The following is a 72,089-nucleotide window of genomic DNA, read 5'->3' on the forward strand; positions in this document are numbered from 1 at the left end:
GGATATTTTAGTAAAATAAGATTTCACGCAAAATAAGTAAAATATTCAAGAATATAAAAGAAAAACATCATAAGAATAATAATTTAATAGTAAGAGAAGAATTTCCATAACATTAGACCCAATGAAAACTTTATAGTAAACTTTCTACACTTTACATTAAGATCAAGTTGAAAATCATAGTGAATTTTAAGATTTCAAGGTGGTGAAGTTCGAAAGTATTGCCAATGAGTTATAAGCATCATGTCCATCAGAGATTCCCTTCAAAGGTCATCCTAAGACTCACTAAGGTAAGACATGAAGAGAGTACTAATATACCTCCTTCAATACACACAAAAGCGAACCTCAAGACTTCCTCCCTATACGACATACTCACGTCGGGATAACAATCACACCCTCAGTGTCAATACAATAGAAGAACACCCAACAACACACCAAGATTTCCCTTTCTGAATGCCTACTTTGTGTAATGAGTACACAGCGTCCCATACTACCACCTACCTTAAGATTAACATTATTTTAGAAGACTTGGCACCAAGATTCCCCTTTCGAAAGGTCCTACCTAGTGCAATGGATAGATATGGTCTCAATTTCACCACCTAATCTAAGTAGTATGTTCTATCATGAGACTTAGTTCATTAAATTCAAATAAGACAAACCAAGACTCCCATTTCAGATTGCCTACCTATTGCAATGGATAAATAGTGTCCCAGTTGACTACCTACCCTATGTAAAACATTCATTTAGAAGACTTAGCACATTCGTTTCTTTGTTGGATTAGCATAACAAACATAGACCATAAGAGATAGACATGGAATCCCGACATTAACCCCTATCGGATAAGGGATCCTCACTAGCCTAGAGTAAGGTCATTCTTGTTAGCTTTACATTGCTTTCCCAATAGTAACACTTATGCCGACGCATAGTTAAGGATAAGGAGATTGCTACTAAGTAACTCATTCTCTGCTAACGAGGCGTACTCATCTCTAGAGGTACATTGGAATACACCATCTCAACTCACGAAGTGTAACCACCTCTTCTTCATATCCTCTCGGTGCTAGAAATTTCCCCCATGAGTTCTAAACACTTTAAACTATAGGTTAAGGATAACAAGCGAACACCAAATGTCAACTCACGAAGGGCATTCATGCTCCGACATATGTTAGAATGATCTTACGATGTAGTAATAGTGCTACTAGACACTTCATCTCAACTCAAGAAGAGTGTTCACCCCAAAACACCTTACTTACTCAACTTAGCTTCATGCATTCATTTAAGTAAGTGTGTGAAATTGTGATCACATGTTGCATATAAGAATCAATTCAGTCACATTAGTTTCTATACATGTTTTAGATCTACATTCATCAATTGACACACTTTTCATGCTGCACAAAAATCATATACTTCAGTTAGGCATAATCTAAGCAAAACATGCATTTTTACTTCACAAAACACAACACAAGACTTCTATTTATTTTCACTTAATTTCACATAATAGGAATTCAAAGACACACTCACAAAACATTCTAAGTAATATAAAATAAATCAAATATACGCCGCCACCAAGAAGGTGGACCATACCACTATAGAGCAATTCATCATAAGAATTACACGATATAAGCAACTCATAATATAATACATCCATCACAAACTATATCATATTTATAGATATTCAAACATCGTATGTACCTTCGGGCAGTAGCTAAGCAAAAATAACAACATAAGAAAACCAAAATTCATACCCTATATAAACATTCTTATTTAACCCATTTCTTACCAAAAGTTTGAAATATTCATATACATGAGTTCATTAGGTTTTTAAATTAAACTCATCAATTCATACTAGAATAAGAACATTTAAATCATTAGAAAACTTTTACAGGAAGACCCATGTTGAAAATCAAAAATAGAAGAAAATAGAGTTTGAAAACCTTTTTTTGAAACCTTTTGGAAATGACTCCTTGAATAGAAGAGGGTTGAAGAATGGATATGATAGCTCATATGCAAGAAAAAACACTGATTTTTTAATAATAACATGTCCCAACCATCTTTCCATGTTCTTTTTTACTTCTAACTTCCAAAGATATTTGAGAGAGAATTCTAAGGGATAGCGCTTTTGGGTTAAAGGAAATGAAGTCTAAAATTAGGTCTTAGGGTTTGAAATACATTAATATATATGAATAAAACTAAAATGTCCAAGTTACTTAGAACACTTGAGGTGAATTTACCGAATTTACCAAATACCCCAAGTCGAGGAAGCCACTTTACAACTTTTTTGGCAGGCAACCTCCTCGACCCTCAAATGATGGGACATTTTTCAACAAACGACCTGTCGAAGGGGTATCTTTGGTTGGTAATTAAACTCCCAAACTTGTAGTATTTCATTCCCTAAACGACGGACCAGGTCCAAGAGCCGTCGACTGGATGTCGATTAGCTCTTCGATGGGCACTGTTTTGGGAAGTTTTGTCTATGTGTTGGGGTCCTCTTCTAGGGACCCTCGTGGGTACTAAAATGAGTGTTACCAGAATTTTAAACCCCTAAACATAGTCTTATAGTCCTTAGGAACATCCCACATCAAATTTGGTTAAAAGGAACACCAAAAACTCTCTCAAACACATCAAGACACACAAATTCTATCTAAGGCACACCTTTTGAACGTCATGGATGTTCTTAGACGTTTGACCTCAAAACGTAAACAAACTTCACACACTTCCTAAGAAAACTAAATTAACTCATTTTAAAATAAAATTAACTCAAGAAACACTCAAGAATCTCTAGTTCACCTTAGTTCGTTTTAGGGGGTTACATTCTGTCCCAATTAGAATAGCATCCGTCCTCGAATGGATATTAAACTTCAAGAACAAAATGACTAACTTACCATCACAAAACACATTACAATCAAGTCTCAAACACTCAAAATAAAATTATCAACAAGAAAGGAGCATCATTTCACTCATTCAAACACTAGCAACATAAAAACTTTAAGCAAAATTTCACAAACTTCAAAACTCAACCTTAATCTTCTTTTATGGAGGAACTACCTTCTCAAAAACTAAGCATGATCATATAACAAACTATTGCACACTTGGAAACTTCAATTAAAGAAAGGCAAACCTTTCTCAAATTGCATAATTTTCATTGTGAACATTTACTGTAACACTGCCAAACATACAAAAAAAATTAAAAATTCATTCTTTGAGCAATTCATCAAGATAACATGATCATCTGAACTATAAAATCATATGAACTCATTTCATGACATAAAAAAATAATAAAGAGTTAAGACATACAACAACCATCAACTTTTGATTAGTAATCCTTTTTAGCTCCCATCCCATAGGAAGGGTTCTTCTCAGGTGCTTTAGGAAGTAGGGAAGCTTGATTAACTTCTTTCTCTCTTTATTTCATGTTACGAAAATACCTCATCTTTTATCCCTTATTACCACATGAAAAACAACTATCCGTTCGAAAAAGACACCCACCAAAATGTTGCTTCCCACTAGTAGGAAACCTACTCCTCTCAAAAGAATTGCGACCACCTTGGGAATATTTTTTGGGAGCCCTATACTTGTGTCCCATGGAAGAATATTGATGATAAAACTTCTTCCTACAATTTTGGTAACTAGAATCATCTCACCTAGGCCTCTTACAAAACTTTCCTTATCTCCCTTATTTTGGACTCCTCAATCTGTTGTGCATAGTCCATTAGACTAGAGATATCCATGTCATTATGAAGCATTGCCGTACGACACTCTTTCTCCACCAATCTAGACACCCCCATCACAAATTTGCTCATCATATCCCTAGGGTTGGATACCATGGTTGGGGAATACTTAGAGAGGGGTGAATTTGAGAGAGTACTCTTGTACACTCATTCGCCCTTGGTGAAGGTTCATGAATTCAACCATTTTCTTCCCACTCCACCTTAGGGGAAAAAAACTATCTAGGAAATCTTATTTGAATTATTTCCAATCAACCGACCCTCTTTCTATGGGTATCTCACTCCTTCATTGCTCAAACAACACTTGAGCCACATCCTTGAGGTTGTAAGCGACTAACTTCGCCATGTCCCTAGGGGTCACACCTATAGCATCTACAACTTTGAAAACCTCATTATGAAACCATGTGGATCTTTATCCACCTTAGTGCCATGAAAAATTGGAGGGTTCATCCCCATGAAATCCCAAATTCTAGAACCGGGAATACTAACATTAGCTTGGGGTCCAACTCCTTGGTTAGCTTGGGAAAAAAGTGATTTTTTGACTACATGATCTTGATCCATCATGAATTGGGTCAACTTTACTATGGCACCCCTCAACTCCGCATTAGTCATACATCCTTCAACAAAAGGAGCTTGAGGCATATGAGGCACTTGAGGATTTTGATGTTCCAGAGGCACTTAAGGTTCTTAAAGGTGAAGCTCCTCATTCTTTTCCTCTAGTACAACAATAGGAACTTTGCAACAACCATGAAGAATCCTCTCATTAGCTACACCTTCCTCCTCCCTTCTAGCGGTTGATCTCCTCGTATTCATGTCCTATAAACACAAAGAGAAGAGGTTGAGAAAAATACACTTTATAGGACTTAACTCTAATTCAAGAGACTATAATAGAGAAGAAATTGAAACTTCTACTATCTTTAGCCTCTTGTCCATGGATGTGTTGCGACACACACCATTGACAAAGATACTACTAGATGTGGCTTGTGAGACTTTCTTGATCCTAAACTATTTCCCATAACCTTTTGCTCTGATTCCAAGTTTTTCACGATCCAAAAGTACCCCCTAGAAGTGAAGAGGAACCCTCAGTTCTTAATGGGCGTACTTGACTCTTTGGGGTCTAGTTCAAGACCTTTAACTTTCGTTCATCTCATACGACATGAAAAGTATTATGGAATTAAAACTTTTCAAGAAATTTAATAATAAAAAGGAAATCTTTCTTCAATACTTAAGAAATCATATTTTCACAAGCAAATCGTAAGACACGACATAATATCATAGGGACACAACGCTTTACATTAACAAAGAAATAAATAATAAGTCTTATTAACAAAACTAGGAAATAAAGGATTATGTCCTCAAATATATGTGGACATACCAAATCATAATAGAGTAGATTTAAAAAATTTCACCTTCGAATCATCAAAAAAGCGTTCAACTTATACATATAAATATAGAAAAGTATGGGGTTTATACAAGTAATGTACTAAATATGGCATATGCACAAACATTCAAAGCTGAAAAGTAGTAAAATAATATTTCATGAAAATGAGTAAAACATTCCAGAATATAAAAACAAAACATCATAAGAATTATCATTTAACACTTATAGAAGAGTTTCCATATTTTAAGACCCAAAGAAAACATTAAAGTAAAGTTTCTCAAATTAATAATAAGCTCAAGTTTAACATTACAGTGAATTACAAGACTCCAATGTGGTGAACTTCCAAGTATTGCCAATCAGCAATAAGCATCATTTCCGTCAGAATTTCCCTTCAAAGGTCATCCTAAAACTCACTAAGGTAATACAAGAAGAGAATACTCATATAACTCCTTCAATACAGACCAAAGAGACCCTCAAGACTTCCTCCCTTTAGGCATACAAACCTTAGGATAACAAGCACCCACTCAATGTAAATACAAAAGCAGAACACCCAAAAACACACCAATAATTTCCTTTCGAAATTCCTACTTAGTGCAATGAGTAGATAGCATCCCATGCCACCACCTATCCTATGTAGTATATTCTATAGAAGACATTGCACAAAGAGTCCGTTGTCGGAAGTTCCTACCTAGTGGAATGGATAGATATCGTCCCATACCACCACCTTCCCTATGTAGTACATTCTTTAAAGAGACTTAGTTCATTCATTTAAAATATGACTCACCAAGACTCCCCTTTCGGATTTCCTACCTAGTGCAATAGATAAATAGCGTCCCATTCTACTACCTTCCCTAAGTAGAAAACTCCTTTAGAAGACTTTGCACATTCATTTGTGGAATTTATCTTAACCGACATAGACCATGAGAACTAGACATGGAATCCAAAAATTAACCTTTATGGGATGAGGGATCGTCACTTGCCTAGAGTAAGGTCATTCTTTTTAGATTTTACATGAATTTCCCAATAGATAAACCAATGTGGAGGAATTGATAAGGGATAAAGATATTGCTATTGAGTAACTCATTCTCTACTAACGAGGAGTACTTATCTCAAAAGGTACATTGTAATATAACATCTCAACTAGCGAAGTGTATCCACCTCTTCTTCATATCCTCTCGGTTCTAGACATAACGCCCATAGATTGTAAATACTTTAAAATATAGGTTATGGATAACAAATGAACACCACATCTCAACTCAGTAAGGGAATTCATCCTCTAACCTATCTTACAAAGCTCTCAGGATGTAGTGACTTTGCTACTCGACATTTCATCTCAACTCACAAAGAGTGTTCACCCTGAAAATCCTCTACTTAGTCAACTTAGCTTCATGCATTCATTTAAGTGTGTGTGTGTACTTGTGAGCACATCTTGCATATAAGCATTATTTCATTAACATTAGCTTCTATACATGCTTTAGACCTACATTCATTAATTCACACACTTTACATACTTCAAAATAAATAAATACTTCACTTAGGAATAAACTATGCCAAACATGCAATTAAACTTCACTGAACAAAAGACAATAGTTATCTTCATTTCACATATTAGGCCTTCAAAGCAACTTAATGCATTTCTTACCAAAAGTTTGAAATATGCATATACAGGAGTTTATTAGTTTTTTAATATTAAAATCATAAATTCATACTATAATAAACACATTTAAATAATTAAAAGACATTTTCAAGAAGATCAATACTTAAAATCAAATAAGGGAGAAAATAGTGTTTGGAAACCCTTTTTGAAATCTTTTGTAAATGACTCCTTTAATAGAAGTGGTTTCAAGAATGGATACCACACATAAAATGAAAGACAAAAACTATTTTTTTTATGAAGAAGACGTCCCAACGAGCCCTCCAAGTTCTTCTAAAATTCTATCTTCCAAAGAGATTTGAGAGAGAATTCTAAGGGAGAGGGGTATTGGGTTTTAGGAAATGAAGTAGGTCTTAGGGTTTGAAATAAGTTAATATATCTAAATGACCCTAAAATAAATGTCAAAGGTCCTTAAAATACTAGGGGTTAATTTACCAAACACCTCAAGCCAAAGCAGCCACTTAACAACTCTTTTTGCAGGCAACATCCACGACCCCTAAACAACGGGCTGTTTCTCAACCAATGACCCGTCGATGGGGTTTCATTTGTTGGGAATGGAACTCCCAAACTTGCAGGCTTTCATTGCCCTCACGACGGACCAGGTCGACGAGACGTCACCTTGTCAACATGCCATTGATTTGCTCGTTGATGGGTAGCACCCCGTAAACAAAATAGGTATTGTCGTTCTCGTAGACGACTACAACGAGCATCTTAGCATTCTACAGAACATTTCATAGTTTAAAATCAGGAAAAATAAAAACTTTTATACACTAAAATTTACATACACCTCTCACATAATTCATGGGGATTTTACTTAGGCTCCTCGCAGACGAAGCTTACACAGGCTTCTCATTTAGACAATATTCATAACATATAAAAATTTAGTCTAATATATTGTGTCACATTAAAGCATCTAAAATTAGTAGATGATTCGGGCGTAGCCCTTAATACAAATTCATAATTTCCTTATAGGGCTTACAACAATATCTTTAACGACAAAAGAGAAAATAATGTCTTTACACTATAGAAAATCTCACTATGCTAGATACAAAGAACCAACTCCAAATATTGAGGACTCACCAATAAACTTGGGGAAGATATCAAACAATTCTTGCAATTTGGCCTTGAGAACTCAACGGCCAGAACCTATATTGTTTGGGGAAAAGGGAAAAGATATGGGTTTGTACATCCACTTGTACTAAATATTGAAACATATGCACATATAACATTTAAATAATGATTAAAGGGACATTTAGTTCAAAATCATTCTATATAACTTTTATATGCTTTCAAGTACAATTAAGAACATATAGAAGCCACTAGGCATAACATCACTTAGTACAAGTCCATATCCAACATAAGACCAATATCATGATATAGTTAAGACAACTTGAATACGATAAACATAAAGTCATATCACATGTATACTAGCATATCAAGATCATATAGCCAAAACAATTCAAACATAATAACAAAGCATGTATAAGAGTTCATATCATCACATCATACAAGACCCTTACGCATAACCCCTTCCCAAGCTTACAAGTGACTTGTCTATAAGAAGCCATATCACACCCACATTGCAAAGCAAACCTAGAAAGAGATCATAAATAAAGCCTAACATTACATAACATAACATCATGTGTGTTCATCATTATCTTTATCAATATAAACTACTTAAAATTTTATAAGTGAAACTAACATCATATAGGATCATAAACATAAAAAAAATACTATTTGCATATCATTAAAGGTCATAAGAGCATAAGAACATCCACCTAGCACTTCCTTCAAGACCATCTTGTACAATGCATCAGTAGAGTCCAATACCCCTACCTATACTAAGAATAACACCTTAAGTCCTCTTAGTTAGAGTTCACTTTATAACTTTCAATTTACCTTTGGGAACAATTGCCTTAACCGACATAGACCATGTGAGCTAAACATGAATCCAGTGTCATTAAACCTTTCACCGAAAGAATGTGGTTTACTTCCCAATGTAGGACCAAAACATTAATATAGCATTTTTGGTGGATCCATTATCTAATATTCCAATGATGGCAACATAATTCAAGAACTAAGAGACATACTAGAGACCCTTTTTATGCACAATGGCATTATAATATCTATCTCATGAGAAACAATGTGAACCTACGTTCCCACATTGGGAATGATCACTTCTAATAACTAGTTCACTCAGTGATAAGCTAAATTCCGTTTTAAAAATGTCTTTAAGTCATTAGTAATCCTCATATATTAGTATAGACCATATGAGACTAACGCCTTGTATATTCATAGTCATTAGTTTATTAGGTATTGTACGTGAATGTAATTTCATTACAACCCTTTATTTATGAGACTAACTCGCCATCATCATTATAATAGTAAGGCACATAAGTGATACACAATCAACCTTATATCAATAAACCTTTATTATAATCTCACAATTCATACATTAAAGACATTTCAATTACATTTTTCATTTTATCACCTACCTAATCTAATAACATGTAACATCTCAAGTGAACATTAATATCAAGCATAAATAATAATAATTGAAATAAGGATTCAAGATGACAAAGTCTTACCGCTTAACCTTCAAAAGCCTTGTTCAAGATATTATCTTCAATTCATCATAATTATACAATAACTAACTGATGATTATCGTAATATCTTAAATGTCACAATAAAATAACTAATTATAACAATCCTAATAGTCTTCATGTCGAATTCATAACTACTGTTAGGGTAAAGGATCTAATTGATCACAAACCAATACAATGATCATGAACTACAACAATTATACTTTGAACAACTTTATTCTATCATTAATAATCAATGTAAACTAATAAAAATTAAATTTGAAAGATCTATTTTGGAATAAGAAGGAAAACCATGTTTTTGACATCCTTCGAAATCAATTTGAAGGAGCTTATTGGGGAAAGAGATCCCAAGAGTGAAGCGTTCCCACACCTTAACTATCCTTGAATAATTATGGAGAGATATTTGAATTCTTTCAGACCTAATGCCTTTTAACCTTGTCTTCAATTTTGTTATTTGGGGAAAGAGAGAGAAACTTGAGGGAAGGTAGAGAGATTCGAGTTGGGGAATTGTTGGGTGTTGGGTTAGTTTAATTATGTTTAGGTGTTATATAGTCCCTTAACTAATTAAGTTAGAAACCCCGTAACCCTTAATTTATAACAAACTAACTAATAAATTCCCTCAATTTAAAATTAGGAAGTAAAAAATAAACCTAACCTATGAGACCTTGACCTTCAGTAAATAGGTCCATCGACACCACTATATTGACAAGCCGTCGATTACGTCAGTTACTAGAATTTTGGGGACTATGGTAAAATATATAAGTTTTCACCTGCGTATGCATCAATGTATACTTGATCAAACGACGGCCCGTGGTTTGACTCGTAGGTGTGCACTGTCAAGAGAAAGATTTTTTTTTGTCAATTGGAAGGGTTCTGTCCAAGGACCGTTAAGGTGAATCCTTGGGGACTTTTACCTGGACGTTTTGACCCTAAAAATATTCTTATTCTATTTTAACACCTTTCTACCAAGATTCATTAATTTCCAAGTCTGAAAACACCATGAAACATGGAAAGGTACACTACTATACATGTCACAATTCACCGGACATCATGGGCGTTTCTTGATGTTGTGAGTCTAAAACTTCCTAAATGTTCCAAATACATTATTTTAGGCCTTAAAACAATATTACTTGTATTATATCTTCATGTGATACTCTAGATTAGGTCTTAGACTTTCGGAGTGTTAAACTTTAATCAAAGAAGTTTCCAAAGCCCAATCACAAACTACCTCAATCTTTGTATTACCCATTATATGTACATTCTTTTGTACTACGTGCTCCTAGAATGCCATTGAATCAAGAAAAAAACCTCATTAAGTGAATTCTTTAAAGTACCAGGGGTCTCACAACAGCTGAAGTACAATTCTAAAATGTTTCTCATGCTTCTCCCTACTCCTAGAGTAGACCGTGATATTGTAAATGAACACTTTAACAAATAAGTCAAAATAAGACTTTAAGAGAAGGTTCATCAATGTCATAAATTATGTTGCGGAATTTGTCAAGACAAAATAGATGAATAAGAAGTCATAATGGCTATATCAAGTCCGAAAGAAAGTTTTAGGGATGTTTGATTGTAACATCCCGAAACCACACCCTAAACATTAGGGGCAATCTCGGATTTGCAACGGCATACTTTACCTCTTGGAGGTATTTTACAAGCCCTTACATATCCTTCATTTCATATACATAATGAAAATTAGTGCGGAATAAAAAATTTTCACAAAAACATATCATAGTCTTTAAAACTCTTTTATATAAAGTCATACGATATACAAAGTCACAATAACATCAAACTTAAGACATGAGAATACTTTTGCAACATGGCCCATATACAATACTAATATAAAAATATTTAGTCTATTACAATACTTCAATAAGAAACATAAAAGACATCTACGCCCTCGAATCAAATGAGGACATACTTCGACTTCTCCTAAATGATGCTACAGCCAAAGTCTTCCTTCCCAAATACTCCTCACCTACGAACAACTATAGAGATAAATAAAATAATGGATTAGTACAACTAGATGTTCTAAGTATGACATAATGCATTAAAATAATAAAAACGGACATATAGTAGAAATATGCATCTTTTCATTTAAAAATAATATTATAATCATAAGAACAACATTTAACAACTTAGAAACACATAATATAAAACTTAGACCAATTATTATTATTGACACCCTATTTTTATCTTCCTCGGTATAATTAATTATTGAGCTTCTTCAATTTCAAATAATTCAAAATAATTAGACTAATAAAATTAAAATATACATATGCATATATATACATATTTTGCATGATATTTTAACTATATTTGTCAATTTTTATAATTTCTAGATAATACATTTGCTTCCATACAATTATAATACTTTATAATTATGGAAATTTGTCTCAAAAGGTATTACCTTTTCAGTTAGTTATTCTATTTCGGTTTAAATTATAGTCATATTTTCGAGCTAATTATTTTGCAATTGAATTAATGATTTTAGAATTGAGTTATTTGTTTTATTTTTTTTTTTGATTAAGAAGCTTTTAAATAATTTATGTAAATTCGTTTTGTTAGTCGGATATTTTTTTAATCTTACAGTTTTAATCTAGAGTTGCTAAAATTATGTAATCTATATTGCGCCGATGCCATGCCTTTATGCAGGCCAAAATCCCTTAACTCCTTTCCCAATTGCCCAACCTAATTTATTTAACCTACGAGCTTATTTCAATAAACCAAAAGAAAAGCACAAAAAAAAACATCCAGCCCATTCCCGTTTAAATCCGACCCATCTGCGTCTTCCTCTTCTCCATTTTTCGCGCGTAAGAATACCTTGAAAACACGTGAAGCAGCGACACAACAAATTCAAAGGAAAATCACGTGTCATTGTGTCTTCTCTAGCGTCCCCTCTCTTCAAGTTCGTACAATAGCAGCAGCATGCTAATTGTCCTACTTGCGCGAGAGCACTCCACGTTTAGGCGCAAGAATGGGAGAATAATCTTAGCTGCCCGCCCCCTTCTTTTGTATATAGGGATGGGTATGCATATTCAGAAAATCTTTTCCTCTCCAATTTAGTGAAAGATATTTGAATTTTCGAAGTGATGGGCCAAAGATCCGATCCAATTTTTATCCTCTTTTCCCCAATTTCCAAAACCCTTATTGGTCTTCTATATATTGTATTTTTCTTTTCACTGTGAGGGGGATTTTGGTTTAATCTAAAAATTTTCTGGAGACAAAGGTCGTGAAAATGTAAGGATTAGTATAAAAAACTAGCAGCTTGAAGAGACAGAACATAGTTAGAAAAGTTTAGGGGGTCGTATAGAGACCAAGAACCACGTTCCCAACATGGTTTGCACAGGCCGGTCTCTGTTTTGCCCATTCGTGTTCGTTGTTGCTATTTTTTGTGGTCGTGGAGGCTCTCACTCCATCATTCGGTCTCGTCTCAGTCTCGCTGCACCGAAAAAGGTAAAACTTCTTCCTTTTAAGCTTTCTCCTCGCTCCTCTTTCCATCTCGATGTGATATTTTTTCATGTTGGAAAAGCTTTGTACATGGCCATTTGGGTAAGGTATTGATGGTTTGTTTATGTTTGATATGATGTACATGTTCGTAGTTGCTCCATTGAATTAGTCATAACATAGAGCTAAAAAATTGTGGGATTGTACTTAACATTGTGGTCTTTTTGTTTGTTGAGTTTGAATCTTCTGCAACTTTCTTTTACCGTTAATTTGTTATTTCTATAAAATGAAGCAAAATATTGATTTTTTTTTGTGTAAAAGTTGTTTTTCTCCTTATTGATTAAAGGTAGAATGCAATAGCTTATATTCCTCCATCTGGTAGTTCTTTGTTTACATCTTATTTTGTTCCAAGTTTTCTGGTGCTTAGAATTTTTTTAAAGGATAGTCTAAATTTCCTGTTTAAGTTGTTTGATTCAATGGTTTCTTTTTTTTTATACTCTTTGTTTTCTCTCTATTTTAAGTTCATTAATAGATTGTATAATCGAGTCTCATATCATAATTCTTTATCTAGATCTGATCGTGTTTCTATGGTCTCTTTGTAGCTCAATTTTCTCGCTTTCCTTCCTATTCTTTATCCTGAAGGGTTGAATATGCGATTTTTATGTTTGTTATTGTTATTATTATTTCTTCTCTTCATTTTATTTAATGCCAAGCTGATTTTAGTCTTAGTAGTTTCATGTTGAACATCTAATCTAGCTTTGTCAACATAAAGTAAAATCGTCCTATCATTAATTTGTTTGTCGATTTGATTCTTTATAGGAATAGAAATTTTCTTTTACGTCGAACAAACTTGTGAGTCCCTCTTTAGTTAGATATGAAATTTGGTTTTCACTTTATCTTCTTTAGTGGGAGTATGCTGTTAGTTTAATTTTTTTTATCCATATGTATTGTGTATATTAGTTTCTTGATGAATATGGATTGCATCTAAATGATATTTCTTATAAATAATATAAGTTTATGAAATGAAGAATGTTGGTTTGAGCTACTTACTCTGTTGTCATTTTCACTTACCAGATTATTTTAAGCATGTGGTCATTTATTTGTCGTAATTCAACTATTCCAATTGAACATAGAATGAAATATTAATTTTGTTTCTTATCGGCCTTATATTGTTGAAATTACATTATAGTGTTAGCTAATTAATATCATTTAATTATCTCATGTGTTGATTTGAGACTTTTATAAAATACTTTGTCTTCCACAATGATTAAATTAAAAACGTGGTAGTATGTAAATCCTATTTTTTTGTATTGCACCATAGCTCTTTCTTATTATTCTTTTTTATGTTTTCATGTAAATTTGTATGGGTTTGTCACGATCTCACTCTCTTGATTTTGGATATCCACAAAAGCTCAAAATTTCTTTCTTCTAGTCGAGCCATAAGATTGACGCCTAGATCCAAAAGCTAAAAATTTTGAGTGGGGGGGGGGGGGGGAATTGAGAGTCGAAGAATTTAGGTACAAGGCCCACATTTTATTTCATTTTAATTATGTGTTGTATTTCGTTATTTTTTGCCCAATCCCTTGTCTTTACCAATAATAGATTATTAAAATTTAGGAAAAGTACAAATTAAATGGGCCTAAGGCCCAAAACAAAGTGGGTACGAAAAGCCGGTCCAAGTGGACAGAAATTTGATTTGGATCCAATTCTTTTTCTTTCTCTGTCACTCTCTCTCTTTATTTTAACCATGTATTTATTTGTTTGCATATCTATCGATAGTTCTAAGTTTAGAACATTCAAATCCCCGCTAAGACACCATTTTCTTGTAATTAAATTAATTCAATCAAGTCTAAACAAATTAAAGATACATAAATTTGGAAATTAAATAACTCATTTTGATAGAAACTAGCATTTCACTTTTTTGTAACAACTATAAATATTTTGTGTTCTCAAAAATTGTAAGTTGTACTTTTTAGCCAAAGAAGTAGGTTAGTGGTTAATCGCGAGTCAGCGAATATTTTAGCTGTCATAATAACCGTCCTAAAATAAAAATAATAATCCCTGAAGCCCCGTTTATGTTTTCAATTGATTTTCTGTTATAAGTCTTTTGAAAACGAGGTTTTCTTGATATTTTAAAAAAATTAAGTGGCGACTCTAAAAAGTCGAAAACTAAAATAAATAATTTATGAAATGTAAAACGATAATATTTTTAGAAGTCACTTTACATTAACTCAATACACTATTACAGTGACGCACTGAAGTGTCTTACCATGTATTAGACACTTTCTAGTATGTAATCTTCTCACTAAAAGTTGTCCTAAGATCCACTTAAGCAACATAAAGAGAGTCCTCCCGTCCAACATCCCTAAGCATACCTAAATGACCCTAGAGAATACTTATAAAAATACACATCTGCACTTACATGACATCGAACATATTAACATATAAACAATATGACATTCTCATACGAGAGGCTATGAAAAGACTTACTTAAGTAAATCAAGAAAATAACGTCAATGATTGACCTCTAAAAGACTACCTAAATAAACCTTAATACTTCCTAAGTTTAAATCATGTCCACATAATCAACATCTTCCCTAAATAGAGTCATACATAAGACTCATATAGGTAAGATACGAAGTAACCATTCCTATGCCCCCTTCACACATTAACTAGACAACCCTTAAGTACTCTAGACAAGTACTTATTTAATTAACACACTTCCTTAACTTATGTCATTATATTAATTATATTATTTACAAGGCATTCAACACAAAAAGAACATTCAAGTAGTGGTCTTGGACAAGACCTAGGATCTCCAGCTAAAACCTTCAAAGCCTATTGTGCAATGTCTACATAGCATCCCATACAACCACCTAAACTTCATAAAACCCTCATAATGCTAATAGATATTCCATATGATGAGAATAGGCAATAACGAACATAGACCATGATAGCAAGAAATGGAATCCTATGTTCTAACCTACTCCGATGAGGCTTTTCTACTTGCCAATGGTAGAACTTAGACACAACCCATGTAGGCACATGATTATGGAATATGAACCCATGATTCGTAATCTATTCACATTCTTTAACTAGGACTACTTCCCTTACCATACTCACTTGGTGCTAGCCTGCGTTCTAATAGATTAATTTACACTTAAGGTTCATATAAAAAGTTCTAATATAAAGATCATAACCCAATCACATTTACATTACAAAAAAAAAGGTCAACTAGGGATGCCTCCAAATGGCGACCAGAAGCTTGCATTTTCTTTACTAAGTATTAATATGATGCCATTAAAGCCAATTAACCTTAAGTCCATCATTCATTTACTATAAAGGATACCATTACAACTAACGACTTCAACATTCATAACCTTACCACTAAGTTTAAGGATTCACATATGAAACTCTCTTAACTTCATTTAAGGTCAAATGTATTTCATAAAAGAAAGACTAATATACTTTGGATCCTATGTAAAGACTTCATATTATGACTTTCATGCATAAATCAAGAAAAGGACATAAGTCAACAAAGACAAGACACCACATAATTCACTTTAACTCATATTATATGTCATTCTATAACACATCAAAATAATTCTTATTATCTTGAATTCATCCTATATACTATCATATCAACATAAATATGACAATCATAGACTCATATAGTCATGTAGTATTAACATACATTAACCCGAAGCCTACACACAAAGCCATAGTCATAGTCTAACATGATAATCTCTATAACATCAGTAGAACATGTATACTTTGACATTACTTAACATGTCGATAGATATAAACATATTACACTTAATTAACTATACAATAAGTCACTTTACTTTGTGTAACTTGCCTATAAAACCATGATCATCATATTACTTTAAATAACACCGATAATGCCACATCAATGGCATGTAAAGCACATAACGATTCAACGATAATTGGACGTACCAATCACATAAAATTGAAGTCTAATAATAAAAAAATAAAGGAAATAGGTTATCCTACCACCACATCACCCTGAACACCTCAATCCAATGCCCAATCACCTCATTCAATATCACAAGGCCCTTACCCAAGTCCATAACAACTAAATAAACATAATTATAAAAATATTCATGTAACTAGGTCAACTTACAACATATTCATCAATCTTGTCCAACCTAGATATCAATTAACTAAAGTTATTACATCAATCAATAGCCTCCATAAAACTACATTGGAATTCATAATTATTACATCAATATCAAGTAACCCATAACTTAGTCAAAAACTAGGTTCATCCAATTAATGTGTTAATAGGTAATTTAGGTTAAAATCATCAATACAATAAAACTTAAATCATTATTCAAAGTTTAAAAACCATTAGTGCAAGAACCCATGGAATAGATCATAAAATTGGACAATTCAACTTTAAATATTTAGAAAACTTCTTGAGAGTTGGGATCCTTGAGGAAGAGAGTTTCAAGGATAAAAATAAATAACTTGACGAAGAATATCCAATAAATTTGTCCATCCAAGCCCTTTCTTGAGTTTTGAATCCAATGGAGTTCTAGAGAAAATTGTAAGGGATTTGGATTTTGGTTTGGAAGAATGAAATCTTCTATATTTTAAAGACTTATAAACACATTTAAAATACCGAAAAGATCACTAACTAACAACCAATACTCTTATAGTGGAGTGAAATTATACTTTCATCCCTCACTTAACAGTGAACTGCACGCATAACCCAGCCCCAACAACGGTTGCCAAACAACGGCCCATCTCTAGACCAATGGACCATCCTGTTGGTCCGTGGTTGAGAACTGAGGCTTGTCATTGGCCTATATTACCCCATTTATTAATTCTAAACAACGAAACCCTACCAAAGAGGCATAGACTGACCCACTGGGTACCGATTGCCACCGTGGTTTGGGTTATCTTTGGCAGCCTTGGGCACCAACTTGGGTCCTTCCTTAAGAACCATTGGATGGTCCTTGGGGATGTTTTCCTGGACGTTTCCAATCCAAAGATGATTGTATATTAGTTTAGCACCTCTCACACGAATTTAACAAAAAAACAAACATATAAAACTAGACGAAACATGCCTAGAAACACAAGGTCATTTCAGGGAAACATTTTCGAACGTCATAGACGATCTTGGACGTTTGGCCTCTAAACATCACGAAACATGACACACTGCCTATGTACAATATAATAATTCATTTAAGGACCCTATAACCTCATGAATAACACATTAACACATAGAAGCACATATGAGGAACATAGGTGACTTAGTCGTCGAACGTCTTAGTCGTCCCTTGATGTTTCACATCCAAATCACCTAAACTCTTACACACTTCCACAATACTATATGATATAACAATTAGGATCATAGACCATCATTACAACCATGTTAGGATCTAGTTCACCTAAGTCATTTTCGAGGTATTATAATCTCCCCCACTTGGACAACACTCGTCCTTCAATGACTATTGCCACTCTCCGAAAAATTCTAATAATAAAGATTCAACTAGTAGCTAACTTAAATACAATACAATATATAATCAATAATAAAACATCAATATCAAAAAGTCAAAAGTTCACAACACAACAAGAAACTGGAAGAGAATTCTATAACTCATTATGCTACAAAACTCATATTCTTTGTTCCACATAACGAAAAGTCATTTTATATTCCATATTGTACGCATATACATCAGTTCTAAAGAAATTTCAACAATTTTAGACAAAAGAGTGAATTAGTCAAATTTCCATGAATTTTACAATGAATAAGTAGTAAATTACAGTAAAATTAGATTTTTTTTTGAAAATGCAACTTTTTGGAAATTAATGATAGAAACGTACTAATATGCAAAACAACATTTTATAAACACATCATAGAACATAGTAATGGATTTATAAAATGCACAATGCAAAAAGCTAATGAAATTCAATTTCAACAAAACTGTTAAACATCATGCACATTCAACATGCTTCTATAACTTTGTATCTCATGTACTAACCATAATCCCCCACTTAGAAGGATCTCATATCACTAAAAGGAAAAAAACAAGGACTTGCCCTCATCGTCATTATCATTCTCATCCTGCTTTGATCCTCTTGTCTGGAGTTCGTACAACCACCTTTTTGTTGGAGCATCATCATTTAGAACACTAGGAGCAACTTTCTTACCCTCTTTTTCTCTAAAATCAATATTAAGAAAATATCTAACTCTATGTCCTTCCTTTCCACAACCATAGCAACTCCCGCTACCCTTTAGACAATCACCATAATGCCTTTTTCCATAAAAGAGACATGTAGGTTTACCGTTTTGAGAACCACCTCCTTTATCCAATTTTACCTTAGAACTCCTAGGTTCTTCTTGATATTTAGCCCTCGTCTTAAACCTAGATTGCTCTTAGTCACTAGAACCACTCCTTTTCAAGATTGTAGACATCCTCCTAAGTTTAGAATCTTCAATCGATTGGGAATACACCATGAGTCTAGCTAAGGTCATATTATCATGTAACATCACCATACGATATTCCTTCCCCACTACATGGTCACAAAATGACTCATTTCTTCCCTTGGATTAGACACAAGATATTGGGATATCTAAATAACATAGAGAACTTCAAAGAGTATTCCTCAACAATCATATTTCCTTGGTTGAGATTGATAAACTGCTGCACCTTAACTTCTCTCCTCTCACGGGGAAAGTACTTAGGAAGAAAAGCTTCTTTAAATTCTTCCCACTCAATAGGACCCGACTCCTCCGGACTATTATCCTTGAGGAACTTTCTCAACTTTAGGAGAATCTCCTCTTGCACGTGATTCTCCTCAACTCTCCTAGCCGGTGTCCTCATCGTATTCATCTTTGTAGAAACACAAGGGAAACCATCAGAAAAGAGTAATCATATATTTTAATCTGTGGCACGACATAGGAGTAGAAAAGAAGGGTAACTCTATCGTCCTTTAACCTCTTACCCATAAATGTGTCGCATCTCACACCGACGGTCAAGGCTCTACTAGATGTGACTTGCTGAGACTTTTTGATTCCTAATACTACTTTCATAAGCTATGCTCTAATACAAAGCTTGTCACATTCCAAAACCACACCCTAAAAGTTAGGGGCAATCTCAGATTTGCAAACGGCGTACTGGACCTCTCGAAGGTCTTGTCCAAGCGGTTATGTATCATTCATCATAGATACATAATGAAAAGTAATGCGGAATCAAAAGTTTTCACTAAAAAATATGGTAGTCTTTTAAAACACTTTGACATAAAGTCATAGGAAATATTAAGTCTCAATCTCATCAAACCTAAGACACGGGAATACTTTTGGGGCACGGCCCATATAAAATACTAATATAGAAATACTTAGTCTATTACAATTCTTCAATAAGAAACGTAATAAGAGACATATATGCCCTCGAGTCAAATGAGGACATACTTCGACCTCTCTTGAACGATACTATTGTCCATGTCTTCCTTCCCAAATGCTCCTCACCTACCATTAACTGTAGAGGTAGATAAAAGCACGGATTAGTACAACCACAAGTATTAAATATGGCATAATGCACGAAAATCATGAAAATGGACATTTATTAGAAATATGAATCTTTTTATTTAAAAAATATAGTATAATTGCAAGAACAACATTTAACAACATAGAAACACATAAGATAATACTTCGACCAATTATCGTATTTTAGAAGTCACTTTACAATAACTCAATTAACTATTATGGTGAAGTCCCTTCACTTTACAATGAAGTATCTAACCATGCATTTAGACACTTTATAGCAAGTAATCTTGTCACTAAAATCTATCCTAACACCCACTTAAGCAACACAAAGAGAGACCGTGCATACAACCTCCCTAAACATATGGTAAGGACCCTTAAGAATACTTATAATAAGACACATACACACTTACAACACATCGAACATATCAACATATAAATAATATGTCATTCTCATACCAAAGGCTATCAAAAGACATACATAAGTAAATCAAGAAGAAAATGTCCATGATTGACCTCTTCAAGACTACCTAAATAATTCTTAAGACTTCCTAAATTTAGATCATGTGGACATGCTAAACATATTCCCTAACAAGGTTCAATGTTAAGAGTCTACTAGGTAAGATATGAAGTGACCATTCAAGTGCCCCCTTCACACCTTAACTAGAAAACTTTTAACGAATCTAAATAAGTACTTATTCAATCGACATACTTTATTAACTTACATAATTACATTCATTAGTTCATTAGAAGACATTCAACACATAAAGTACATTCAAGTAATGGTGTTTGACAAGACCTGGATACTCCAATGAACACATTCAAATCCTATTTGCAATGTCTAGATAGCGTCCCATAACCCCACTTAAACTTCCAAAAACTTCTCTAATGGTAATAGATATTACATATAATGAGAATAGGTTATAAGCGATATAGAGTATGATAGAAAGATATGGAATCCGAAGTTTTAACCTACTCCGATATGGGTGTTCTACTTGCAAATGGTAGATATTAGACACATCCCATGTAGGCACATGATTAAGGACTATGAAGGGCATGCTTTATAATCAAGTCTCATTATTTAACTAAAACTACTTCCCTTACAATAGTCACTCGGTGCTAACCTTCATTCTCATTGAGTTATTTACACTTAAGGTTCATATAAAAGGGTTCCATATAATGTTCATAACTCAGCCACATTTACCCTACAAAAGAAAGGTTAAGTAGGGCCCCAATGGTTACAGGAAGCTTATTATTACTTTACTAAGTATCAATATGATACCATTAAATCCAATTAACCATAAGTCCATCATTCATTTACTATGAAGGATACCATTATGGCTAACAACTTCAATATTCATAACTGTATTTCTAAGTTTAAGGATTCACATACGAGACCCTCTTTACTTCATTTAAGGTCACAAGTCATTCATACAAGCAAGACATAGAGAATTTATCATAATAAGTAAAGACTTCACATATTATTTTTCATACATACATCAAGCAAAGGACACAAGTCAAGCAAATAGCCAAGTAGACTTCACATATCATTCTAGAAGCACATAGAAATAACTCTTATCATCATCAAGACATTCTATTTACTATAATATCAACAAATGATGACCATAATAGAATCATATAGCCAAGTAGGATTAATATATATCAACCCTAAGACAACACAAAAGACATAGTCATAGTCTAACATCATCATCTACATAACATAAATAGAACACATATACTTTCACCTTACTAAAAATGTACATATATATCATCATACTTCATATAATTAAATATAAAATTAGTCATATTACTTTAACTAGTTTGTCAACTAGGTCATGGCCATCATATTACTTAAAAAAACGCGACAAGGCCACATTTATTGCAAGTAAAGCACATAACACCGTCACCATAGGTGGACCATACCAATCACAATAAAATTGAAGTATAATAATCATAAAAGTAAAATCAATATGGAATCTAATCACCACATCATCATCAAACCTCAATCCAATGCCAAATAACCCTCATTGATATCACAAGGTCCTTATCGACGGACATAACCATAAATTCAACATAATTATGACAATATTCATTATCTAGGTCAAATTACTACATATTTATCAATATAGTGCAACCTAGATACTAATTTACTACAATTATTACATCAATAAAGAACCTACATAAAACTACATACTAATTCATCATCATTAGATCAATAGCAAGTAACCCATAAATTGGTAAAAAACTAGGGTTCATCAAATTAATGGGTTCCTATGTAATTTAGGATAAAATAATCAATAAAATAATAATTAAATCATTATTTAATATTTAAAAACCATTAATGGAAGAACCCATTGAACATAACATTAAACTTGACAAGTCAACATGAAAGCTTTAGAAACCTTCTTGAGAGTTGGGATCCTTGATGAAGATAGTTTCGAATTCAAAAATCCATAACTTGATGAATTTAATTATTAAATTTGATGAGGACTCTCCACTCAATTCGTTAATCCAAGCGCTTCTTTGAGTTTTGACTCCAATGGAGTTCTGAGAGAATTCTATGGGATTTGTGTTTTGATTTTGAAGAATGAAATCTTCTAAGTTTTAAGCACTTATAAACACTTTTAAATATCAAAAAGATCCATAATGAACCTCGTATACTCTTATTTGTATGTGGGATGAAATTACACTTTCACCCTTCACTTAAAAGTGAATTGTACGTAATTACCAGCCCCAATGACGGTTGCCAAAGGACGGTCCATACCTGTACTAAAGGACCATCCTTTTTGTCTCTGGTTGGGGACTTAGACAAGTCTTTGGCCTCTCCTCTTCCCAACAAATCCTAAACCACGTAGAGGGCACCTTTACACATCAACTTGGGTCCTCTCTCCAGGACCCTTGCATTGTACTACCGGATTTTTTCCCAGACATTTAAAACCCAAACATGATCATATATCGGGGGTAAAAGCTGATCTGAGGAAGACATAAGTGATCAAGAATTGTCCAAGACCAATGAATCCTATTGACATACGAAGTTTTCTAGGGTTTGTCGGCTACTATAGGAGGTTTTTTGAGGGATTTTTATCCATCCCATCATAATGAAAGGAGTTGACCCAATAGAAATGCATTTTCAAATGTTCGAAACCATGTGAAGAGATATTCCAATTATTTAAAGATAAAGTCAAATATGATCTTCCCGGTATTGAATTTACGACAGGGTACAGATGACGTTGGGGTTTATTGTGATAACTCCCGAGTGGGTCTAGGGTGTATGCTTATGCAATATGGAAAAGTAAAAGTGTATGACTCTAGGCAACTCAAGACTCATGAAAAGAATTATCCAAGTCATAAACCTTGAACTTGCGGCCGTATTTTTTTGATTAAAATATGGAGACGTTATCTCTATGGGTACATATTAATGTATTAATCAATCACAAAAATTTACGATATGTGTTTACCCAAAAATATTTGAAACTACGTCGAATAAGATGGTTAAAACTTTTAAAGGGCTATTACATGAGTGACCTTTACCATCCCAGAAAAAATAATGTGGTAGTGAATTCCTTGAGTAGACTGTCCATGGGTAGTGTGACTCACATGGTTGATGCTATGAAAGAAATAGTAAAAGAGGTTCATAGGTTGGCTCATTTGGGTGTCCGACCAGAAGAATCTCCAAACGTTTGGTTTCATGGTTCTCCACAACTATTCGTTGTCTTTATTTGTTAGGGTGAAATAAAAGAAACATCTTCATCCTCTATTAATGCAGTTAAAGGAAACGGTCCTTAGTAAATCTAATGAGTCCTTCTCAAGGAGAAGATGTGGTGCTTACGCACCAAGGAATATTGTGTCTAAGGGATGTGGATGGATTGAGGGAATTGATAATGGATGAGGCTCATGGCTCCTGATATTCCATTCACATGGGAGCCACAAAGATGTACTATGACTTACGAAAAATATTGGTGGCACGGTATGAAAAGGAACTTAGTGGATTTTTTTTCCAAGTGTCCGAAATGACGACAAGTAAAAGTGGAACCCCAAAGGACGGGTGTCTTAACTCAAAATATAGATATTAAAACATGGAAGTGGGAGGATATTAACACGGACTACATAGTTGGGTTTCCTCGTACTCGAAGGCAACACGATTCGTTATGGGTCATTGTGAATGGATTGACCAAGTCGGCAAACTTTATTCCCATCAAAGTCACTTATTTGGTGGAAGATTATGACAAAGTGTACCTTAAATAAATAGTGAAGCTACATATATCCCCTATATCTATTATTTTGGATAGAGCCACTCAATTTACCTCCCATTTTTCGAAGGCTTTTTTAAAGTGGAATTGATACAAAAGGGAAGCTTAGTACCGCCTTTCATCCCAAGACGGATGGTCAAGTGGAACACACTATTCAAACCCTAGAATATATGGTGAGGTCATACGTTATCAACTTCAAATGAAATTGGAATGACCACCTACTTTTGATAGAGTTCTCCTACAAAAATACCTACCATTTGACTATCTCTATGGCACCTTTCGGGGCACTTTATAGGAGGAGGTGTAGATCCCCGATTTGGTGGTATGATGTAGGTGAGTTCGCTCTAATTTGTCCGTATTTGGTATATGAATCCCTCGAGAAGGATTGGGTTATATAAGATAGAATAAAAATGTCTCAAAGTCAAAATAAATCTTATGCCGACAATAGAAAGAGGACCTTGAATTCAAAGTACGAAGTTGGGTCTACTAAAAAATTTCACCCATGAATGGGGTGATGAGGTTTGGAAAGAAGGAGAAGTTTAGTCCTTGTTATGTGGGCCTATATGATGTTTTGAATCAACATAGGAGTTTTTCCTATGAATTCAAGTTTCAAAATAAGTTGGCCATGATTCATTTGGTTTTCCACGTTTTTATGCTTCAGAAGTGTACGTATCATCTGATTTCCATTCTTCCTCTAGAAGGTTTAGGGTGTAAAAGAGGACCTTTATACGAAGAAGTCCCGGTTGAAATCTTAGACCGCCAAGTTAAGAAATTGTGGAATAAGGAGGTTCTCTACGTAAAAGCTATATGGACGAACCACCTTATTGAGGGAGCTTGTCACATCCGGGTTTATCCCCTAAACCTAACCGTCATCATCGTCATTTTGAAGGACTAAGACTAGCCAATTTGTTTCATGTCATTACACTAATAGGTTGAAAAATGAGGAAAAATTTAGAAAATTCATTATCACTACTTGGAGGCTTACATAGACCTTTATGTATACAAATATATATATATATATATATATATATATCTATGTATATATATATATATGTATATATATATATATGTATATATGTATATATATATATATGTATATATATATATGTACATATATATATATATATGTATATATATATATATATACATATATATATATATATGTGTATATATATAGATAGATAGATAGATAGATCTATCTATCTATATAGATAGATATATCTAGTTCACTCGGTTCAAAGCTAGAGTCCATATTTAAATTTCTTTAAGACTTTTATTATCAATCATAACATGATTTAGGCTATAGGGTCTACCCGTTGTGTAGTCATCATCATCAATAGCTCAATAAAAATTGTATGAGTATAAGTCCTTTCACGACATTTCATATAAGTGAGGTTAACACTTTAACATTTAATAACATATTAAGGCTCACTGACAGTATTCAGCATCTTTATAAGACGTACACCTCAATCAATCTCACAACATAGTCAACACATTTCAATGAAACATCATAACATTCAATAATCCTAGTCTAAGGCATATTCAATGTAATATCATGGGTTAACAACAATAAATCACAATTGGAAGTAAAGATATAAATTCTAATACTTACCATGTCTTTCTCATAGTCTATCAACGAGGTCTTACCATAAACCCATAGCTCAACAAAACATTTGGAGTAACATCATCACACAATGATAACAAACAAGATAACAAGGAAAATTGCATCTGTATAACACACTTCATTGTTAGATCCAACTTGAGAAAAGGTACATGGGCTACTTTCACATTATAATTCACAACTCTAAATCACATCTCAAGAACTAGCATGATAGGCCTATAACTCATTTTAATTTAATCAAAATAACACCATAGAATAGTAATATAACAAAAAACTAACTCAATTGAATGATCACAATATAATGTAGGTCAAGATCAATACCTGGGGTTGTGGATAGAGAATCATACTCATCAATTTGGACCAAACCAGCAAAAATTACGATAAACAAGTTGAATTACATATTAATATACTCAATATAACACTAACAGTCCATTAACAACTCAATCCATAACTTCAATTTCGTAACTGAATTAAACCCTTATGAAAACTCAACTTTTTGAAATCTATTTTGAAGGAAACCTTTGAGGATAGGATGTCAAAGGTTAATAGAACCCATACTTAATGTTTATCAGAAATTTGATGACGAATCCACCATTTTCCAGCCCTCAATTCATCTTCCAAGCTAAGCTTCTACGGAGTCTTCCAAATAGAGAGAGAAAGAAGAGAGAAGGAATATAGTTTATTTGAGAGTTGTGTTTTGATTCATGATGGTTGAAAGTATTTATAGTAGGAGTTAATCAACTTAATTAGTCTATCTTTAATCCCTGACTAACCCCTAAACCACTTAATTAATTAAATGAACTTAATTTAAAGCGTGCAGGAATTCGCAAACCACATCAACAAGACCTCGATCGAAGGACCATTGGTCCACCTATGATCCATGTTGCACATCCGTATGTCCGCTCAGGGACTTTTGCAGACAAGGCTTTTCTCCAATTTTGTATGTGTGGGACGAAAGTGGCATCGACACCTCAACGATCCACAAACGGAGTGTATCCTACACCAGCGCACTCCGTCGATGATTCTAGACACTCTGCAAGTGAAGGGACCTTCTCCACAAGCCTAAGTGTGGGACGATGGTGGCATTGTTACACCTTCGATCCACACAAGGGCCATCATCTATCCCGTCAATGCACACTGCCAGGCCTTACTGCATCAAACTGCAGGGGTCCACCTTAAGGTCCCTTGGTCTCCTTGTAGAGTCGTACCCGAATGTTTTAACCATTAAACAACTCAAATACCCATTAGTTACCTTTCCACAACCATTCACATAAATCAGACTCATAAAAATTAGTCAAGCAGGCTAAGGCACACTATCATCCCTTTGAACCAACTTCCCAGACATTTTTGAAGTTTTGCTTCTTAAATCTCCTAAATGACCTATATCCTTTAAAAATAGAATTAGAAACATTTTTTAGATGTTATGACTCCTATGTTAGGATTTACCATGAGTCATGGATTTTTTATCAAAGTGCTACATTATCCCCCATTAGGAACATTCGTCCCCAAATGACACAAAAATTGTATTGAAGGAAAGAATAGACCCAAGACTAGCAGCCCAACAAATCAACAATATCAAATAAACATAGAACATGTCATTTAAACTAGGAAAATATCAAAACACATATTACCACAAATAAGGCTCAAAACACTTTATCATGAGACATTTCCTTCTTACAACACTTATGAGCTCAAAACACAATACATGAGTCGATTAGCACAAAGTTTAATTTAACAACATGCTACTTCTCTTTTCATAAAGACTCACCATATAGATGCACACCATAACTCAAGACAAGCGAAACACAAGATTTCAAGTTTTTTAATTTAAGAGCAATGCTACATTGATTTCACCATAAGTTTCTAATCATGTGTGGAACGACCTCCAAAATCTAGATGTCAATTAAATACCCCGATCAGATATGATGGATAACAGAATGCCATGGCAGCACACAATCTCATCTTTGAAAATTCTTGCATAATTCTCCGCCGAATACAAAGATTTGACAGGAATAAAGCGAGCGGACTTAGTCAATTGATATACAACACGACAAATGGAATCATATGACTTTTGCGTCCGAGGTAAATCTACTACAAAGTCCATACTGATATCTTCCAACTTCAAAGTAGGAATTTGGGTCTCTTGTAGTAAGCCACCCGGCTTTAGGTTTTTGACCTTTACTTGTTGAAAATTTTGACTCTTAGCGATAAACTCAGCTATGTCCCTTTTTTGACCTACTCACCAATATATCTCCCTTAGGTCAATGTACATTTTTGTCGACCCAGGATGAATTGAGTTGCGGGACCCATTTGATTATTGTAGAATTCAATCGCTCAACCCATCTACATCGGGAACATATAATCTCCCTTGGTACCTTAACACAGCATCCCACCCTGAGGATAATGATTCATTGAACTTGTCAAGAACCGATTCTTTCAACTCCATTAAGCCTAAATCAAGGTGTTGTTTGGACTTCACCTCAACCACTAAAGATGACTCGGAGTTATGATGAACTATGGCACCCCCATCCGGAGAACTCTCTAACCTTACCCCTAACATAGCCAACCTATGTACATCCCTTTCTAACTCCTTTTTGGCTTCGTCATGATGGAATACACTACCCATCGTCATTTGACTTAGGGCATCCGCGACTACATTAGCCTTGTCGGGGTGATAAAGGACAATCATATCATAATCTTTCAATGACTCAAGCCTCCTTCTTTGTAAGAGATTCAACTCCTTTTAGTTAAACACATATTGGAGACTCTTATGATCGGTAAAAACATAACATGAACCCCATACAAGTAATGCCTCAAAATTTCAAAGCAAAAATCACGGCCGCTAATTGAAGGTTATGAGTGGGGTAGTTCCTCTACTGCACCATTAGTTTCTTAGAGACATAAGGTATCACCTTCCTGTGTTGCATAAGCACATACCCCAAACCCACTCAGGATGTGTCACAATACACCAACAAAACCCTTTGTACCCTTCAGTAATGTCAACACCACAGTAGAAGTACGCCTATGTTTCGAAAATTATCCTCCGACCACACTAACTTTTTAGTCTTTTGGGTAAGAGTAGTCAAAGGAGACGCAATGGATGCGAACACATCCACGAATTGCCAATAGTAATCTGCTACACCCAGAAACTCCTAATATTTGTCAGAGTCAATGGTCTAGGTAAATTTTTTACCTCTTCTGTTTTCCTTGGGTCTACCTAATCCCCACTATAGATAATGTGTCATAGAAAAGTCATTGACCTGAACGAAAACTCACACGAACTACATTTAGCATACAATTGATGTTCTTTAAGGGTTTGCATCACTACCCTATAATCACCCATGTGATCATCCTCATTCTTTGAATATAAAAAAATATCATCAATAAACACAATGAAGAATGATCCTTGGATCGGAGACCAAAGAAGGATCATATTTGGAAAACTTATTGAATTCCAAAGAGTAATCATGGAAACTCTTCCCTCCTTCACAATGATTGATGAACTCTGTCACTTTCTACTCCCTCATCTCTCTAGGGAAGAACTGATCTACCAAAGTAGTCTTAAAGATCTCCCAAGTCACCGGACCACCCCGGAATGACCTATTGCTTCTCCATTGCACATGCCATGTTTGAGCCATATCCTTGAGTTGATATGAAGCCAAATCGTCCTTCTCACTTGAAGAGACCCCCATAGCATATAGCATCTTGTAGACCTCATCAAGGAATTTTATGGGGTGTTCATCAACCTTATAACCATATACAATAGGAGGGTTCATTCGAGTGAAGTCGCTTCGACGGGAAACCATAGTTTGTGACTTGTTGTTGAGAACAGGGAGAAACATCCCCATTGGCTTAAGCCATCATAGGTTGGGCTTGAACCGTGGCGGCTTGTGCTTGCGTAGTAAAGGCTTGAGCCATTTGAGAAAGAACAACCCTCATCTCCTCCTCTTTCATAGATGAAGGGTCAATCGTATCTTGATCAACATTAGCATTTTCATCAAGTGGAGGGATTTGGTCATCATGGGGATGAACTCCCGCATTAGCAACATTCTCTTCAAATATTTGAACCGCATTCCTTCGAGTGTTCATACTTCCTATAAGCACAACGATAGGATTTAGATGCAAAAGCACACCATAAGTATACTCTATTTGCACGACAGAACATTTCCAGGAAAGAGAGTGATTCCTAAGCGTCATGTAGGTTCCTACTTATAAGTGTGGCGCGCCTTACAATTATAAATACAAACCTATATAGTTGTGGTATAAAGAGAGAGACATAACTCAATGATTTTCAACGTCATGGTCTACTACCATGTTTGTCACATCCGGGTTTACCCCCTAGACGTAACAGGCATCCTCGACATCTTGAAGTACTAAGACTAGCCTCTTAGATTAATGTCATTACAATTATAGATTTAAAAATGCAGAAACAGTCAAAACATTCATTATCACTACTCGGAGGTTTACATAGACCTCTACATACACATTATGTGTGTGTGTGTGTATATATATATATATATATATATTCATATCATGTTTACATATAAATTTTATATAGGAAGGTTACATAGCCTTTCACTTTTAGTGAACATACATATAAAAGAATATAGAAAATTTTCTCAATGACTGCCTCATCTCATACCATCTAAATAGATATCACAATAGGGGCATAGCCCTTACAATAATTCAACAAGACCATGTATAGGTCATACGAAAGTATTATATTCAAATAACAAGGAATGAAATGATACAGTCAATAAGATCATAACAAAATCCAAAGATAGAAGATGGCATTACCGTCGAATGTTGAAGACCTACCAAACTTGGATAAAAGGAATAGTATAAGCATTCAATAATATAGCCTCCCAAAGCTCCTCAACAAGAAAAAATTAAAATAATTGGGAAAAAGGGAAGAAAATGGTGTTAGTACTTCACATGTACTAAGTATGAGATCTGATGCACATACACAAGCAAAACATGCAAAAAGGACTTTTTATCAAAATATGCCGAGTTATCCTTTTAGGGAACTAATGCAAAGTCAAGTATGTCATATTAACCAACCAAACATGCTTACTATCTCAACAAGTAATACTTATCCCAACATACTTAAAGTCATGATTTACTAGAACCCTTACATCAAGGAATACTATTACTAGAATGATTAAGAGTCAAACATATCATAATAAGCAAGATAACTACTCACAAGTCCTTATACAGTCAATAAGTGCAATGACCAAGCAAAGCCCCATAACCTGATTCAATAAAGTATACTCCACATGAAAACATGAGAAATGTACGAATTTACATATCAAGGAATTTAGGCTTGCATTTAATCGTATATTATCATTATAATAATGGAATTTAGGCTTGCATTTCATCGTATATTATCATTATAATCCAAGGCATATTCGTAAATTAACTATTAAACATGTAGTATCAATAGTGGTACATATACATCATATATACATCAAATATTATCATAACATAAACATATAAAAACCTCCTCCTAAGACTCCCCTTAGGCTAACTACTTCAATGTAAGGGTAGAGCCCCATACCCCAACCTAGACTAAACTAGACATCGTAGGTTATCCAAGTTAGGGTTCGAATCCTCTTATTTATATTACATTTTTGAAACATCTTTCCCTAGCCGACATAGATCACATGAACTAGTGTGGAATCCGATGTCATAAAACCCTACACTGACAGAAGGCGGACTACTTGCCAAAGTAGTACCAAAACATGTAACATAGAAACTACGTAGATCTACTAGCTAGTATTCCTATGGGGGAAACATAGTTCAACAACTAGGAGATTTAGTTGGGAACCTCTTTCTGCTCATGCATTACAGTCTCTTATCTCAAGAGTAATGTAGTGTTCCTACCTTCCCTATGTGGGAAAGGACACTACTCTATCTAGTTCACTCAATGCTAAGATAGAGTCCCTTTTTGAAATGTCTTTAAGTCTTTTATTATCAATCATAACTTAATTTAGGCCATAGAGTCAACCCCTTGTATAATCATCATCATCAATAACTCCATAAGAATTGTTTGAGTATAATTCCTTTCATTACAATTCATATAAGTGAGGTTAAAACATTAGCATTTCATAACATATTAAGGCTCATTCATAGTTTTCACCATCCTTATAGCACATACACCTTAATCAACCTAACAACATAGTCAAGAAATGTCAATTCAACATCATTAAACCCTATAATCCTAGTATAAGGCATACTCCAATGTAATATCATGGGTTAACAATATTTAATCACATCGGAAGTAAAGATAGAGATTCTAAGACTTACCAAGTCTTTCTCATAGTTTATCATCAAGGTCTTACCATCAATCCATAACTGAACCCATCTTGGGGAGTAAGATCATCACACAATGATAACCAATAAGATCAAGGCCAATTGCATCTCTATAAAAAAATTCATCTTTAGATCATAACTTGAGTCAAGGTACATGGGCTAATTTCACATTGTAATTCACTACCCTAAAAATCACATCTCAAGACATGATAGGCCTATAACTCATTTTGATTCAATCGTAATAACACCATAGAATAGTAATCTATTCAACAACCAACACAATTGAATGATCACAATACAATATAGGTCAGGATCACTACCCAGGGTGATGGATGGAGAATCATACTCTTCAATTTTGACCATCAACAATCACCATAAAGAAGCTGAATTACACGCTAATCTACTCAATATAACCCAAAAAATTCATTAACGACTTAATCCATAAATTCAATTTTGTAATTGAATGAAACCCATATGAAAACTCATCTTTTTTAAATCTATTTTAAAGGAACCCTTTGAGGAAAGGATCTCAAAGATGAATAGAACCCTTAAATTAATATTTATAAACAATTTTATGAAGAATCCACCCTTATTCGGCCCCCAATTCACCTTCCAAGCTAAGCTTCTAATGGCGTTTTGCAATTAGAGATTGAAAGAAGAGAGAAAGAAGAGGGTTCATTTGAGAGTTATGTTTTGATTAATTAGGGTGCAGGGTATTTATAGTAGGACATAATAATCATAATTAGTCTATCTTTAGTTTCCAACTAACCCCTAAACCACTTAATTAATTACTTGAACTTAATTTTAACGTGCTGGAATTTGCAGACCCCATCGATGAGACCTCGATCTACAGACCTTTGGTCCACCGATGGTCCCTGCTGCACATCCGTAAGTTTGTTCATTCACTGGTTCATACAAGGCTTTTCTCCAATTTTCTAATTGTGGGATGACGGTGGCATCGACGCCCTATCAATCCTTAGACGGACTGTATCCAGCGCCTCCTCACTCCGTCGATGATTCCAGAAACCATAAAGGGGAAGGGACCTTCTCTACTAGCCTATGTGTGGGAAGACAGTGGCATCGATTCCCCTTCGATGCCAGAAACCGTGAAGGGGAAGGGACCTTCTCTACCAGCCTAAGTGTGGGAAGACGGTGGCATCGATTCCCTTTCGATCCACACATGGGCTGTGATCTGTCCCATCGATGCTCATTGCCTGGCAATGCTTTATCAAACTACACGGGTCCTCCTCAAGGGCCCTTTATTGGTCCTTGGGGAGTCGTACCCAGACGTTTTAACAATGGAACAACTTAAACAACCATTAGTTACCTTTACACAAACGTTCTCACAATTCCGACTCCTAAAACATAGTCAAGTAGGCTAAGGCACATTATCATCCGTTTGAACTTACTTACTGGACGTTTTGGAAATTTTGTTTCTTAAATATCCTAAATGACCTATATCAATTAAAATTAGCTTAGAGACAGTTTGTAGACTTTATGAACCTATGTTAGGTTTAACAATGATTCTTGGATTTTTTTGAAGGTGTTACAGAGCTACATGGAAGGTCGAGGCCGACATGAAGTCCCACTATCTTCACCCTTTTTTGTATAATTCCTATTCAAGGCTAAGGTTAGTTATTCCTTATATGATTTGTATGTATATTATTGAACTTAACATGTTTTCTTCTAATACGTGCATATTGTACTACAAATTAATGCCCAATGTTATGTTTTCATGAAACATGTTTCTTATGATTAGCTTTCACTTAAGTATGTATTGTGCTATATGTATTCATAAAATTGTATTAAGCATTCTTGATGTTGTTATGATTAGAAATCATCATGTAAAACTGTTTATGTTCCAATCAAAGATCTCATATTGAAGTGGATAAGGTAGTGCCTCCTTATATGATATGAAAAAGTTGAGCTTGAGTATATGGTTTGTTATGAGTTAAATTACTATCTATTGTTTCTATGATTATAAATTGATTGGAGCCAATGATTCCTCTAATGATCTATGACTCATTTTATTATATTGTTGTTGGTTGGGCTGCTAGTCTTGAGTCTCTTCTTCACTTATAAGTGTCTAGAGTCTCATTCTGGGACAGATGTTCCTAAGGGGGGGAGTATTGACAAACCCCGAAAATTCAATGACCTATAATAGAAACATATATGTTTAATAATTATGTTTTAAGACCTAAATAAGTGTAAATAACCTATTTGAGAAATATTGGGGCCATAACATTAAAGAAATGCCTTAATATCCGGCTCTAACACTTCGAAAGTCTAAAACGTGTTGTAGAACATAACAAAGTGTCAAAAGGTTTACACACTATTTTAAGGTCTATTTTAACCAATATAATTCATTCAATAGGTTTAGAAATCAGAACGTCGAAGAACGTCCATGAGGTCTGGAAACTAGTCTAATAAGGTCCTAGTGTGCCTTAGTCTATTTGACTAAATTTTGTGAGTCGGAAAATGATGACAATTGGTGGAAGAGTATCTAACATGAATTATAGTTAGTTCATGGTAAAAACATTTGGGTACGACTCCCTAAGGACCAACCAAGGTCCCTTGCATTTTGGCAAGAAACTGCCAAAAGGTAGTGTGCACAAATGATTGCCAATCAACGGATTGTGTGTCAATCGACGGGGGTGGATTGACACGATTGATGAACACTTAGAATATTCATGGTAGGATTTTTTAAACACTCTTTGACTTAAATGACGGACTAATAGGACGGTTAGTCCCTTTTGGTATCGTTTTAAAAAAAGACTTTTTGTCGTGGTCTCGTTTGTGAACACCGTCTTTTGTTGCTCACTTAAATTTAGTGAAATTAATTAATTAGGTGGTTATTTAATTAGTTATGGGTTAAAGGAGGTCAATTTAAGTTAGTTAATAACCTATATAAAGACCCTAAGCTAATTAAACTAACCTAAGACATTATAATTCCCAAAGCCAAAACTCTCTTCCTTGTCTCTTCTTTCTCTCTACAAGGTTGATGAACTCCATACAATTAAAGGTCAAGGTGGGTTTTAGGGTTGAAAGCACAAAGGTTTCTCCATTAATCTTCATCAAACACTACTATATGTTATTCCTTTCACCTTTGAGACGAAATAGTGCTGATGATGTGATGAACATGAATGTGTGGCTACGGTCGAGTCCAAGTGAAGTCGCATAGACAATATGTGAACTTTTTGCAACTCGTCGTGATTAGCAAATTTTCATATTCAATTTTTTATGATGAACATTGCATACTAGTGAAAATGTGGAGTATTCTTTGACATTGGTTTCAATAATTTGTGTTATGAGCTTACCATGAACTATGCATGATAACACAACTAGAATTTACTATGTTGGTCGGGTTAATTAATTCATGCAATCTAATGATATTATCAATGTAATCCTTGAAAATGTGAAACAGTTTGACATATACCTCTTTTATGACCTACCTTGTCAGTATGTGTGAACCTTTTTTGAACAACCCTTGAGACTTACCTTTTCTTGTATGAAATATAATGAAAAAATTACCTTTCTTAATCAATTACCCATAATCCTCTTTAAATTTTGTTGATTCAATAGACAACCTAACCTTGTATGGTGAAAAGAGAAGGCAAGTGAAGAAGTACAAATAAAAGTCTTCTTTAACACATGGTGTTGAGAAAAATGGAACTCCTCCATACAAAAAAATAGGAAAGAGAAAAAATAAAAGATTAGTATGAAAATAAAATTTATGAAATATATTTGGGAACATGCAAAAAGAAATGGGGTCCCCGAAAAATCCATTTAAAAGTGACTAATGAGTTGACTTATAAACATGTAAGTAACTAATGAATGCGAGGAAATAAAGTTTTGTAAGTACCACATTTGACATTACCTTTTCAATCATCCCGTTACAAGTCTTGAAATGTCTTTTTGTTTTAATTTTTAGTGGGATGAAGCAAATATTGACTTGAAAATACAAAAAAGCATATGGGTTAAGTCATGCATTTCGTTAATCTTTGTGAGTGTATGTGTTACAGTTTACTCAAGAACATAAATTCATTAACCATTGTGTATGAAATTCGATTCTTTTGTATGAGTCTAGTAAAACACTTTTGTTGAGCTTGAACTTGCATTTGATACATGTATTGCGAGCTTGAGAATCTTTTATAATGGTGTGTCACAACTTGAGTTGTTAAATAAACAATTGATCTTTGCATAAGTAATTTGAATATTGTTATGGATATTAATGATTGAATCGTATGTTTAACTATTTGAGACATCCCTTTTGAACTCCTAAACATGAATAAAAGCAAAAGTTCAAATTGGAGGTCTTGATGAGAACACAGATTGAACTAATTTACTAACTTCACTTTTAGAGATTTGGTGTTCGCAAATTTATATTTTTTTCTCAATGATTGATGTAAGTCCTTATGTATTAGGGATTTTAATTATGACACAATGCATACTAATTAAAAGAAAAAGGCAATAAGATAGTTGGAAGAACAAACGAAAGAAGGTTTGATGATCACCTAAGCTTCTTTGCGAGTTTTCATATACCTTTAACTCGCCAAAAGTGTTCCAAAGTGCTAAGACTGAAGTTCAAGGAAAATAAAGACCTGGTAGTCACCATGTCTCTCGTCAAATAACAAAATGGACCATCAAAATGCAAAAATAATTAGAATGCTGGAGCAAAAATTGGGAAAAATGACGGCGACTAGCCAGATAATTCAGCGTGTCGCCAATCCATTTTGCGCTAGATAGCTTAATCAACAAATTTTCTAAGGATAATTTTAAAAAAATCTAAATATGTGAGATAAAAAGAAAATGGCGAGTAGCGGAACTGGTAGCCAACCCCATTTTGAATTGCCTAAAACTATAGTGGTAGAACCAAGTATGAGTGCAAAACAAAGGAGAGGTAATGAACACTCATCATGAGACCGAATGGTCGCCAAACAACGACTAACTTCGCTGAGAGGTCTTACACAGCTACACGGCGGAATTGTTTAAATAGCATTTTGAAATGGCAGAAAGGAATCCAAAAAAAGGAGAGAAGATACGTGAATGACAAGGAAAATTTTCGAAGGACTTTTGTAGAATATTTTAGATTTTGATCCATTCTTGAATTGTCATTTGTTCCGAAGAATGGGATTAATGAATAATTTTGATTTTCGAATTTTTATATGAGACGCAAAAACCTTTCACTTGGGGTTTTGATAATGAGGCTGATTGTCAAATTTACTTAGTGGTCATTTCTTAATTGTGTAAAATGAGGTTATTTTGTATAGGTCTAAGTTGTTGTTATGTTTTGAAACTTAATATTATGGTTTTATGTAACTAATCAGTGTTGTGCACTTGGTTAAGGAAGAGGTTTAGAACTATTGTGGTAATCTTAGCGTTCATGGTAGTGGGTCTTTTGGTTTCAAGTCAAGAGAGTGAGAAAAAGTATCCAGCCTGTATCAAGCTAAAGAGAGTGAATTATATGAGGGCAAAAAGTTGGGCATTTAATCTTGAAGTTCCAGAGAATTCAACTTTAAAAAAAGTAATTGTTTGAGATAAAGTTTTCTTGTATATGGTTTGACCTATCTTAAACGAAATACTCCAATACAATAGTAGTTTTTACCCATTTTTTTAATGTTGGCCAATTGGATTTTCAACTCCCCAAGTTTTTCTGTACTAGTTCATTGCTTACGTTAAAACGTGAGTCTGAAGTGATAGGTCAAGACTCATGTTTCAAAGTTTAGTATTAACTATATAAGTAGTGTTGATTTAAGAGTTTGTTATTAAAATTTAATGATTGCACTTAAATGAAGTATGACTCCCTTCTGGAATAATCACAACCCATTTTGTTTGGTGATATATTGACTGAGTAGTGTTTGTACTTAGCATTGGATAATGCGAGCTGATACGTTAATCAATAATAATATTACCCAGAGGGTTAATCATTTTTTATTACCGTGCAAGATAATATCACTGCCCAGTGAGGCATTGTCTTCATTCATCATCAAAAAATAATCTTTATCTCATTGCTCAGTAAGGCATCCTCGACATTGGCAAGTGAGGCGCTATGTTTTATAGCCTAGTGAGGCACCTACTTCATTCCATCACAAAATAGTTGTTAATATTTAAGGATTATATTTCAAATAGGACACTATATGTTTTATTTTGTCTACGTCAAACTTAAATAGGATGATGTCAAGTATTATAAGGGAGTAACTAAGTTTCGACATGGTAAAAGAAACCAATTATTAATTTGAGTTACATTTTATGATAATAAGTTTTAGCTTGGTCTTTGTCGAAAGAATCCAAGAGAATAACTTTTAAAAATAACCACATTAGCGGACAAAATATAACATGAGACAATAGAACATGGATTTGTTTTTAGAAGTGAACTCAGACATAGTTCGTAGAGGAATGTCAAATTGTTAGTATACGAGCTATTTTCAGTTTCATAGCCGAAAAATTTTAGTTTTCACTAGAAGGAGCTTTCGAATTTGAGTGGCAATACAGGAAGTTATTGGGAAATTATGTCAATTTAAGTTCATAATTATGGGTGAGAAGCGAGTCACACTGATTGATAAGATGTTTCAAGCCTCTTAGTATACTAGATTTTCATTTTAACAGATTGAGTCCAAATACAAACAATCTACTTCCTAGTTTTTAAGGTTATGCAGGAGGGATTATTGTTGAAAACTCACTATATTCCAATATTCTCACTTGAATCTATTTCTAAAGCATAAGATCTATTCATAATTTTGTATTGAATAGCTTCTAGATTCTGTTAGAAGCATGTGATCTCAACCGTATAAGCTACAAGTGTTTTTAATTTTTAAATAAAATGAGATATGTAGGAAAACCAATGTCGTGCTTCGACAATAATTCCTAAAGTCCGTAAGAATATCTTTTCTAAAAGATGAAGATTATGTCGGTCAAAATCAGTTCATCAACTTAATTTTTTTTATTTTATTGATTAATTCAATTTGAACGAGGAAAAACTGTTGATACTGAATTTTGATTTTCAAGGATATGAAATTAATTTTAGAGTTTCATTAATTTCAAACTATTTGGAATAATTTGTTTTTTGAAATTCAAAATATATTTTTAGCTTAATTTGATTCTTTGCATGTTTATAATATTTAAATGATACATATCTTTTTAACTAATTAGTATAATTTATAAATATTTGAAAATCAAGTCAAAGATTTCACATGTTAGTTTATATTATTATATAAATTTAATTTAGTTTAAAATCTACTCATAAATTTTAATTATTCAGTTTAATATTAAGATAATTTTATATTGATTTTGTTTACTTTAAGAAAATTGTTTATTAGTCTTATATTAATTCATCATAATTAAATTTTAGCCAAATTTTCAAATAAAAATCGAGTTGGTTATAACTTAAAAATATAATCGTCTGTACTTAGACTTGCTCAACTTGTCTACAAACCTAATCAAGATAATTTTTTCCTTTCTCCTGCAATTTGAAGCTTAATTCAATATTCCCTCATTCCAAATGCAGAACAAAAGTAAAGAATCATTCAAAGTTAATAGTCCTAGAAGCGAATATGAAAACTTATTGATACATGAAAGAAACGTAGAAACATCAACAACAAACAATACACAAAAAATCCAAATGAAATAAACAGAACATGGGAAACAGTATCAACATTAAATAGACCAAGTGTTAATAGCCTTCCCAACATAACTGTTTAGATTCAAAGTGGTGTGAATTCACAGTATTATAGTATAGTTCCAATAGCGATTCGAGCTACAATTTTGTCCTTACCATAATGAGATCAATCCATTTGGTATATTAGGATTTTGAATTTGAAATTGGTTTCATGCTCATCCATGTTTTCACCTATTTGCCCCCCAAAATCTGAACCCTAATTTCTTCAATAAGAGCCTTTTTCCTCTTCATATATAGTTAGGGATTGGAACATTTCTAGTAGTAATTTTTTAGTATCTCAAAATTTGGATATTTCATAATCTATTATCAATTTCAATGTTACTAATGGATCATATTTTTATTATTCAACTGTTTTCCTACAAGCATTGATGATTGTAACGCCCAAAAAATGAACTAGGGTGAATTATTGTGTCATCAGTGTTTCTTCAGCTACTTTTAATTTTAAATGAGTTAATTTAGTGATATTTGGAAATATGTTTCGTTTGGTTAAGTTTGGAGGTCAAACGTCTATGACGTTCAGAAGGTGTGCCTTAGATTGTACTTGTGTGTCTTGATGTGTTTGTGTGAGTTTTACGTGTTCATTTTGCTTTAAACTGAGGTCATATGTTCCTAAGATCTAGAGAACTTAGTTTAGGGATTTAACGTCTGGGTAAGACCCCACCTAGGATCAACAAGGGGCCCTAGATGAAGGGCCAATATTTGGACAAAGCGAAAAAGGACACTGCCCAAACGACGGAGTAGTTTACTGGGCGTAAGTCCATCGACGCCCCATCGACTGGGGTGATGTCGTTCTATAATTAGTGGGAGGATCATCCCCTCCCTTTACCAGCCTCTAATGGCATCGATTCCCTGCATCAATGGTCGTCAACTAATCGACGCCCAGTTGCTTGGGTCGTCGGCTGGGCACCTCCAAAATCTGTGAAAGTTGCTTCCAACTTGGGATGTTTTATGTAAATTAACCCCAAGCATTTTAGGACCCTAGGCTTATATATTTAGTGTTTTAGGTTATATTATGTTAATTTTGAACCCAAGTGTCACGTCAAGAATCTAGACCCGAGACGAGATCAGCGTCGTTGACCTGTAAGAGGTTGCAGAGTAGCCTACATACGTCATTGTTACTTCATCTAGGTTAATTTTAGTAGAAAATTTGAACTTTTAGTTACTTAGTATTAATTTAAGTCATTCTACTTAAACTCATAAACGTTCACAATCAACCATCTAATATTAACATTATCAAATGAAAAAAATAGTTCATAGTTCCATTAAATGTATTTTTACCAAAATGGCACCAATAAAAAGTCTTAAATGAAAGTGGAAATGACACACTAGTTGAACATGCTCCACTACCTAAATCCTACATCTAAGCTAGAAAATAACAGTAGACATCCTCGAAAGCATGAGGACTTACCAAATCAAAATGAAAAGTCCACGTACAAATAGTTGCAACGTCGTACAGGTGAGCTTTAATGTCCACCTATGCCTACACCTAAAAGTATATATTATATGGGGTTAGTACACAGTTCTACTAAGTATGGGTATATGCAAGTACACACGAAGGACGTGCATGAGTAAGAATAGCTCTTTCCTAGCAACATGATTTAAAGAATGTCAAGTCAGTGGACTTGTCATTTTTGGATTAGGAAAGTCAGTGGACTTGCCAAATTTGGATGAGGAAAGTCAGTGTACTAGCCATATTTGGATTAGGAAAGTCAGTGGACTTGCCAAATTTGGATGTAGGAAAGTCATGCCATTAGAGTAACATGCATCATCATATGTATCATATTGCACACAATACATAACATATTACATATAACACATAACATATGCCATATAACACTTAAAATATTTCATATCATTCGATCATATACCATGAGACCTTGGAAGAATGAACTTGACACTAAAACTTCCGAAAATGAGGGCTCAACATATGGGACCTCAACTAGGCAGCCTTCTTTAGTAAACACAGAGTCTACATCATTCAATCATACGTACTTCATTTCATTCATTCATAAGCTAGTGCAAACACTACCTATATCTCGGATGTAGTTTAAGACGTTCATTGGGAACTTCTAATTTGACCGATAAAGATATGTAAGCGTCATTAAATCCAGTGTCTGCCCAACATCTAAAAGAGGTTGAATCACCGGCCAAAGTGACCCAAAAATACTACTGTATATAGGGAGTTAAACCCTGCTAGATCCTTATATTGGCAGTATAGGTTTAAAGACTAACAGATATAAGGAGACCCATACCCGGCATGCTTCACAGTTTCATCTCATGAAATTACGTGATACTCTGGCCTTCACGAAAGAAGGCATCACCGTTCATATCTTTCCTATCGTTGCTCAATATAAAGTTCTATTTCATTTGACTCATACGTCATGGAAGTTGACATCTAGTATGAAGACATCATAGCTCAATGGATGATTTCTCATCTCATCTTTAGTATTAGTTAAACATTAATCTCAACACTTTCGTTAGAGTATTCATAGAGACTTGTCTCTTATTAGATTTACACTCTCATAAGTGAATACATTCTGGTAACATTTACTTCTGCTCATTTGAGATTACTCTTATCTTTCAGATTAATCTCTTATGATGTTGTCACCACATTCATTACTTTAACACATTTGATTTTCATAATTACGCACCCCTTTTTACGTGAATGTTAATTCCATCATATATCAATCCACTTTGCCATTTAGTGTGTGCCACACTCTTACTTAACCCTTCTAGGAGTTCATCATTCCGTTACATACATCTTAGGTTCACTTACTTCTAAACGTATGCTACACTTATTGGTCTTTACATGCAAGCCATTAGGCTTCATTCATAATTTGTTTAAGTGATTCGTATCATCATAAGATTTTGTGATACAAGACTTCTACATCTCGTATTATGTATCCCAAGCTAATCGATTTCAATATATGTAGGCTGCTTATTTGAACATTTATTCAGGTATGACTAATGTATCTATACGGAAATCGGGAACGGGAAACCCAATCTCAAATCCCTTGGACAACACTTAAATTTTTATTTAATATAGTTTGACCCACATGACATGGGGACCCAAAATCAAGCCCCAACGCCTCTTTTCATTGGGAGTGAAATAATGTGGGATCGAACCCCCACACCCTCATTTTATTTTAATTTACTGTTTCCTTAAACTGTTTTTGTTTTTACAAAGAGGGTATGGGATCAAACCCCCACAGCCTCACTTTAATTTGTACCTTAATTCCTTTTATTCTTTCTAGAGGTCGTGGGTTTGATTCCCACAAGCCTCAACAGTTATTTGTCTTTTATTTTTTCCTTGAATCTGACCGAGAGGTGGTGGATTCGAATCCAATGCTCTCATTTCTTTAATTCTATTTTAGTTTTAGGGGAATCGACTAAGGGAACTCGGGATCGAATCCAGTGTTCCTCAATACTTTTTATATTAATTAATTATAGCTTTCTTATAGAGAGGTCTTCGGTTCAATCCCTACTGACCTCACATGTTTTAAACAATTTTTCAAACTATCCTCAACTTGAAACATTAGCTGAAACTAATCTAACACGATGCTGAAAATTTGGTCATGATTTCCAGATCCTTTTCATCAACATTTACACATTAGTTCTTAGAATAATTCATGGATGACTTAGTACGTCTTTAGGTGCATTTTTCATGGATTCATTTAGATAATAGTTTTTACCCAAATCAGCCACACTACACTTCATATGAGATTTACACACGTTCATTGACATAAAATATAAGGATATAAACATGTCATTTTATGCTCTCATCTGTGAATAATAGTAACAACAATGTACCCACACAACTATATCACATATTTCCGGAAAACATCATTCATTACTCCCATAATTCCAAACATACATGCATACACATAATCATCAGGAAAACACGTTACATCCCAAATTCTACCAGCAAACATATCCAACCTACGAATCAATGGGAGTTAATGTAAGGGATATGCAACGAGGAACAATCCTAGTTTTCGGATTAGAATTGACTGAATTTTAAGGGTGTCATGTGAAATGGACAAAGAGTAAGAAAATCCATACCTTATTTGACGTTAATTCAACATACGACCCACTGTAAAAACCCCTTTCCAAATGACGTTCAAGTATCAGAACTCCAACAAAACCAAACGGAAAAATCCTCCTTTTGACTAACGTTTTTGCTTAGTGTTTGTATATGTTTTTTATTTTATTTTTTGTGTTAAGAATTTTCTTTGTGTTTTCTGTTCTTGTAACTTTGTTAGGCAAAGAAAACGTTACAAGAGTGGACAAACATGAGAGAGATGAGCGTGACATAGTAGTTTAGGATTAGGAGTTTTAGTTTGACAAGTAGTCAAACTAGGACTCCTTATTAATTTAATAAAATTATGATTTAATTAACTTAGTGAAATGACCATGAAGCCCTTAAAAATCACATTATAAACCTCAATTTAAATACATTTAATTGATGCTTTATTTGATGTTTGAACTCGTGCAGAGTGACCACCGCGAAACGGGTCATTTCGGGTACACCCGACCCGAACCGTCCACTTCATCAAATTTATTAATAAATTAATTAATTCCATAGGGTATTACTCTTGGCCTAGAAAAGACTGTTTTACTCCTAGACCGTCCAAACCTATGAGTTTTTCTATTCAAGTCCGGTAAAACTCATTGGAGTAAATATCTGTATTCAAGATCCCTACATGTCTGGACCTAACCTTTTCTAGCTCAACTAACTCACCAAGTTAGTTATCTTGGCTGTAGCAAGGGTTCAGATCTCTCGTTATACACGCATCAATCCTTGTGAACCCGCTCTAGTCGTAGGAATTCGAGACAAAGTAAGCATATTTAGCATAGCCATTTTTAGGATTATTAAACCTAGACCTGGATAATACCCCTCACTTCAAATATTCACACTCCCTCTCTAAAGAAAACTCTCTCAAAGTGACTATTGGAGTTAAGCCTCAAGGAGGGCAAGAAAGGGCTGTCTTGGACGTTTTCTTCATAAGAAATTAGTCGATGTCCTTCTCATTGAGTTATGGTTATCATCATTGAACTCTCTTCCATTATAGGAATTCATTTAAATGAATTTTCAAAATGAGTTTTCAACCATAGTTCTCTATCTTCAAATATAAATATGGGTGTTGCATGAAAACATTTCTACTGACTTAATAATGGTATTCTTGAGGTTATTTGGTGGTTTTAAGGCTAAAACTACATTATAATCATCATAAAACTTTTCTTCAAATGTTGTATTAAGAAATGGGTTAATGAGAATGTTTGTGTAGAGAATGAGCTTTGGTTTTCTTGTGTTGTTACTTTTGTTAAGCTACTGCCCTATAAGATACATTAGGATAAAATTATTAGAAAATGTTATAAGTGATGAAAGATTGGATTAAAGTGTAAGTTGTTTATGATGTTTACCTTTGATTTTGAAATGCTATTGAGTTGTATGGTCCACCTTCTTGGTGGTGGTGTTTACTCAAATTGTAAGAATGTAAACTTACTAGTTTATTGTGAATGACGCTATGAAGTCTTGTTACGTGAAGTAAGATAAAAATTATATTTTTCTTGTTGAATGTGACTTATGAAGCTAATGTGTGAAATAGGCTAGAGAGTATACTTAAATGAACTTATACTTGTTAATTGCTTTACGAAATTTTTAATGAGAAGTATGCTAAGGATTATGTATAAAATACTTATATTATTATGTGAAGCATGTAAGATGTGTGATGTGATGAGTGAAGGTCTAAGAATGTATCGAAGTTAAATATGAACGATGTTAAGCTTATGTGCAAGATGAACTCACATATACATACACACTCATGATAAAATGTATGTATGAAGTTAAGTTAAGTCCTAAAGGACATTTTTAGGGTGGAAACTCTTTATGAGTTGAGATAAAGTTTTTAGTGGAAACCCCACTACATCCCATGACCTTTCTATAATAACTTGGAGCATGAATACCCTTCATGAGTTGAGATATGGTGTTAACTAGTAATCCTTAACCTATAGTGTATAATGTTGAGAATCCATTGAAAGTTATACCTAGCACAGTGAGGATATGAAGGAGAGGTGGATTACACTTCGTGAGTAGAGATGTTGTATACCAAAGTACCTCTTGAGATGAGTACTCCTCGTTAGTAGAGAATGAGTTACTTTGTAGTGATCCCCTTATCCCTTCACTATGCACCCACATAGGTGTAGCTAGTGGGAAAGCCATGTAAATACTAAGAGAATGACCTCATTCTAAGAAAGTGAGGATCCCTCATTCGACAGGGATAAATATCGCTACTCTATTTCTAGCTCTCATGGTCTATGTCGGTTAGGCTAACTCCCACAAATGAATTTATGGAACTCGGTCTTCTAAAGTAACATACTACTTAAGGTAGGTGGTGGTATGGGACCCTATCTACTCATTGCACAAGGTAGCACCATCAAAAAGGGAAGACTAAGTGCCCAACCTTTTAAAATAGAGAACTACTTTGGGTAGACATTGGTGGTTTGCTGGGAGTCTTGTAATGTGTTGCGATTGATTGAGGGGTTTGTTTGTCACGATTTGAGTACGCCAAAAGGGGTAGTCTTGAGGATTTCTTTGGTTTTTATTGAAGAAGGCATATGCATACTTCCTTCATGTGTTACCTTAGTGGATCTTAGGATAATCATCAAGTATGGGAACTCTTATGGAAAATTAGTTCACTTTCTCTTTCGCTTTGTCTTGGAAGGTCATTTATTTAGAATAGGATAGTTCATTGTAATTGCTCAAGTTGAATACATTGTGAATGCTTTAAATGATTTATTGTATATGTTAAAATGGATTCATTGTAAATGATTGATTAGTTCAGTGTAATATTAGTTGGAGTTCATTGTGAAGTTTTGGGAAGTTACTGTAAAGTGTTCCTTTCGCTTAAATAATGGAAATACTCTTATAATTTTTAAATGATGATTCTTATGATGTTTTGATTTTATGTTCTTGAATGTTTTGCTAAATTTGCATGAAACGTTATTTTACTAAAATTCCCTTTTTCACAGGTTTTTGCATGTCATACTTATGAAATTATTTGTACTAACCCCATACTTTTCTATAATAACTAAGTATAGGTTGGAAGAAAGGTTTAAGTCTAAAAGGAATTGCTTGGGAAAGTTCCTCTCAAGATAATGTGTCCTCATATATTCGAGGGCATAATTTCTATCTTTTTAGTTTCCTTATGTTAAGACTTATTATATATATCATTTTAATGTAAAGGGTCGTGTCCATAAGTTATTTAGGTCGTGTCTTTATGTTTGGCTTATGACAATGATATTTCGTAGATATTTATAAAAGAATTCCTTTTTATGTCAAGTCTCATGAAAAATTTTAATTCTGCACTGCTTTTCATGTCTTATGCAATGAATGCTCATTAAAGGTCTTGTGCGTGACCCCAACGGGTCAAGTACACCTTGTCACGAAATGAGGGTTCCTCTTAAGTTCTAGGGGGTACTTTCAGGTCGTGAAAGTCTTGGTATCATAGCATAAGATTTTGGGACATAGCTTAAGGTATATAAGTCTCACAAGCCACGTATAGTAGTATCATGGTCATTGGTGTGAGTCGCGACACATCCATGGAAAAGAGGCTATTGGACGATAGAGTTTCACTTTCTTTATTACTCTTGAATCGTACCATAGAACTTATCTCCATAAAGTCTCTCTCTTTCTTATGTTCCCTTGTCCGGTGGTCGTCTAGGTGTGCTTGATTGGATGGAGAGATATTTCTATGTTTGAGGGAGAGAAAAGGTGAATTTTTATGTTATGAAGGTTTTGTGGCTAAAAGAGTAGATGTGAAGGCATGTTTAGAAATTTGTGATGTGATGCCATTTATGGCTAGGTGTGAGTTATGAGGTTTGAAGTGTTGTGATGAGAAACTTTATTGTGATGTATTTCTAAGCATATTAAGAGTTATAATAATGAATAAAGTGCTTTTGAGGATAAATGATTTATCATGTTATTATGTTCAATGATGGTGGAAATGCTTTAAGGTGTAAATTTCAAAAAATTTGTAAGAATGTGGATATTTTAAAGGAGTAGAGGGCAACCCTCTTGTGTGGTTAATAATTGAATAGTCATTCTTGTGATTTTGTGGATGTTGTGGTGTAGGCTTTCACTTAAGAGAAAATGTGGTATGAATATCTAGTGAAGAAATTTTTTTCCATGAGATTGAGTTAAGTGCTGCCTAAGAGTTGAATGAAATGATGTTTAAGAGAGTTTGTCTACGCTTGAATCGTAAGAGGAAACCGTTATGTTTAACTTGTAAGGTTGATGATTTATCTTGATGTGCATGAGTTGAGGGTGGTGTGAGTTCTTACCTTGTCAGATGCATAATGGTGCTTTGAAGTATAAGGCCTTGAAGGTGGAGAATGTTGAATAAAATGGGATGTCATTTACATAGTCCAAGATAATCCTCAAGGGTCACTAAGTGGGAGTAGTAGTATGGGATGATACTCTTACATTGCACATGGTAAAGTTTACTTAGTATCTTTGGAGTAAGCTAGTGTGGTCTTGTCCCTCATAGTATCATGACATCTTGTTAATGATTTTCGGAGGGTGCATTATGAAATTTTAAGGATGTGACCTAGCGATGCTTCCAATTCACTGTAATGAAGTTCAATTTTTTGAGAAAATTGCATTTTTTCATGAATTATAGTTCCAATGTGTAAAGAGATGATTTTTATGGTATTATACTTCGTGTGATCATGCCCTCTTGATGAATTGCTCAAAGAATGAAAATTTGAAGTTTTAAGCATGCTTAATGATTATAGTGATGTTCACTGTATGTTTTGTGGATTTGGAGAGGAAAAAATTACTCTTTAATTGAATCTGCAATGTATGAAAAAGTGTTGTATATGAACATGTTTAATGTTGGATAAGGTAGTTCCTCCATAAAAGAATGTTAAGAATGAGTTTTCAAGTTTATGAATTTTTGTTTAAATAGTGTTTGTGTTGCAAGTGTTTGAAAATGTTAAATGATGATCCTTGCTAGTTGGTGCTTTAATTTTGAGTGTTTTTTTGTGATCCTAAGTGAGTCCTTGTTGATCTTGAAGTTTTAGTTTCATTCAAGGGCGAATGAAACTAAGGTGAACTATAGAATCATGAGTGTATATTTAGTTAATTTAAAGTTGAAATGAGTTAATTTAGTATTATTAGGCAGTGTGCTACGTTTGGTTAATTTTGGAGGTCAAACGCCAAAGAATGTCCATGATGTTCGGAAGGTGTTCCTTAGATTGTACTTGTGTGTCTTGATGTGTTTGTGTGAGTTTTACGTGTTCCTTTTCCTTGAAACTGAAGTGGGATGTGCCTAAGACCTAGTGGACTTAGTTTAGGGGTTTAAAGTCCAAGTAATACCCCATCTAGGATCCACAAGGGTCCCTAGATAAAGGGGCCAAGATTTGGACAAACCTTCCAAGGACACTGCCCAATCGATGGAGCAGTGTACAGGGCGTAAGTCCATCGATGCCCCGTCAACTGGGAGGCCGTCGTTCCGTGCTTAGTGGGAGTATCATCACCTACCTTGACAACCCTATGATGCCATCGATGCCTAGCAGCATGGATCGCCGACACATCGATGCCCAGTAGCTTGGGTCGTTGACTGGCCTACTCCATTAACTGTTAAAGCTGCTGCCAACTTGGGTGTTTTATGTAAATTCACCCCAAGTATTTTAGGAAACTATTCTTATATATTTATTATTTTAAGGTTATATTAAGTTAGTTTTTAACGCTACACCAAGACAATACCCCTTACTTAAAATATTCACAGTCCTTCTCTAAAGGAAACTCTCTGAAAGTCACCATTGGAGCTAAGACTGAAGGAGGGCAAGAAGGGTCTGTCTTGGACGGTTTCTTCATAAAAAATTAGTGGATGTCCTTATCATTGAGTTATGGTAACCATCCTTTAACTCTCTTCCAATAAAGGAATCCCTTTGAATGAATTTTCAAAATGAGTTTTCAACCATAGTTTCTCTATCTTAAAATATAAATATGGGTTTTGCATGAAAACGTTTCTACTGACTTAATAATGGTATTCTTGAGGTTATTTGGTGGTTTTAAGGCTAAAACTACAGTCTAATCATGATAAAATTTTCTTCAAATGTTTTATTAAGAAATGGCTTAATGAGAATGTTTGTGTAGAAAATGAGCTTTGGTTTTCTTGTGTTGTTATTTTTGTTAAGCTACTGCCCTAAGAGATACATTAGGATGAAATTATTATAAAATGTTATAAGTGATAAAAGCATGGATTAAAGTGTAAGTTGGTTATGATGTTTATCTTTTATTTTGAAATGCTATTGAGTGGTATGGTCCACCTTCTTGGTGGCGATGTTTACTTACATTGTATGAATGTAAACTTACTAGTTTATTGTGAATGATGCTATGAAGTCTTGTTACGTGAAGTAAGATAAAAATTATATTTTTCTTGTTGAATGTGTCTTATGAAGCTAATGTGTGAAATAGGCTAGAGAGTATACTTAAATGAACTTATACTTGTTAATTGCTTTATGATATTTTTAATAAGAAGTATGCTAAGGATTATGTATAAAATACTTATATTATTATGTGAAGCGTGTAAGTTGTGTGATGTGATTAATGAAGGTCTAAGCATGTATCGAAGATAAATATGAACGAAGTTAAGCTTATGTGCAAGATGTGCTCACATATACACAGACACTCATGATAAAATGAATGAATGAAGTTTATTTAAGTCCTAAAGGAGATTTTTAGGGTGAAAACTCTTTATGAGTTTAGATAAAGTGTCTAGTAGAATCCCCACTACATCCCATGACCTTTCTAAGATAACTTGGAGGATGGATACCCTTCATGAGTTGAGAGGTGGTGTTCACTAGTAATCCTTAACCTATAGTGTATAATGTTGAGAATCCAATAAAAGTTATACCTAGCACAGAGAGGATATGAAGGAGTGGTGGATTACACTTCATGAGTAGCGATGATGTATTCCAATGTACCTCTTGAGATAAGTACTCCTCATTAGAGTGAGTAACTTAGTATCAATCTTTGTATCCCTTCACTATGCGCCCACGTAGGTGTGTCTATTGGAAAATACATGTAAATACTTAGAGAATGACCTCATTCTAGGAAATTGAGGATCCCTCATTCAAAATGTATTAATATCGGGATTCCATGTCTAGCTCTCATCGTCTATGTCGGTTAAGCTAACTCCCACAAAAGAATTTATTGAACTCGGTCTTCTAAAGTTACATACAACTCAAGGTAGGTGGTGGTATGGGACGCTATCTTCTCATTGAACTAGGTATAACCTTCCAAAAAGGAAGACTTGGTGCCTAACCTTCTATAATAATGTACTTTTTTGTGTAGGTGGTGGTATGGGACGCTATCTACTCTCCGAACTCAGTAGTCATTCTGAAAGGGTAGACTTTGGTGGTTTGTTGGGTGTCTTTTAATGGCTTCTCATTGATTGAGAGTCTTGTTTCTCCCGAGTTGAGTATGTCGAAAGGGGTATTTATTAGGAGTTCTTTGGTGTGTATTGAAGGATGCATATGCATACTTCCTTCATGTATTATGTTAGTGAGTCTTAGAATAGTCTCGAGGTAGGGAATTTCTTACGGAAAATGAGTTCACTTTATCTTTCGCTTTGCCTTGGAAGTTCACTCATTTTGAATAGGATAGTTCATTGTAATTGCTCAAGTTGGATACATTGTGAATGCTTTAAATAATTTATTGTAAATGTTAATATGGTTTCACTGTAAATGATTAATTAATGCACTGTAATGTTAGTTGGAAGTTTACTGTGAAGTTTTGGGACGTTACTGTAAAGTGTTCGTTTAGTTTAAAATAATGGAAATACTCCTATAAATTTTAAATGATGATTCTTATGATATTTTGATTTACATTCTTGAATGTTTTGCTAAATTTGCATGAAATATTTCACTAAAATGTCCCTTTTTTGCACTTTTTTAAATATGCCATGCATAGTACTTTATTCGTACTAACATTATACTTTTCTATACTATCTAATTATAGGTTGGAAGCAAGGTTGAAGTCTAGAAGGTAAAGGTTGGAAAAGTTCCTCTCTAGACAAAGTGTCCTCATATATTCGAGGGCATAATTTCTATATTCTTAGTTTCCTTATGTTAAGACTTATTATGTATTTTATTTCAATGTAAAGGGTTGTGACCTTAAGTTATTCATGTCGTGTCTTTAAGTTTGGCTTGTGACGATGAGATTTCTTAAGTGTTTATAAAATAATTCCTTTTTATATCAAATGTCTTGAAATGTTTTAATTCCGCACAACTTTTCATGTCTTATGACATGAATGCTAGTTAAAGGGCTTATGTGAGACCCCAACAGGTCAAGTGCGCCATATCACGAAACTAGGGTTCCTCCTACCATCTAGGGGTGCTTTTGGATCGTGACAATGATTCCATGCGGCTTTGAATTGGTTTTCTTCTTGTTTTGTGATTGTTTAATGGTTACTCCTATCCAGTGCATTATGAAAGTTTTAAACTCAGTCGTGAAATTTTGGAATCACATTATTTCAATTTCCATAATATGTTACAAGCTATTTTTTTCTTGTTGTTACTTCGACCCGCATGAGTTTGAATACTTGCTTTTCATTCTTAGATTATCTTATGTGTAATTTCTCCTTTCAAAATTAAATACCCTACTACTTTTTTAGTCTTTTGTGTTCTTTGTGTCTTGTTTTTTAATATCGTTATTTATTTGTTTCGTTGATAGTCCTCATGACTAGTTAGCTTGTGATGAGTTCGATTCAGTTAAAATGAGTACGCAGTCCTTTTTTATGTTGTACAACAATTTTTTGTGCTATTGATTTTCCCCTTTTCAATTTAATTTATCCCTAAAAATCATTGTTTATATGTTTTTCGTCTTCATTTGGAATAATACTAAGCTAAATTTTCTTATCTATGTCTAAATTTGTAATTCTTCCATTTTCCATGTTGCTTGAAATTTGTTTTCTCACTCCATAGAGTGATGTTTTTCCAAAATATCTGCCTCTTTTCTTTAATAATTGTTGTTTATATTTATACAGAATAAAATCTGAGTTGCTTGTTTTATTTTTAAAATTTAAGTTTATTTAGAGTTTAGTCTAGATCATTTGAAGCATAATTTCTTTTGGTGTTAGCCTTTCGTTGTATGGCATGTGGATTTCTTAACTCCTATGTTTCTCTATTATATTATATTTGTGGCTTTCGTATAGAAGCAATGAAGTCAATTTATTCTTACTCACCTTCCAGTAATGTTCAAAAAGTGAGGTTCGGCTACACCATTGTAAGATTTTGTTGTTATTAGATTTTATTGTCCCTTCTATTTCAGTAAGCATCTTATCTAACATTTTTACTATCTAGCTATAGGTGGTTAAATATTTGAATTATTGTAATAACAAATATCTTGTCTCGCTTCGCTAGTCATTATTTAGGCTTTCTCTCCTATATAATTTATACTAGTTGTAGGTCCCAAAAAACCCAAAAAGGAGTTGTATAATGCAGTATTTGATTAAAATACTGATATACAGGTCCAGAAGGGCAAAAATGTTGAAATACAAGTGGAATATAAGAAATATAAGTCTCGAAAAGTCTTAAATAATCTTGATACATGTCGTATACAATAATATGTGTTAGATGTTCATATAGATTTAAAGCTTGGATGTGCAACAAAGAAGAAGAGGGTTGATTAGGCCCAAATTTGTATCACACCTATCTTTATTTTTAGTCTTAGGAAAAACACGGGTCCAGAACCCATCAGATTCGAGAATTGGCAAAACTTGCCAAAATTTATTATTTTTTCCTTCATTATTATTTATTAGTTATTGTGTTGACTTATCCTTGTTGTTTTTAATTTAATTAAATTCTAAAAGATAACCTTTCTCTAATTTTTTAATGTTTAGTGGAAATATTATTTACTTTTTTTGTTTATTAGTAAAGATTTATATCCTTAAAATCATCTAATTTATTCCCTATATGTGATATAAAATGTTTTTAGTTTTTTTTACTTTCAAATTTGGTCAAAATTCAAATATCTAGTCAAGTTGTAGATCAATCGCACAATCGCAGACATGTTGAATGCTTAAACCATTGTTAAAGTATCAATTGAACTCGAACCCCCTTCATTCAGTTGATTTACTTTTGTTTTAACACTTTTGAAAAATTATAAGTTATATTATTTTTTTAAAAAATTAAACGATGAATCTTTAAAATCAATTGTCTTAAAAAGTTAAATTGGTTGTTTATAAGGGGAAACTACTTGCCAAGATAGAACACAAACATATCATTATTAGCTAAAGTAGATCCACCAGGTAGGTCATTTAAGACTATTTTTTGGGTAACACAGTTAGGAACTAGAGATTGCTACAAGTGACTAGATTATTTGAGCCTCCACCTCAAAACCCTCTCAGTGCTAAGTCTACACCTCAAAGGAATACATAAAAGATAAATATAAATTTAATATAGGGAAATTCAATTATACATACCAACATATTTTAAGAACAAAACATATAGTAGATTCTCAAATATAATTTAACATAAATGAGAAAATTTTCACTAATTTGAATTTATTTCAGAAAAATACCTTTCACAATTGTTACTATTATAGTAAATGAGAATTTTTTTTCATGGTAGCATTGATGCACTCCTTTTAAAGAGTCCCCAAATTATTTATAATCACTTCATCAAAAACATGCATATCTTCAAAATTCATATATCATAGCAGCATGGTTGAAAAGAATATGAAAATCATGGGCAAGTGCAACTTCAACTAGATATCATAGACCAACATCAAACTTATGCATTAGAAGAATTAATAAATTATAATAATTCATAACTAGCATAAACCTACATTGATTGAATTGAACACTAATTTTATCAATTAAAAATTGAATTCAGATATTTTAATATTTGGGGAACCCATGGAGCAAAGCAGTCCATAAGTGAATACACACACACTTTCATCCTTCAAGCGCAAGAAAATGTATATTTAGAAACTTGAATGTACCATCAGTCTTCTTCTTCTTCAATAGACATGAGAAAATTGAGAAGATCAATTTTTTCTTATGTTTTTGATATTTAAGATAATAAGATTAAAATGGGTAATTTTGGGGTGTAAAACCCTTATATAGTTCTTAGTGTAGATGATTAAAGGAAATGCATTTGGTTAAAACAATTAGACAAAAACGCAGAAGACCTTTAAAATAACCTTTGAGCCTCAACAAAGATTTGGAACTCCTTCCAAGGACCAGAATGGTAAACTGACGATAGGTTTGGACAATCTCTTGACGGAACCCATATGGGTTTTAGATATATTTCTACAATTTGTACATACTAACTATAGACCAAATTTACCTTTTTGAATTTCACGAACTCTGAGGTGACCTACAAACTTATATATGACTCGTACAATGGTTGACAAAACATCCTTGTGAACAATATAAATATTCAAAGGAAAAAATATGTCCTACTTCCTATATTACCATATCTAACATGAAGAAACTTGTACAGTTCATAGATGATACCCATAAACCAACCTTTTGTCAAGAAATTTATAATTCTCATTTTTCCATGTTCTGAGGTGTTACACATACCTTGCTTGAGCTTTAATCTAGGGCTTATAAAATATTTAGGTCATCATGATCAAAAATTAAATCTGCAAATTGTAGAAATCAAATTTGTTGTTGTCTAGAGGAATGAGTTTTCAAACACATGCAACAAAGGTAATCATCGCACAAAATTATAACACCCCGAATTCAAAAAATATGAAAGTGCAAACTTTAAAAAGTTGTAGGGGTCAAACCAGTAAACCACCCATGGCACGTGGATAGGCAAGGAGACTTTAGGGGTCGTGCATGTTTGATGGCACAACTCTGCCCAGAAGACTCGAAGCCACGGCCTGACTTATAGGTCATCATTAAGACAACATTCTACGATTAAGTGCCCGTGTTCCATACCTCAAAAGAACACCTCTATAATTCAAAAGAAAGAAGACAAGGATATGTCGACGGCCATACCACGGTCTATTGGTCAAGTGGCATCGATGATGGGGTCGATAGTTATTTTGAGGGGTAGTTGGTTCTAATCCTAAATAGTCTAGCTTAATTCTATGCCATTTTTGCAAATATAAGACCCATATATAACTATTTTAACCCCTAAAATTCCAAACAGAAATAATTCTGTCAGTTTACCAAAAAGAAGAATTCCCCAAAAAATTTCTCTTTCTAGAAGAAGAAGAAGAAGAACAGGGATTCGACCTAGGGTACCAAGTAAAGTTTTTATTCCTCCATTGATGATTATAAGTTGTGTTTGAGTTATTACAATTTTCATCCATGAAATCCTTTGAATTATTAGGTTCCCGAATCCTCCTATTTTATAAGAGTAGATTTCTCCCATTGAGTTAGGTTTTTCTTCAGTTTACATGTGTTATTTTTATTATTGATTCATGAATTGATGAAAAACCTTGATTTTTATGACGTTTAACCATGAACCCATGTAGATTCCTTGTTTTCCAATTATAATGATGTGATATGGGTTTTAATTATAACAAAGGAGATTATGAAAATATGCATGTTTTTATGATCTCTATGTAATCTTTGAGAATAAAGAATCAATGATGATAGAGATGATAATGATGTGTTGTTGAAATGATTTCACATAAACACATTAAAGAATGATTGTGAAAGGCTTTCTCATATAGTAAGGATTTTAAGGTACAAGGGTTCACTCACCTAATTTAATCAAAGATAAAGAGCTATCCTAATGAAACCTTGATTTAATTAAATAATTAATTGTACCTTTGTGTTGATGTATTATGAGATATAATGGATTTGTAATTGTATGATACCATTCGATGGACTTCTTGGATTAAGAAGATGTCGTTCCCTTCCATGGATTTTATTAATAAGTAAGAAATTAATATTCTGTGGGATTTATACTAATCACCGAATGGATATTGAGATGGAAGTTCTCTCGTTACTAGAGGTCGAGTTTCAAGAGCAAATCTCGTTATCCCTTACCTATGTGCCCTATAGGATAGTTGGCTAGTGGATCCACTTAAGATATAAATTCAAGGTTCATACCTTGGAAAGTAGGAAAACCATTTCTGGTGTGGGAGACAACAGGAGATCATGTTATATTTCACGTTGTCTCTGTATTGGTTAAGGCTAGTTTCCCACTATAATAATAAACAAAGGTTACATAAAGATGTATCTTGTAATACTCCAGAAGTCTAAGCTTAATTTTGATCCTAACATGAGAATATAAGAGTTCTAACATTGTTCATCAGTAAATTAAAACGTGTTTGAGTCATTTTGGAAGTTTTACAATCAAAATGTCAAGGAACATCCTTGATGTCCGAAAAATAGTTCAAAAGGTATTACTGTGACCTAGCCTATTTGAATAAGTTTTAATAGTCAAAAAATGATGAAATTTGGTGGTAAGGTGTCTAACACGTATTAGAGTCAGTGTATAGTCAAAAATTCTGAGTAAGAATCTCTAAGGCCAACCAATGTCCCTTGAGGAGGACCATTGCAATTTTGCGAAAAGCTGTCAAAAGGAAATGTCCATCGATGAAAGCAAGAGACGATGCGTTGGTGAATCGACAGGGCATTTATGCCTCCGTCGATGAATACTTAGAAAATATTTTGAAGGGGTCGTTTTGGCAACACTCTGACCAAAACAACGGACCAACAGGATTATTAGTCCCTTGGTTGTCGATTTAAAAATGGAGCGTTGAGGTGGTCTCGTTTGTCAAAGAGGTTGTTTTACTGCACGTTTTAGGTTTAGTTATTTGAATTAATTAGGTGTTTATATAATTAGATAGGATTTAAGGGAGTTCTTTTTAATTACTTTTATAAATACCCCAACTTAATTAAACTAACGTAACCCTCATAATTATCCGAACCCATATTGCTCCTCCATCCTTGTTCTTTCTCTCTCCCAAAGAAACCCCATTGAAGACCAAGATAGAGGTGGGTATCAGTTTTCTCCATCAAACTTCATCAATTATTAAGGTATGGTATTTCTTTCACCTTTGAGATCTCTTTCTCGAAAGGGTTCCTCCAAATTGATTTCAAAAAGATGAGTTCTAAGTGGGTTTTCTTCCAATACGAAATTGATTTTGTGAATTTCTTTGTTAATGATTCCTTTTGGTTATAATGAGTATATTAACATTTATTATGTCTACATTATACTACTTCTTTATGCATTTACCTAGTTTGTGAAAGGTGACATTTTCCCCTTAACCCTTGATTTTGATCTTGAATTTAATTGTATAGTATTGACACAATTGTTTTGGTTGGTGTGTGATTTGCTATAATAGGTTGTTATTATGCCAATTATGATTACAATGTGATATATTATAACCCAATTATGCTAGATAATGATTAATTTACCTATTTCTATACTTCTAGGCTATGAACTAGAGATGAATTATTCTGTAGTGGTTTAGTTGACTTCATTATTATGTTGGTTACTATTTTGTGATGATATTACACCCATTGTTTGGTTGAATTGCAGGGATGATGGTAAGACCTTGATGATAGAATTGTGAAGTACATTGGTAAGTCTTGTGATCTATATTCCTTACTTCAATTATGATTACTTGTGATTAAGTGATGACCTTGTGTTGCAGTATACCTTATGTAAAAGTTTTATAGGGTTGGTATGATGTTTAATTAAAATATCTTGAACTGTGGATTGTGATTTTTTGGCTAAGATGTAAATTTATAAGGATAATGATAACTTTCAAATGTGCCTCATTATGATGTGACTATGTAAATGTGCTAACCTTACATGTCTTAATTGTAATGAAAGGATAATACTAATGCAATACTAATGCAATTCTTATTGAGCTATGATGATAATAATTATATGAGGGGGCCCTACATCAAGCTATGATTACTAATAAAGGTATTAAACACATTTCAAAAAGGGACTCTAGCTTAGCACCGAGTGAACTAGAGTGAGGAAAGTTCACTCCCTTCCCACATAGGAAGGTAGGTTCACTATTATACTCATGAGATTGGAGACTGTAATGCATGTATTATAAAGAGGGACTCAACTATATCTACTAGTTCTTGAACGCGATTGCCCACATAGGAATACTAACTAGTGGATCCACAATTGATTTTATGTTTATGTATTCGTACTACCTTGGCAGATAGCCTTCCTTTCTTTGGTGTAAGGTTTCATGACACCGAATTCCACATTAGGTCATTTTGTCTATGTCGGTTAAAGAAATATGTTCCCAAAAGGTAAAATGAATTAAAAGAATGAGCTGTAACTAGGATGTCCTAAGGGGTTCAGCTTAGTCTAGGTAAGGGTATGAGACTCTACCTATACATTGCACTAGTTATCTTTGAAGGAAGTCTTGGAAGGATGTTCTTATTTATGTATATGTTTATAAATGTAAAAAAATATATATATGATGATCTTTCATGTTAATGATACCACATGATATTGGTTTCACTTATGAAAATTTTTTTGGTGTTTATTGCATAAGTATGATGTAAGTAATCTTAGTGATATGCTATGTGAAGTTGGACATAGTTTATTGTTCTTATTGAGTTTACTTGATAGATTAAGATTATAGGGATTTGCTTAGTCATTGCACTAGTATACTTAGTGAGGGTTCATGAGTAATAGTGTTACTTTGGTGATGATGTTATGTACTCTTATCCATGTTTGTTGATGTTATAACTTGATATCGGAGTTTTCTTAAATATGTGTTGCATTATGTTGACATGCATGTTAGCTTGACTAGACATATTATGTTTGGTCTTATGGTGTACATGCTTTGGACTTAATGAATATGTCTTATTTATTGGTATGGTCTTCTTAAATGTGCATAAGGCTTTACAAAGTAAATTGCATACTTTATTGAAACGTCCCCCTTTAGCATGATTTTATCTTTTGTATGAATATCGTCTCATAATTAGTAGAAGTGATGTCTAACCCTATTTTCTCCCTTTTTCACCAACATTTTAGGTTTTGGTCTTTGAAGAGCGTATTATGACTATTGAAGGAAGACTTGAAATTCTCACTCTCCATGCTGGGTTGGTCCTCACCACATCGAGGATAATGTTATTTTCTAGCTTTATATATTGATTAATCTTAAAGACAATACGTTCATTTATTTTATTTAAGTATTAAAGATTTTGTAGCCTATATGTGGATTTTATTGTAATGGTGATGGGCTATGCCCAATTGTTATACTTTTGCTCAGATGGTTATGAGATGAGACATACGGTTTTAAGACAATGTTATATATTGTTTATTTATCCATATATATAAATATATATATATATATATATACATGCTCGGTATGGCTATATTATGTGTATGTGAGAGGTCTATGTAATCCTCATGATAGATATAGGAAAATTTTTCAATTCTACGCGTTTTTATCTACGAATGTAAGCTAAGAGGCTAGTCTTAGTCCTCGATGAGGATGACGACACTGGTTATGTCTAGGGGGTGTTCCCTGGATGTGACATATGTCATACGTATTCAAAGGTTTTAAAGAAGTTAGCTTGTATTGACAATGTTTTATGTCGTATGTTTTCTAACCTTTTTATAGTATGTTTTAACTTGGTCAATTGCATGTCATTAAATATGCTCCATTAGCATGATTTAAATATTTTATGCATGGCTATCATTATGGGTACATTACATTGTACTAAAGCATACTCTTGCCTACATTTTCTGAAAAGTAATTCAGGTTTCTTAGTGTTGTGGCTATGGTTTGATAACGAGGATTCTAATCATTGGTTAGTCTTCTTGATTTGAAGACAGACTTTTATTGTTTAATTTCTAATGTATTTATGTTTTTTGATATTATGTATGGGATAGGACCAATTTTATTCTATTGTATTAGATAGCTATTGAGAAAATTTGTTGACAATTCCACTTTATATTTATAAAACGTTGGACATGAAATATTTTTCGAATCATGCTTCTCGAGACACAGTAGTAAACCTGCAATAAAATACATATTCCACACGCCCCACTTCTATTCTAAAAGCTCTATATTTTGAGACGTACGATAAGGCCTTTAGTGCTCTACATTTACTTGTTTACTATTTTGACACTTAACAATGAACTCTGCAATGTCCTCTTCATACTACTCTATAAATAAACCTTTCACAAGTCACGATACAACTTTTTGGAATACGGATGGATAATATATATTGAAATATGGGATTTCACCATGATCCTCCTTTTGAATTCATCAACCTTTTGTACACACAGTCTACCTTGATACATCAATACAGTATTTCCCCATGTAAAAAAGCCATAAAATTTGCTTATGAACTTTTGCACTTATTTCAAGAATGTTAGGATTTTAAAATTGCTTCTCTTTTACTTCAAATACTAATTATGATATAGTTCCATTCATCACCACTATTCCTCCTTCATTGTAATCTCTTAATTGAACACCTAATCAGGGAAGTTTATGCACATATTTTGCCAATTCTTTCATGTCCTCCTTAACATGGGAAGTACTACCCTTAGACAACCTATTCACGACATGAAAAACAATATTATCTCTATTTTGGTGATAGAGAATAGGCATATCATAATCATTGAGTAACTCTAAAAACCTCCTTATCAGAGATTAAAATATTTGAAACTATACATATGATGAAGTCTCTCATGATTGGTGAACAAATCCATATGAAGAGTATAAATATAATGTCACCATAATTTTAAAATATATACTACAATAGCAAACTCTAGATCATGGTTACGATAACTCGTCTCGTGAATCTTAAGATGTCCGGAAGAAGGAGTTATAACTTTTCCATGATGCTTCATCACACAACCGTATCCAAATTTAGATGCATCAAAAGATAGCACAAGATCTTGTGTTCCTTCTGTTAAGGTCAATTTTGGGCAGTAATCAATCATTTTTTACTTTCCTGAAAGCTTTTGTCACAAGCTTTGGGCCATTGAAACTGAATTTTTTCCTGAGTAAACTTAATGAATACGGATGAAATAGATGAGAATAGTTTGACGAACCTTCTAAAAGAACAATCAGATCCCTAGAAACTCCTAATTTTTAGTTGGGGACATCGGTCTAGGAATGTTCCGCACTACCTCTATCTTTTTAGTGACAACTCAAATCCCACCACCAGAAATAATATAGCCTATGAATTCCACAGAAGCCAGAAAAAATTCACATTTAGAAAATTTAGCATACAATTCTCTCCCCTACAGAATTTCAAAACTAGTCTAAGATGACTTGCTCGATCCTCTATTACTCATATAGATTAGAATGTCATCAATTAAAATGATAATAAACATATATAAACAGGGCTTGAATACTCTATTTTTTAAGGTCCATGAATCTTGCAGGGCCATTAGTCAAATCTAACCAGATGACCGGAAACTCATAATGTTCGTAGTGGATCTTAAAAGTTGTCTTAAGAATGTCACATTGTCTTATTGTCAATTGATTATAGCAAGTTCTAAGTATATCTTAGAAAGAAAAGTGGAACCCTGAAGTCAATAAAAGAGATCATCCTTTATCGAAAGAGGATACTTATTCTCAATACTAACCTTATTCGACTAACGAAAATCCATCCACATCCTAAAAGAACCATCTTTCTTATAAGAGTGAACACCCTAAGATGAGAAACATTGTTGAATGGAACTTTTCCCAAGGAGAACTTTAAATTGATCCTTAAACTCTTTCATCTTTGCTGGAGCCATTCTATAAGACGGAATAGAAATAAGAAGAGTCTGAAGAGGAGTATCTATACCGAAGTCTATTTCACTATTAGGATGGACTACATAAATATCATATGAAAAGACTTCAAGAAACACACCAACAATTAGAACTGACTGATATGGTTTGTCACAAAACTAGAGCCATTAAGTATGACTAGTGATAGACACAACTGTTAATAAATTTCTTGCGTTGAGATACAAAAATAAAACGTCCCTTAGGCACTGCTGATCTACTCATCAACTCTACAACTAGTTCATTAGTAAAATAAAAATTTACAACTAGAGTTCTACAATGAACTGAGGTATAATCTTGTGATTGAGAGAAATGGTACAATCACGATAAAGTCACTCAGTTAGAATAGACTCACAAAATAGGCGTAGAAACACTTAAGCGCTCAAGAAGTTTCTCAAGAAGAACATTAGAATTAATCACAACATAGGGATTCAAAAAATATAGACTGGATCCCTGATATAGCAAAACATAAACATCAAAACTAAAGACTTTGATCATACTAGTGAAAAATTTTGGGGAATTTCTCTTGCTCTTGGTTACTTGTTATAATAGGCGGTTTTCTTTCTACTGTCCCTTAAGTAATTCCTTTAGGTTCACCTCGATTTGGTAATCAATTGAAGAAGACTGAGCTCTATTGCCCTCATTTCCATTTACCTTATACTCTTAGTGCATTCTATCATGAATATATTGTTCTAACCACACTTGAGAAACTGGTGGAGACATAATGACACACCCACGAGTGGGTCCTACCACACTTAGCACATGGAAGAATTTCATTACCTCCTTGTGCAACACTACCTTGAGACTACATAGGTCTAGCTCTAAGATTTTGTGAATTATGATTAAACTCACTTCTGTTCCTTGGTGTAGAATAAAAGGATCCCTTTTATATTGCTTTTTCATCCTAGTTGTTAGGATGATTTGCATAAAAGTTTGTTATCTCTATCTTCGGTGTTTCAGCCTATTTTTCTATCTCTTCTGGTATTATCATATCTCTTGTCAAACCTATCCTTATAGCTTGAATTGGTGATTTAATTTCTTCATATAATATCTCAGCTGGTGCTATATAAACCTTCATATAAAATAGATTTCCTTTGGTAACTCTTTTGTATGTGACGAATGCTTTGTGTAACTCTAGTATTCCACTTATCTCTTCGCCATCATATGTATATACTGTATTTAGTAACCCATAATTATAACATGATTTAACTAAATTTGAACTAATTTTGGGTTGTGCAATCAACCTATTATATCCTTGTTTTATTTTATAATTTATTATATAATATATTCTTCTTGGTTTCTTATATTTATACTTGGTTTTAGTTTTTCTATAATTTTTATACCTTTTAGGCTTTTGCTTTTTATTTGTTCATCCAAACTGTGGTGCTATATTATTTTTACAACAGGCTAAATTCTTGTTTAGTACTTTTTCTATTTTTAATTTTTCTTTTCGGTTTTCACATAGTTGTATGAACCATTGATGTAAAAATTTTATTCTATCTCCTAAAGTATCTACTGATACTTCATCATTCCAATCTTTAATTATTTTTGTGCTAAATTGTTCAGGTAATTTTGTAAAATATTGTTGTCTTATTTCTTTTGCTTCATTTAAATTGTATTTTGCTTTGTAATAGTATTCCTTAGATGCACAAGTGTATTCTTCTATATAACACATTTTACATATAGCTAATTTCTAGGACTATTTCTGGGACTATTGTCTGGAGTTTTAACTCTTGACGTACTAGGTCGATTCATATCTACTGTGTTTATTTCTAATTTTTCGGTTTATTTACTTGTTCTAGAATTTCTGTGTATGTCTCACTTATATCACTTATTTCTGATTTTTGGTCATTTATTGTATCTGATTCATTTTCGTCTATTTCATTTACTTCAAGATCTTCATTTAGTTTTTGTTCCATCTCTTTTATTTCATTAGTTAATTCTAGCTCTTTTTCTCTTTCTATCTGTTTCTCTTTCTGTTTACTTTTATAAAATAATTTTAACCTAGCTAATTCTTTTTCTAATTCAATTATTCTTATATTTTTTATTTCTTCTGAATGTTGTACTTCTTGTTTTGCTTGTATTTTTATTTTTTCAATTTCTTTTGATTGTCTATTTAGACTACTTATCAAGACAAAGCTACCCAAACTGAGGACAGAAATCAACATACAATTGAAGATCTATACAAAGCCATTTCTACACTTTGTACTAAAGTGGATAGAATTGATAATGAGATACAAAAGCTACAGACTAATGAAGAAAATCTGAGGTCTAAAGCTACGGTTGCAGACTACATTTCAAGACAAAGCTACCCAAAGTGAGGAAAGAAATCTAGTTTATATTATAAATTTATCTTTGTTGAGTAAAGTTTTTCACGTTGTAGTAAGCAAGGTCAATTGTTCTAGTGGGGTCAACTATGGTTCCCGAGTTTCATTCTCGCCCTTGGTGTAAGATCAGGTCTTGTGACATATGAGATTGATGTTCTATAGTTAGGAGAGGTTGGGTTCTATTTGCAACAACCTTTTCCCATAACATTTGTGCCCCCAGAAGTCGATTAGCTAGTTGTTTCACTTAAGCTTGAAGTTCATTGTTCTACCTTAAGCAAGTAGAACACCTTATTTTGGTGTTGGAGACATCGGGTGATCACGTTATAGCTCACATGGTCTCTATGTCGGTAATGGCTAACTACTCTCATTAATTACTAACTAAGGTTACTCAAGGACTATCTCGTATGAGTTCAAAGGTTTTAAAGTTGAAATTATCTTGCATAGACCATAATTTCTAACTTATGTTTATTCTTTCATATGATGTTTAGCTTGGTCACTTTCATGTCATGAATGAATTGTCCCTTTTCAGGATGATTTAAATGTTTTATTAATTTCTATCATACTTGGTATATTGTTTTGTACTAACACATATTCTTTCCTACATTTTCCTAATAGTAGCATCCGAAAGACAAGTTTTTGAGTCTCGTGACTAGTATTTGAATTCGCGGATTCCCAAGCTTTGGTGAGTCGTTATGCTTTTAAAAAAGAGTTATTATTGTAATATGTTTCATGTATTTTTTTGAACTTGATGTATGGGCTAGGTTCAAATTCATGAAATTACTCTAGATGGCTTTAAAGAAACAAAGTGTCTAGTCTTTCACTTTTCATTTAATAAAATGTTGTGGACTTGAACTATTATTTTAATCTTAATTTCATATTCTATGAGATCTAACTATTTTTTATTGAGTTCTTGAGGGTTATATAAACAACGTTACATGTAGGGGGTACCCCGAGCCGTGACATGTGGCCGTGATTTGTGTCCTAGTAAAAATAGAGAAGGTTTCAAAAAACGACACGAACAATGAAATATCGGTAGGACAAAGTTCACTACTCAAGGGCATGTGGTCCAGAAGCCTAGAAGACCTGTATATGATCCGAACGATAGACCATAACAATAGAATTTCGGCCATACCACTATCTGTCGGTCAAGGAGCATCAACTATTAGATCGACAGTTAATTTTAGCGATAGTTAGGTCTTTTCTTAATTAATCTAGCTTAATACTATAATTTTTTATCATCTTTCTATCGACCCTATATAAGTATTTTAACCCATAAATTTCCCACTAGAATCATTAACTCAATTCACAAAAAAAAAATTGTCTGACATATTTATCTCTCTAGTATGAGAAGAAGATCAAAAAGAAAACGAAGAAGGGAAAAAGTATTAAGAAGGAGGAGGAGGAGAAGAAGGAGGAGGAGGTAGAGGAGAAGGTCAAGGATAAGGAGGAGGAGAAGGAGGAGGAGAAGGATAAGAATGAGGAAAAGACGGAGGAGTAGAAGCAGGAGGAGAGGGTGAGGGGGATGAGAAGAATAAAAAAAAGAAGTAGGAGTAGGAGTAGGAAGAGGAGTAGGAGTAGGAGGATTAGGAAGAGAAAGAGAAGGTTCAATCTAGGGTTTCAAGTCAAGTCATTACTCCACCATTTAAGTCATGAAATGTTCTTATAGGTATGATAGTTTTCATCAGTGGATTCCTTCCATTCATGGAGTTCTCAAATTATCCTATTTTAAAAGAGTAAAATTCCACATTTAAGTGAGGGTTTTCTTCAATAGTAATCGGTTCTTTTGATTACTTACTTATGTGATTGAATTATGACGTTGTGATGTGGGTTTTGAATTAGGAAGGAGATTATGAAATTATGCATTTTCTTATGAAATCAGTGTAATTATTTTATGGATTTTTTGAGTAAAGTATCAATTATGATGATGATGTTCTTTTTGTGTTTTAAGGATTTCTTTTTAACACATGAAAGCATGATCTGAAAGGTTTTCTTACATAGTAAAAATTGTATGGTTGAAAAGGCTTATCAACTATTTGACTCAACGATAAAGACCTATCCTAATAAAATCTACCTTTTATTTGATACTTTATTCTACTTTTTAATCGATTTCTTAAATTGGCAAGATGACATGCCCTTCAGTTGATAATAAGAATTAGTAAAAATCACACTTCTACGGGATATATAATTAGCACCGATAGAATATTGAAATGTAAGGTTGGGTTTCTACAAGAAATTTCCCTATCCCTTATCTATATGTCCCCCATATTATGATTATCTAGGTGATGCAGTTAAGCTTGATAGAATGGTTCTTACCTTGGCATGTAGGACAACCTTTTAAAATGTAGGAGCAACTGGGGGATCAATTTATAACTCACACGGTCTCTATATTTCTAAAGCTAATTCCCCACAATAATAACGAACTATGGTTACCTCAAGAAGTATTTCATATGTTTTCCAAGGTTTTTTAGATGTTAATATTATTGACCATGCTTTATGACATGTTTTCGAATCTTCGTATATTATGTTTTAGCTTGATCAATTGCATGTCATGAAATGTACTCATTTAGGATGAATTAAATGTTTTATGCATTTTTATCATTCTTCATATATTATTTGTACTAACATCTACTCTTTCCTACATTTCCCTAAATGTAGGCTCTGACATTTAGGTTTCTTAGTTTGGTGGTTAGTGGTTGATTACGAGGTTTTGATTTTGAGTGAATCCTTATGCTTTTCAAGACATATTTACATTGTTTTAGTGCTTCTTATATTTATGTTTCTGGAAATGATGCATGTGCTAAGTCCAAATTTCATTTTATTAAGTAGATGTACATCAAGACAAAGTGTTTAGACATCAACTGTACTAGAAAACTTTAGACATGAAATGTTGTTTTACTTTCTATTGTTCTATTTCTTATTTTTTGAATTCTATGTAGCTTGTGTAGGGTGTTTCGGGGTCCTATACGCCAAGTTACATCTATAGTGTACTCCTAGGTTCTTTCATGAAGTTACACCTTAGTTGTTAGGGGAATTTCATAGTGCATTTAGAACATTGTAGGTGCGTTTTAAGTTATTCGTTTAGACAAGCGATTATCTCTCAAATTAGCCAAATTTTAACCCACATGAACATCACATTTACATTAAAATGTGTACATGAAATATAAAGAATTATCATGCAATTTCAAGTCCTAAACCATGAACACTAGCCACATCACACATACATACTCACATAGTTACATTTTCGGAAACATCAACATAAGTCATATAATTCCAAACAATTATATAAACACATAATCATCACAAAAACACGTTTCATCCCTAGTTTTGTACGAGCAAACATAACGAACGTACGATTCAATGGGAGCTTGTGACAAGGACATGCAACGGGGAACATTCAAAGATTTTGGAATGAATATTCTGAACATTAAGAGGTCTCTTGGGAAAGTTACCAAGATAGAAGAGAATCCATACCTTTTTGATGTTCAAACCTCGACTTGCTGCCTAAAGAACCCCTCCAAACACACGTCCAAATCAAAGAGCTTCAACACCAACTTGACGGAAAAACCCTATATTTGCCTAACATGTTTGATTAGTTGTTTGTTTTTAATTTTCATTGTGAGTTCTTAAATTTTGAAAAACATTGGTATAAATACAGTTTGGTACGTTATTTGACAGAGAAAAACGTGAGTGAGAGTGATAGAAACGTGAGAGAGAGAGTGAGCGTGGGAGAGAAGAGTTTTCTTAGACTTAGGAGACTAGTTTTGGATTTAGTCAAATAAGGTTTAACTTTATAATTAAAAAACTGATTTCATTTTATTTTAAATCAGATAATACCTAATAAATATAAAATAATTACATTAATTTACCAACTTAAATTAAAAACAATTTTATTCATTGCTTCAACCTAGGTTTGAACCCGGGTGGAGCAAGACTTCACATCAAGAGCCCAATTTCTGCCGTCTCTCCCCCAAAATGCCCCTATAACTTATTAATTAAATCATTTAATATATATTTAGGGTAACAATATACTACCCTTAGCCTGGAAAAATACCAGTTTACCCCTAGACCCTCTGAACCTATGATTTCCACTATTAAGTTCTGTAAAAACTCCTTCGAGTAAATATTTGTATTCGAGATCCCTACATGGTTGGACGCAACCTTTACTAGATCAACTAAATCCCCAAGTTAGTTAGCTTGGATGTAGCAAGTGTTCTGAGGTCTGTTCCTACGCGCATCAATCCGTGTGAAACCGATCTAATAATTTGATCAAGGAACAAAGCAAGGACACTAATTTGTAAAAAGGAAGGAAGAATGTGTAAAAAAGAGGGATAGAAAGAGAGCATAGGCGTGTCACCGAGAAGCCATTCGATTACCTAAAGTTCTAAGTGAGACAAGCCATAAAGGATAAATCATGTTGGGGAAAAAATAAATCTATCGACGAATCGCCAAACGGTTCCTTGATGTAGTGTGTAGATCGACCAAAGTTACATACTTAAAGGAATTTGAAGGACGAGGTAAAAAGACGAAGGACATTACCGAAGTGTGGATTGCCGAGATTATTAGTGAGCCTGACTTATTGTGACGAATGTCCCTTTGCAGATTATTTTTGGCGACTATAAAACATTTTCGAACATGTAGTTTATGATCTTTTATCAATAAGCAAGTACTATATTTTATAGGATATTGAACTCTTACTATTGAGACAACCGTAGCTATGAAGACTCGATGTTTTTTACTTTCGAGAAATTGAAAGTGGTTCTTTGAGATTCCTCAATTTGGACGATTCAAAGGATGAATTTAATCTTACCAGTTTATGGAAACACAATTTTTTAATGTTTTTTTTAAATTTTTATGAGGCCTAGAAAAAACCCCAATTTTTGGGGTGTTGGTATGTGATTATAGAATAATTTCCTTCATGGATATTTCTAGTTGTTCGTTTAAATCCTACTAGAAGTGAATTTAATCAGTAATAATGGTTTAATTTGAAAATTGTAGTTTCAAATGCAATTCTACCTTTGTGTTTTTCGCTTGCTAGTGACAGCGAGAGAGATTTTAAAACCAAGGTTATTTATTGATTGTAAGTGGGTATTGGGTTTTCATAGGGCTATATAGACATAGTTAATACTAAAACCGTTTCCATACATTCAGCTCCAAAGATTGAATTGAAAAATCATATGTTGTTCTTATTTGGCTTTCTTGTTGGTGTCTGAGAGTAACCGTATTTATTCGGCGTAAATTGTTTGAGAGAAATTTTAGTCCCTCTATGACTTAGATTAATCAGTAATATTTATTTATTTCCTAACAGTTGCAATTATCCGTTTGTGTAAATTAGCCTACAATCGAATCACATTCAAAGAACCCATCTATTCATTGTTATTTTCTTTTGTTTTATGTTTTTGTAGTTCATAATTTCGGACCAAAACTCCGTTATTTGACTTATGTGTCACCTCTTAATTTGAATTATGTTTTCATTCTATAATATCTATTTATGTGATTGACTTAACCATGTTCACACATTTCATATTGAATTTTTATCATGTAAAACTCCCAGTGGGATTCAACCCCAACTCGTTTTGTTGGTTTAACATTGTTTAGCGATAGTTTTAACTTTGGATTGGATAAAATGTACTTGGAATGTTAATTAAATGGCTTTGCTGCTAGGGATTCGTGTTTTTTATAATTCTTTGGTTAAGTTTGATTTTTCTCTTGTTAGTTATATGTAAATCTATTTGTTTTTATTTGGGTTTGTATCTTACTCTTTTGGACAAAGAGTATGAGTGTGAAAGGAAGCATTGGTATTTATGTGGGACAACCAAGATTAAATCTGTAACCTCAACAATGTCAATGAGTCAAATGCTAATGAACCTGATCTTATGGGTGGAATAGGTGTCATTTGCTTTAGTGTGGTTGAAGGCAACACTTTATTCGATATTATAAGCACAATGCAGCAGATCTTACAATTGAAGGGGCTACTAGGTGGATTGGCTCGTGAGGATCCCTATGAGAATATCAACAAAATTTGTTGATGCTTGTGAGATGTTCTCTTTCAAAATGATATCACAAGTGTCGTCTTCTCTTATGGAGGAAGCGTGTAAGTGGTTCTGAATTTACACGAGACTCAATCACTTCATCGTAAAATCATTCCAACATATTTCAATTGTGATTATTCCCTTCTTCGAGGATTATGACACTTCGGTATATAATTCAGAGCTTCAATCATCTGGAGGGCGAGCCAATCAATGAGACATGTCTATGATTCAGAATGTTTTTGTTGCAATGCAAAACTCATGGTTTTCCTCACAACATGTTGTTGTAATGCTTTTACCGAAGCCTTGATTCGGTGAGCAAGGACGTTGCTGACAAAATTTCTCCACGAGGTTTGATGGAAAAACCTTATTTGATAGAAGCACAACTCTTAGATGGAATGTGCAAAGATCTACAATGAATGGTACACCTGTAAATACTATATTTCATTTCTCAATTCCAAATTGACCAAGAGGCAGCTGGAAAAAGACCAAGTGAGGGATCAAAACATGGCAATTCTCATGGCTCAACTTGACTTGTTTTCTTAATATGTCATGGGAGATAGTGTCAGGAGTGTCAATGTCGTGGGTATAGCATGTGTGAACCCTGAAGAGTCTAAGTTCTAATCGTTGCATAAAGAGGAGGTGAATTTCCTAGCCTACAAATGAGGTGGTTAACTTCAGAACTACCCAACGCAGGGTGGCAACCAAGGTTGTAGCATAGATGAAGGTTGGAGAGATTCTAATAGGGAGTGGAGGGATTGAAATCCCACTTAGAAGAAAAGGGATGGTGAAAAGGACATGCACATTC

General features: G+C 33.6%; 1 long non-coding RNA gene across 1 annotated transcript; it reads left to right on the forward strand.

Annotated features, from left to right (window-relative positions):
• The first annotated feature begins 11,940 nt into the window (after positions 1 to 11,940).
• LOC101254794 (uncharacterized) lies at positions 11,941 to 34,435 on the forward strand. Its single transcript, XR_182727.5, has 2 exons — positions 11,941 to 12,813; positions 34,044 to 34,435. It is a non-coding gene; the product is annotated as an uncharacterized lncRNA (long non-coding RNA).
• The last annotated feature ends 37,654 nt before the right edge of the window (positions 34,436 to 72,089 follow it).

This window comes from Solanum lycopersicum, chromosome 5 (assembly GCF_036512215.1).
Source record: "Solanum lycopersicum chromosome 5, SLM_r2.1".
NCBI classification, from domain to species: domain Eukaryota; kingdom Viridiplantae; phylum Streptophyta; class Magnoliopsida; order Solanales; family Solanaceae; genus Solanum; species Solanum lycopersicum.